Below are 71600 nucleotides of genomic sequence, written 5' to 3'. Positions count from 1 at the left end.
GTAAGAACCTGTAATGGGGCTATAAATAGTCCCCTAGGGCCATGTAATGGGGAGATCCCAAGTGAAATTCAAAATTTAGTACACTTCATTTTCCCAACCACTATTGAGTAACCACGTCCTTCGACGTATGCGGTTGTCGTTTCGACAACAGCTGGCGCCGACCGTGGGGACTCCGAGCGAAACCACTGAGAGCGAATGCCACCGAAGAGGGTCGTGAAGGAGAAGGTTGCCAGGCGGAAGGAGAGCGACGCCGGACCAGACATGGCCGCCGAGGAAGGAGCAGAGCCTTCGGTGCCCATAGCCGAAGATGGAGGAGCACAAGCGCCATCTCAACCGCCTTCGGCCCCTGCAACCTCGGTGCAAGTGCCGAACGCAGCCGACGTGGCGAAGGCGGCTGCGGCGGCAAGGGCACTCTAGACCAGGGCGGAGATCCTTTCGACGAGCCAACCGGTGGTGCCCCAAGCCGCTCCATCGCAACCGGCGGCGACCACAACCACGCTCGCCGTTGTACAGGCCCAAATCAGCCTTGACCCCGAAGCACAAGCCGAAGCCGACATGGAAGCCATGCGGCAGAACATGACACGGCTCCAAGACATGCTTCGCCAAATGCAAGAACAACAACAAGCATACGAGGCAGCAAGGCGAGCCAAGGCCACGACGGCTCCAATCCTTCAGTATTCGGCAGGCTATGTGCCACCTCAAGTCCATCCGCAAGTGACGACCCAGCCCTTTCCGCCACAAGCCGCACAGCCGCCGGTGTACTCTGCCGGGCAGCATCAACCACCTGGCCAAGTGCCACAAACAGTGGCGGAAGGGGCTTCGGCTCTGTAGGCGCAACTCCAAGCTTTCCTTCAGCAACTCAACCAACCCCACTACATTTCAAGTACAACCCCATCGGCTCACCCGGTGGGGAATACAAGTCAAAGTGCGCCTACTTGGTTGCCACCGATTCAGTCAGGCTCGGGAGCTTCGCCGTGGAATCAGGGACCGCAGTTCGACTGCGCCAACGCTGTTCAGGCGCCAACCGTTCGGCAGCAAGCTCCGACCCCAGGCCTCGGAACAAACCAAGCACCAATCCAAGCTGCCATGACGTAGTCGCAGCCAATTTTTGACCCATCCATGGCGGCTCAGCAAGTGCCTCCAGTTGGAGCCGGGCAGCCGAACGCCATGGCCCAACCTCACGCACAAGCTGCGATTTCGCCCTTCGCCACACCGTACCCGCAGCAAGGTGCGGTAAACAGGGCGGGAGGCGAAAAGGGGCTACCGCTGAGTGGGGGAATCAAGACTCGTCCAATCCAGCCCCAGTTCAAGTTCCCACCTGTCCCGCGTTACTCGGGCGAAACTAAACCGAAGGAGTTCCTCTCCATCTACGAGTCAGCGATCGAAGCGGCTCATGGTGACGAAAACACCAAGGCGAAGGTAATACATCTCGCTCTAGACGGCATCGCCCGTTCTTGGTATTTCAATTTACCAGCTAATAGCATTTACTCATGGGAGCAATTGCGCAATGTTTTTGTCCTTAACTTTCGAGGCACCTATGAGGAGCCGAAGACGCAGCAACACCTTCTTGGCATTCGCCAAAGGCCGGGGGAGTCGATAAGGGAGTGGTTGGCGAATCCAGTGCTGGTGCGGAAGTCAAATGGCAAATGGCGCATGTGTGTCGATTTCACAGACCTGAACAAGGCATGTCCGAAAGACGATTTCCCCTTGCCGCGAATCGACCAGCTTGTGGATTCAACGGCTGGATGCGAGCTCATGAGTTTCCTGGATGCATATTCCGGTTACCACCAGATCCACATGAACCCGCTCGACATCCCCAAAACATCCTTCATCACTCCATTCGGCACATTTTGTCACCTTAGGATGCCTTTCGGCTTAAGGAACGCAGGAACAACCTTCGCCAGGCTGGTGTACAAGGTCTTTGGCAAGCAGTTGGGGCGAAACGTGGAAGCTTACATCGACGACATCGTCGTAAAAAGCCGCAAGGCTTTCGACCATGCGATCGACCTGCAGGAGACGTTCGACAACTTGCGCGCGGCAGGCATAAAGCTGAATCCAAAGAAGTGCGTTTTCGGCGTCCGCGCAGGCAAGTTGTTGGGTTTCCATGTTTCCGAAAGAGGCATCGAGGCGAATCCAGAGAAAATCGATGCCATCCAGCAAATGAAGCCTCCGTCAAGCGTACATGAAGTACAAAAGCTTGCAGGCCGAATTGCGGCACTCAGTCGATTCCTCTCAAAGGCGGCCGAAAGAGGTCTGCCCTTCTTCAAGACCCTCCGGGGCGCGGGAAAGTTTAATTGGACACCAGAGTGCCAAGCAGCATTTGACGAGCTAAAGCGATATTTGCAAAGCCCGCCAGCTCTGATAAGCCCACCCCCAGGAAGCGAACTGCTATTATACTTGGCAGCTTCGCCGGTGGCAGTCAGTGCTGCACTCGTCCAAGAAATAGAGTCCGGACAGAAACCGGTCTACTTCGTCTCCGAAGCATTGCAAGGAGCGAAGACAAGGTACATTGAAATGGAAAAGCTTGCTTACGCTCTAGTAATGGCTTCGCGCAAGCTTAAGCACTACTTCCAGGCCCACAAAGTCATAGTCCCATCACAGTACCTCTTGGGCGAAATACTCCGAGGCAAGGAAGTCACTGGCCGGCTCAGCAAGTGGGCGGCGGAGCTATCCCCGTTCGACTTGCATTTTGTTGCACGCTCTGCTATCAAGTCTCAAGTGCTAGCTGACTTCGTAGCCGAATGGACACCAGTACTTGCCCCCGACCCCGAGCCCGACGACCAGTTCTGGGTGATGTCCTCTAACGGTTCGTGGTCGCACAAGGGGGCAGGCGTTGCGGCAGTCCTCTTTTTTGCCGAATGGTGTGCCGATTCGGTACGCAGCAAGATTGCAGTTCGACACAACCAACAATGCAGCAGAATACGAAGCCGTTCTCCTGGGCCTAAGAAAGGCGAAAGCACTAGGAGTCCGGCGCCTGCTAATTCGAACTGACTCCAAGTTGGTAGCAGGCCATGTTGACAAATCCTTCGAGGCAAAAGAAAAGGGAATGAAGAGGTATCTGGAGGCCATTCAGTCCATGGAAAAATGCTTCACCGGCATAACAGTCGAACACTTGCCTAGAGACCAGAACGAGGAAGTAGACACCTTGGCGAAATCCGCTGCTTGCGGTGGCCCGTATTCGCCTGGCATTTTTTTCGAAGTCCTACATGCTCCAAGTGTGCCCATGGACAGCACGGAAGTCATGGCAATCGACCAAGAGAAACTGGGCGAAGACCCATATGACTGGCGAACCCCATTTGTGAAACACCTTGAAACTGGCTGGCTTCCGGTAGACGAAGCAGAAGCGAAGCGTTTGCAACTCAAAGCCACGAAGTATAAGATGGTCTCGGGTCAGCTTTACCGCTCTGGGGTACTTCAACCCTTACTTCGTTGCATCTCTTTTGCCGAAGGCGAACAAATGGCAAAGGAGATACACCAGGGGCTATGTGGCGCGCACCAGGCTGCAAGAACAGTGGCTTCCAAAGTATTTAGACAAGGAGTTTATTGGCCCACTGTGTTGAAAGTCTGCGTTGAGCAAATCAAGTGCGAAAATTGCCAGCGTCATGGCCGAAGCCAAGCCGCGCCCCAGTATGATCTGCAGCCCATTGCGCCAGTATGGCCCTTCGCCAGGTGGGGACTGGACATCATTGGGCCATTCCCGGTGGCGCGAAACGGGTATAAATTCACAATTGTAGCTGTGGAATATTTCTCTCGATGGATTGAAGCCGAACCCCTTGGGACAATCACTTTGGCAGCAGTACAGAAATTTGTATGGAAAAACATTGTTTGCCGTTTCGGAGTGCCAAAGGAGTTCATTACCGACAATGGTAAGCAGTTTGACTCTGATAAGTTCAGAGAAATGTGCGAAGGGCTTAACCTACAAATCAGGTTCGCGTCGGTCGCGCACCCGTAGTCAAATGGGGCGGCCGAACGTACAAATGGCAAGATCCTAGAAGCACTGAAGAAAAGACTTGAGGGGGTGGCGAAAGGCAAATGGCCAGAGGAATTGCTATCAGTTCTCTGGGCCCTTCGGACGACCCCCACAAGACCAACCAAGTTTAGCCCATTTATGCCTCTTTATGGCGATGAGGCAATGACCCCAACGGAGTTAGGGGCTAACTCACCAAGGGTTATATTCTCTGGGGGCGAAGAGGGGCGCGAGGTATCGCTCGAACTCTTGGAAGGTGTAAGGGTCGAAGCGCTCGAGCACATGCACAAGTACGCCACAAGCACTTCGGCAGCTTACAACAAAAAAGTCCGACCCAGGGAGCTTATGCCTGGTCAGCTCGTCCTAAGGAAAAAGGCGAACCCAATAGAAGTTGGCAAGCTTGAATCAAAGTGGGAAGGACCATACCTCATCAAGCGCAAGTCCAGGACGGGATCTTTTCGCCTAGCGACACTCGAAGGCGAGGAGTTCGACCATTCCTGGAACGCCGCCTCCCTCGAGCGCTTCTATGTCTAGAATGGGTGGCACCCAAATCGCCAACTTGTAAAAATGTACATACTATCATGTAAGCCTTTCGGCACTATGTAAGCCTTTCGGCAAGAAAAAAAAAAGAGGAAAAAAGAGAAGAGAAAAAGAAAAAAAACTGGATGTAGGGCTATTATCCACCATGGAGGCCCGAACCAGTATAAAATCTCTGTGTCCTCCGCCTTCTTTTTATTTCTTTTCGTGTGATTGATAATTTGTGGAAAAACCCCAAGGCAAATGCCTGATCAGCGAAAAAGGCTAGGGGGTGAAACGAATCGGCCAAAGCATTGCTCCCCGAACGTTGAAACCACAACAGCTTGTCTCGGAAAATAAATAGCCGAGCGACGTTACGACCGATCAGCATAAAAGCAAAATCGTTTCTCTCGACACAGAACGCTACAGATCGAAAACGAACGACGAAAAGCTGAAAAGTCACTACACCTATTTCGCTACTATATGCAAAGGGGCCGGCATGTTCCGACCTAACAAAAGCACAAAATGTGACGATGCAAAAAATAGCGAAAAAGAAATAAAGCACGTTCTTTATTAGCTTCGAAAAAAAATAGTCGAAGAATACAAGGTTTACAACCCAATACAATTCATCTTACAAGTAAATTACATTTTCGCCCCAGTAATCATTATCCCTCCCTAAGGAATGGTCGGACGAACTAGGTTCGTCATCACTACTAATGTCATACACAACCTTAAGAGGAGTAGGGGGCGAAACACAGACTAAACTGTAACGACGCTGAAAGATCGATTCCTGGCGTTTAGTCTTCTGATGGTTTCGCCAAAAGCGAGCCATATCCTCCAAACGTCTTGAATGAACAAGATCGTAATCTTCTAAGGTTCGCCCAGGGTGCGCCCGTAGCCAATTGGCAACCTTGAAAACTTTATAGCTGCGACCGTTTATTTCCATTTCGCGATAAACATGCCGAAATGGACATCGCACCTTCGGCAAACCCTTCAATGCCACAAATTTCTCGTTTTGACTTCGCCAGCTCCCAGAAGGGGGCCGAATGCATGATTTTCGGCAGACCCCCTGGTAGACAGTGCAGAAAAGGCAAAACACATCTTGCATGGTAAGAATAGGCGAAAGAAGGGGAAGGTATGGCATAATGCAAAATGAGCGAAATAATAATATGCCAAAGACTTTGATCATTAAAAAGTGGTTAAAATTATCATACAGCCCAAGTATGCAAAAAAAGCCTTTTTTAAGGTTTAGCGGCAGTTTGCCGAATATACAATGGTTCGCCACATCTAGCGAACACCAAAAGAAAACTATGAAAATCTAAGAGAAGGGCGGAGGGCCTCACACCTCTGGGTGATCCTGGGCATCGCCTCCACCCCCTCCGGCCGCCATGCCCTCCTCTTCACAAAGGTCCGCCGCCTCTGCTTTCACCAGCTGCTCCAAAAGGCGCGCCTTAGCGGCGGAGCGGCCGTCCTTCTGCCAAAATTGTTTTCGCCACGCACGAAGCGCGGGCGAAATGTCTTGCGCACTGATTTCCCAATCCCCCTCTCGCGTACTTGGGGAACTCGGCGATGTGCTCGCAGCCGAACTGCTGCAGGAGGCCCATGGTAAAGGCCGCTGACACGCGCGCACAGCAATCACCGTATGCGGTGGCGCAGTCGGAAACCGAACCACCAGCCTGTTGGGTCCATTCGGAGAAGTCGAAGGCTGATGCATCTTCGGAGGGGACACCCCGCACTTTCGCGCCCATGTCAGTAAGGGCGAGGCGAAGCGTTTGGCACGCTGTCCGCGCGGACTCCGTGGTTTTCACCATCTCCCGTGAAAACCGCCGCGACTCCTCTGCAGCGCTTGCTTCGGCCTTGCGAACCTCCTGCCGAAGAGCCTCCATCTTCGGTTCAGTGAGGTTGTAATAATCTATGAGCACGGCGGTGTGGCCCTTCTCCTTCTCCAGTTCGGCCTTCAAGCAATCAACTTCGGCCCTGGCTTCTTTCCCTTTCTCCAATTCCGATTGGAGCCGCTTGTTTTCAGCCTTCGCCTCCTTAAGGGAGTTGGCAAGGGCCTCCATCTCCAAATTTTTGCGGCCTAATTCGTCATCCTTGGCCTGAAGACGGCTTTTGAACCCGTCAAGTCGAGCTCGCACGGTTCGCTCCGTTGAGCAGTGAGCCACGAGGATCTGGGCGCAGAATACGAGCGGCGAAGAGAACAAGTGTCAATTGTAAAAACAAGATAGAGGAAGAGTAAAGATAAAAAAGGGGGGGAAAACGTACCCGAACAGCCAGGCTTTTTATAGCAGAGCACCCCTCGTCGAACTTGTTCAGTTCGGTGAACAAGCTCGGGGCGCTGGCGGGCAGTACAAGATTGCTTACCCCCTCCACAAAAGGAAGGAGGTCCGCTAGTGTCTCGAAGTCGCCAGGGGCGAAGCGGGGTACCGAGAGCGAATATTCCGAAGCGGACGTCTCAGCGACCGCTCTCTTTCCCTTCGCCTCCATCAGCGGCGAGGCAACCGGCTGATGCGGAGGACTGCCGAATACTTTCGCCGCGGCCATTACAATCCTCTCCGCAGAAGCCGAAGCCCCAGCGGCGGTACTACCATCCACTCCAGCGGCGCCAAGTGGAGGAATGGGGGCGGCCGAAAGATCCAAGCTGCGACCAGCGGGCGAAGTCGGAGTCCCGTCGGAGGACTCGTCGTCGCTAAAAACGCGAGCGACATCGACGAGTCCTCTCTTTTTAGCCACCTTTTTGACAGGACCTCCCTTCACCGCCGTGCCCGAAGAGAACGCAACTAGGGCCTTCGCCCCTTCCAAATCCTTCCGACGAAGGGGGGAGCTGTTCGACTCCACCCCGGTTTCGTTGTGACCAGGACTTGGGGTAGGAGTGTACCCGGGGGTGTCGGCGCGGTCTTCGACCGCCTCACCCGCGGCCTTATCAGCCACAGCCTCCACTTCCTCCTCTTCCTCTCCTTCCTCCTCGCCGTCACGTTCTTCGGCATCATCCTCGTCGTCGGCGTCGGAGTTAGACGAAGCAGGAACCCTTCGCTTCTTGGGGGCAAGCTTCACTTGTCCACGCATCCGCTTTCGCGAAGGCCCTGCCTCATCGTCGGCCTTTTGGGGATTCGCCCGGGGAGGCAGTTCACCATTGTAAACCCGGTTCGCCCGCCCAGCCGCTGGACGCGTTAACAGCTGACTATACTCGACGACCGAAACATCGCCGATTATCCTGCGGGCTTCGGCTTCGGCCTGGTCGAGGGTCAACACTGTAAAAGTAGAGCGTGAAGCTACGTCAAAAGTCAAATAAGGCGAAATAACAAAGCACAGCAGTATATAGCAAAAGAACAGTCTTACTGTTCGCCCCCTCAGGGAGTATCAGGTTCGGCAAACCGTCGACTTCTTCGCCTTGTTCAACCGCGACTTACCATGACTGGGAGAGGGGAAAAATGCGAAGCATACAAAATTCCTCCACCAAGTCACGGCAGCTAAGGCGGGAGCAAACCTTCCGCAGTAGAATGAACCGCGCCTCCATAGCGCCGTCCACAGCGATCTTGGGTCTCCGGTTCGGCGCAATCGCCCTACGCCGGCACCGGAGGGCTTTCGCTGATTCAGAACCAGCCTCGAAGGGGATGGTGTGGTAGAACCACCTTGCCATCCAATGACGGTCCCATTTCGACATAGCAGCGTTCACCGGCCAGAGATCGGACCACTCGGGGCGAACGTTGAAGTTCACGCTCCCGAACACGGTTTTTTTCATTCCAGCCGGGGTGATCACCATCTTCGAGTTCACGGTGGCGAAAAGTATGGCGCCAAAGAGCTCGGCATTGGGCTCAAACCCGGAAGTCCGGCACGCCCAGTCGAAGATAGCAATCCGAACAAGCGCCAACGGGCTCAGCTGCGGAAGTTCCACCTCAAAGAGGCGAAGGATCTCCGGCAACAACACGTTGCAGGGAAACCGTAGCCCTGCCTCAAAAAATACGGCAAACACCACCGTCCGGTTGTCGATAGGTTTCGGCACCACGATTTTCCCTGGTGCGAAAGCCTGCCCCTCAACCAACTTAGCTCCGGAGCTGACCAGCTTCGCCAGCTTTACGTCGTCCACAAGAGAGACCCCCAGAAAGGCGGTGCTGTCGTCATCGACTCGGCCGGGATCTGGCCCTTTCGCCGAAGTAGGGTTTGGCTTACGTGGAGCCATGACGAATGGTGTGTTTGCGGTGGCGAAAAAAGAGATTCGGCGAAATGCCTGAGGGGTCGAAAGATGCTGTGAAAGGAAGAGACGGAGAAAGAGAGCGCGCGCGGTAAAATGGCAAGTGTGGCGGTGAAAAGGAAAGAGCAACGGGAATATATAGCCCACCCAGGCGACCGTTCGCCTACCCACCAGTAATAAAGCGCCACATGTCGCAAGGGTAGGCGAAACGGTAAATTCCCATCGACCGAGCGACACAGTAAAAAGCCCAAGATAGGAAGGCCCAATACTGTTCCGTTCGGCCCAGGAAAAAAGAATATATATAACCATCAATCGCACGAGGCGAAGCGCGGCAAAATAATACCAGCCGCACAAATAACAAACTTCATTCGCAAGAATAATGTAGGTTTCGGCAGGAGCATCGGTCGAAAGGGGGCGCCGCATACCATACCACATGGTTTGCACGGTCTCGGCCGAAGCTCCAATCTCACCCTTGCCCGTGAGGGGCTTGTTGGCGGATGGCATGAGGCCCTTCGACCAAACCTGCCGAAACCCATGGCGAAGGCTATGGAGCAAAACGGCGCAAGGCGAAGAGTAGCGCCAGGCCAGAGGCGTCTCAGGCGAAGGGTGCAAGGCGAAGACTGTCTGCCGAAGGAGGATGACTTCGCCTTGACAAGTTCGCTCCCGCAAGGGCTGAGGAAGCCCCTCCGGCCCATCAGGCCGGCGATCGCCAGACGGCCCATCAGGGGCCCATGAGCACCTATAACATTATGTACCCCTGTAAATGTCCCTTTTGTAAGGGTAATCATGTAAATTCCCCTGTACAACCGAAACCCTGGTAGTAAGAACCTGTAATGGGGCTATAAATAATCCCCTAGGGCCATGTAATGGGGGGATCCCAAGTGAAATTCAAAATTTAGTACACTTTATTTTCCCAACCACTGTTGAGTAACCACGTCCTTCGACATATGCGGTTGTCGTTTCGACAACATTAATTTTTGTGTTTTTCGTTCCTTCTATGTAGTTTTCCTGTAGTTTTTCTTTTCCGAGTTTTCTGTGTTTTTAAAGTAACGAATTTACTCCGTGGAGGTTTTCATTTTCTGTAGTTTTTCTTTTCTGAGTTTTCTGTTTTTAAAGTAACGAATTTACTCCGTGGAGGTTTTCATTTACTCCCAGCCTCCCACATCTGCTCATTCAAAAGTAACAAATTTACTCGCATGAATGCCTCCACATCGTATGACGCCATACGATGGTCGAGTTTTCTGTTTTTAAAGTAACGAATTTACTTCGTAGAGTTTTTCATTTACTCCCAGCCTCCCACATCTGTTCATTCAAAAGTAACAAATTTACTCGCATGAATGCCTCCACATCGTATGACGCCATACATCTAATGGTTGTAAAAGAATTACTACCAGCTTACAACGCTAGTAATTCTTTTACCAATGTTATAAATATTGTTTAAATTTTGTGATCTGTGAGTAAAACAATTACTACCTTCCTCTCGATATAGCCCATGATCTCGTAGCCACCGTGTAGTAATATGTTTACTGACATATTCAATACACAGTATAAGAGTAAAAACTGAGATTTCGTGGTCTGCGAGTAAACAATTACCACATTCCTCTCAATATAGCCATGATCTCGTAGCCACCGTGTAGTAATATATTTACTGATGTGTTCAATATACAATATAAGAGGAAAAACTGATACTAAGAGTATTATTGATCTGTATCACAAAATACTCGTATGCATGCAAAATTACAGGCTCAATCACACACAAATGATAAAATTACTCACAGGTGAATCAAACTAGAAAAGAAAAAACAAAGATTTAGCCAAAAATCCATCAGGTGGCTTTCCTGGATCTTGCTATAAGGATGAAGAGCACGGTATGTGTCTTGTGACTGATAGTGGAGAGGGCAACCGGGTGGCGAGCAATAGTCGACGATGGAATCATGGAAGGATGTAGTGGTGTGGTATAGAGATGAACTCGACGTTGCACAGTAGCAGCCATCCATCATCAAGCAAGCATGAAAAAAAATGCAAAAAACATTCTCGTTCGTGTCAATAGAGATGACGAGCAAAAGAAAAATAGCAAACAACCTCCATCACCAGCGAACTCCACCCTATCCTCTGCGGCCAGCCACATGGAGCACGATGTGCAAACGTAGGACCTGTGCAACCCATCAATTGAGATCAGTTAATATTGTAGATTGCATGTTAATTTAATTTGCAAAAATAAAAAAAATAAAAAAAATTGAGGCTTCATGTGTGAAGTTGAAGGAGAGTATGCAGATGCAAATCAGAGTGCCATTTTCTTACTTGCTTGTTCTATCAATGTCGCCGATGTGGAGCAGCCACTGATTGTTGCTATTGACCCAGGTGAACACCTCCTTGCTGGTTAAGGTGTTGTCCATCGTCCGGCAGCGAGGCCCGAAGCAGTGCCTTCGCCTCAACCACCGCCGGCCACCGCTCGCCGGCCACCACCATCAACCGCCCCGGTGTCGTCGTCCTCCTCCATGGTGCGTCGCCGATCTGTGGGCTGGGATGGTGGATCGATTCAGATCCGAAAAAAAAGGAAAAAGTGAAGTGGAGGCGAGAGTGGTTGCTTGGGTATGGGAAAAATAGAATATATACCGGAAGCAGAGAAGTTGTTTTTATCGAAGTAAATCATTTACTCCGATAATTGTGGGAGTACAATGCGGGACGTGGGGTGGGATCGGAAGCAGGGGAGTTGTTTTTATTATCGAAGTAAATCGTTTACTCGAACAAAGGTGGGTGGTTGAGGCGCGCGATAGGAGTAAATCGTTTACTCTGATAACGGTAGGAGTGGGATGACGGGACGTGGGGTGGGGTGAGCCTGGGCTGATACTTGTGTGGCACTTGGAATATGCGCTCCTAATAGTAGTTATAATAAATTAAAGCATATAATATTGACTTTGATAAATTTAATTGGTTTTTATGTAAACTTGAGTATATTTATTCACATTATTTTTAATCAACCTTATTTTAAATAATATTTACTAGGATCGTGTGAAAATGAATAGTAAAATTAAAATAGTGCGAAAATCAAGATATTAGATGGGATCGTTATTATTTCGGTTTTGTAGGATCATATTATGATAAGATAGTAGCATATGGATATTTTTTCTTTAAGAACTTGTACTCCCTTCGTTCCCTAATATAAGGGATTTTAACATTTTGCTTGCACTATTTTGACCACTCGTCTTATTAAAAAAATTGTGCAAATTTAAAAAAAAAAGTTGTGCTTAAAGTACTTTGGATAATTAAGTAAATCATAAATAAAATAAATAATAATTCTAAAAATTTTAAATAAGATAAATGGCTAAACAGTTTAAGTAAAATGTCAAAAATTTCTTTGTATTATGGGACGGCTTGGCTCTCCTGAGGAAAGTGACGAGCCGGACAACGGGACAAGGTAGAAAAAGCTGCGAGGGACCGGGAGGCAAAGTCACGGGCTCACGGGGATATTACTAGTCAATGGTAGAAGTACTATACTACTCACTGTATTATATTTCTATGGGTACATTGCCCCGGGCCCCGCTAGTGCTGCTGGTCTTGAAAGGAAAAAGGAAAAAAAAAAAAAGCTGTGCTGCGCTGCTGCGGCTACTGGCTGTGCGCGCGCCACCTCGGCTTGAAGTGGGCTCCTCCGTGGCCAAATGCGAGTGTGGCCGATGGTCACAACTTGGCTGTCCGGATTGATTTTCTTCACACATCTGATCTCTAACTGTACTTTTGCTCGTGTGATGTCCAACACAAATACGCAACGCCACATGCAATTTGTTTGTTTAAAGAACTAAACCAGAAATGTTCTTTGCAAAGAAAAGAACATTAAAAAAAACTGCTATCGACTGCTGGATTTGAATGAAAAAAAAAGACCTACCACTTTTGCTAATTAGAATTTTGTAATATTAAACGACCACAAAAGCATAACTATTTTAAGTATTTGCACAAAAAACGACTGTTGGATTCAATGGTATCCTTCAGCTGGACATTTAGGACCCATTAAATCAAAGGATTTGTAGATGAATTTCATAGGATTGATCCTATGAATTTTTTCTATTTGGTCCTTTGATCCAAAGGATTAGAGTTTTTTAAATTATATACAATTTCTATGCAATGGCTCATTGCATGTAGGTTTTGAAGGAAATTTAACTAGAGATCCAATCTCTTGAAAAAATTCCTTTGAATCTATCTCTCTCATCTGATTCCTGCGTTTTTCTTACGGCCCAATCAAGTAATCATTCTCGTATTTTTTCTATGTTTTATAATCCTCTGTTTTACACTTAACATTTCTATCAGAATCTTATGTTTTCCTATTCCTCTATTTTTTATTTCTACGATTCAAAGGGTCCCTTAACCATTTGTCACTCTCAGATTTTTGACGTTTAACCATTCGTCACTTATGTGTGTATAAAACGTGAGCCCTCATAAATCTGACACTGACACGTAGGTTTAGGTGGCAAATGATTAATTGCAGCATCTAAAGAGTGACAAATAGTTATTCCTCCTTCACCAACGTCAGTAGTTTGCAATTTTATTTACAGATGGAATTTAAAATTGCTCTCAAAAGCAAAACTGGTAGTAAGACTATGTACAGATCTCTGGGAACAGAGTAAAGGTTGACTGAGCAACAAGAGTAACAGCACTCCTGACTGGTAAAGTACATTGGATGATAAGAATATTGGCCCAGATTCTGCACAGGACTACAGGAGTACATGTAACGTGTATGATCAAGGCAAACAAAACGCGACAGAGAGAAAATAAAAATAAACAAACAATTTAACCAAAAAGAAACATTAATGATGAAAAAGAAATGGTATGGCAAAAAGAACACACAAAACGATTATGGTGTCTCCACTAGGCGGACGGAGCGTGGAAGCAAAAATTCAGCAAATATGGGAAAATGTGAAGAAGGATAAACACCATCAATATTGTCATTTATGACTTCACAGAGTGCAGGAACCAGTGGACGCCCTCTAAACAGTATCCAGTCAATATGCAAGTCCTGAGTCTGTCGATCCCAGCAGAGACAAAGTGCTCTAAATATTAATTTCAGAAACTCTAGGGCACCTTGTTTCTCCCCTGCAAAGCAAGAACATCCCGCATAAGATTGCTAAAGGAAATACCACTAATAGAAACTTAAGGCCATGGATATAATTAATCTGACATCATAACTGTTATAATTAAAGTGGTTGTCGATTATTCATTGACCAAGAAAAAACATGGTATCACAGATAAAAACACAACACATAGAGCAGTGAGAAATATTCTTTCCGCAAAGAGCAAATCTGCTGAAGTGTACAAGATAATCATACAGCATATGAACTTAAGCTACACATTTATTCATTTATCTGATTTCTAAATTGAGATAAAGAAATGCAGCTTTCTCATGCATTAGTCAGTAAAATTTGGAGATGTAACTTCAAATCTTCAGCCGTAGCTATTTAGTACTTAATATCTTATATGTCCCCATGATTGTGAATACAGAGAGTATGCGCAGGAAGTACCTGCCGACCTGGCTATGATGCTGCTCGCCAGGTGCACATGAAGGGGATGAGAATAAAAGAGAATGGAAGAACAGAATTTACCCCTCCTTGCTTTGAATAATAATTTAGTCCTCCTATGTAGGTCAGTTCTAAGTTCGCACAACCAACCGACCAACTAATGAATAATAACAAACTCCCAATACAGTGTATATAATTTGAGGACTGCTAATAAATATATGAGAGAATGGGACTTGCATGAAAAATTCATGGATCGTTTCTAACAGTAGTACAATACCCTATTTATTTTCGCTCCCTTGGTGCATTTTTGTTATCATCAACACAAGATATCCTCTTTCATCCTTCCAAAGCAACTATGACCTGAGTAATGTCCTACCATAACTTTTATCAATTTCATTACCTCATTAATCCTTGTGCAAAGTCAAAACACACTAATATTAATGAATGGAAAGGGCTATTAAACTTTCTGACAAAGTAATAAATAACTAAAGTGTAATGCCATGGGCATTGATCCAAGGACCAAGGTCAATAACCAAAGAGGCACGCATGAATTAATTCACGCCCACTATTCATGTGCACTATAGTTCACGTGCACTGTTCAGACCAGCTGTTCCTGTGGATGAACAGTTCTGTCCGCAGCAAATTAGGTGCCTGTTTTTGAGAGACGATTAGATTGAGTCCGTTATCTATTTTCTTTATTTTAAAGATAAATTTCTTAAGAGTTAAGTCACCCCGTCTATTGTATCTCTATTCATTTGTTTAGAACAAGAGTGAACTCTTCCCAAGTATGTCGCCCCAACTGTCCTCTCATCCCAACCTGATGCCACCGGCTATACTTTCGGTGGTGTTTACCCCAAATGCATCTCTTCCAATAGCATATAACTTGAAGTCTTCAGGGCAGTTTATTTAGCGGCTGTGGAGCATTCCTCCTCTGCCACAGGCTGTATACGCCTATGTCAGCTTTGCTACTTGGTGTCCACACTACACATATAACACTATCACATCAAGTTTTTCCCTCACTTGGAGTGAATGCCCTTTTTGGTTTTGTAGCAAGAACATGGTAAACTGTAAGTCTGTGACAGCCATAAATTTCTCTCTTCGTAAAATATTACTAGGAAAACCAGTGACCTCAGTGAAGTAAAGGGGATACCTTTAAATCCATGATACGTATGTATGAGTGAAACATTTTTGCGGACACGAGCATTTGGCCAAGCATCTCTCATATCACCCACAACACCATGTTCTCTGTAATGAAACCAGTATGAGATAAGTCAATCAACATAAAGAAAGAGATTGCATCAGTAACACACTAGAATATAAAACACAAATACTCTCAAGAGTAATGTTATTAATAATAACGGGAACTTTTTCCGTGTGAAATATTAAGCAATCCAAACTGACTTTCTTAAAGCCCAAATAAAAACATTATCAGATTTTCATTTCAAAGCCAATTTACACTCTATACTCTCCCCTGGACAAGCAAACATGGGGTGAACCACATTTGCCACTCAACCGTCATACTTTGCAACCACATTTGCTTTAAGGTATATAAATGTTCCATTGGGTTTAATACTTGAGAAATTTCTGAAAGAAAATGTCATTTCAAAAAAGGAGGTGAATATTATATATGTAAATGGAAAAGTTTCATGGTTAAGGTGTACCATCAATATTTATCTTCTTCACGCATCTTCAAAATGATGGACTATTACCTCGTATGGCACATTTCTTAATATTTTCAAAAGTAACCAAAAGTATTCCCAATACTTGTGAATATTTGGAAGACCAAACAATCAAAATTAAACTCGGATTTCAAATCTGAATTATGAAAATTATGAATTATGGATTTCAATGCTATAATATAAGACAATGCATGGAGGCTTCGTTTACAGAGAAAGGAAACTAAAGATCAGTAGTAAATCTAACATAGGACAACCATATCCATCAAGATTTATCACATGACAAGCTAATTTGTTAGTAATTTTCAAAAGGCAGATATGTTTATATTAGAGATTTTGATCCAGAAATTACAAATAAGTTGTGAGAACAGAGAAGGGGGAATCTCAAAATGGGAGATGGAATATTAGCCTTAGCTAATGCTGTAGAAATTCATAGGTGTGATGGATAAGCATAGTTATCTCGTATGGCAAGATAAATATTGTTTCTCAACATAGATGAAACAAGGAGGAAAACAGCACTGACAGTAATTTCATGTAAATTACCATGTTAGTTTCAAGAAAATTTTCACCTTCCAGCAATCTATACCTGGATCTACCGAGCAAAAACCGCCCAGTCATAGACTCCTTCTGTGTGTTGAATCCACCACAATAGATCACTGGTAAATTGGGTGGCAACGATGCTATATGTTGCCACGTTAGCAAAGCACTTCGTCTACGAGCTCGAGGGCTATCTTCATCAAGGTTTGTATTTACAATCTGGAAGCTGAACCCAGGTGGTTCTACTTGTTTGAGTTGAAATGTGTGTACATCATGTTAAGGCAACTACTTTACTTTATTCCAATAAAGACTTAAAGTATGATAGAATAAAATGCCGACAAAAGCATTGCACCAAAGGATATTGCCCATGTAGCAATGCAGGGTGCAGTTGCCCCCCATGAAACGCTTCCAGGCACTGAAGGAGATTCTGACAACCAAAAGGTACCACCTTCTGTAAGCTCCACCTTCATAAAAATAGCATAGATATTCAGCTCATAGAGGAAAAAAACACACTATATTTTAAGAACGTGTCAAAGTGGAAAGAGCTAAATGTTGCACCTTTTCTTTTTCATAGAATATTGTACAATATTCATCAGTGTTATCCTCTGAGCCTTTTCTTGAAATCCCAAATTGCTCATAACCTGTATAAGTTCAACATTCTACAATTAAGCTTCTCCATAGATACAGATCAACATATTGCACAGAATTATACAATGGGAAAATAGTTATCAATTTGTTATTTTAGTAGTGGAAGATTATCAAGTGGATATGAACAGTTACGTGCAAATTTGCAATCAGGAAAACATTTCAGTTTGAGTACCAAATCAACATTTAAAAGGGCCTTGCTTGCCCTTTCAAGAAAAATAGTTATGAAGAAAAGAACAATAGTAGTTACAAACTGCTGAGCACAGATCTGGATTAAACAAAAAACTAGTTAGTTCAATTTTACTGGGTTGCAGGGGTGGAGACAATGTCGGGCTGGCAGTGCCTTGGTTCCAACCATGGATCGTGCAATGTACATAATTAGTATGATGATCAAATAATTAAATTAGTTTACTTATTATGCTGCTGACTTCCCTTGATTTTTTTTTGTTGAATACACAAAAAAGTTGCGTATCATTTCATTAAGAGAAAAAAGGGGTACTGGGAGGGGAGCCCCTCTCCTCACCAAGACCCCCCAGGCTTAGGCCTTTACAAACTTAAGAACCAGAAACCGACCTCATCCCGGTGGAGCTAGCGACCTATCTAAGAACACCTTGAGCCTATTAGCTCCCGCCATGGACCAAAGGATACACTCATTAGCCACTGCTTGAAGAACAGTGGTCACACAAGAATTGACAGCGTTAAAAACACAGTCATTTCTATGTTTCCAAATCTCCCACACTGCTAAAATTATGAGTTCAGCCCCTTCTTAGTGTCTTTGTCCTTGCCTCTTATCGCCCTTGACCACCAGTGCATGAAACTGGTTGAAGCTTGTTGTGGAGCTATACCCCCCAACCCCAGCCTTTGCAAGATTAATAACCAAATCTGCCGGGAGACGACAAATCCAACCAACAAGTGATGGATAGTCTCATCCGCTTGGTCACAAAGCGAACAAGCCGCAGGGTGTGGCAGTCCTCTCATTGCCAAGCAGTCCACTGTCCAGCACCGGTTATTGCTCACTAGCCAAAGGAAAAAGTTGCAGTTCAAAGGCGCCAGTTCTTCCACACTCCTTTCCAAGGAGCATATCTTCCCTTGATAAACTTCTATGTTCACAACTTACAAAAAGCATGTGTTATTAAGAGCTCAAAACTAATGCAATAATCAGTAATCGTTTTACTGTCGTAAGAACAATATAGTATGGTTATGTTTTACTATAAAATATTATCAATTAACAGGAGCTGTTTGCATTATTTCTTTCAAGCTGTCCTGTTTTTCCTTCGTGCAATCATATGACATAAACAAAGATGCTAAATGACAAAAAAAACAGCACCATGCCGCTATGCCAAGCAATTAAAATAAATGGTTGATTAATAAAGATACAATATACTACTAGTTCTTACAAGAAAGTGGCCGAAACCTTGTTAGAACAAAAACGTAAATTTATATGGTTAACCCATAGTCATAAGAATAAGGCTAATCTCTACTATTATAAAAACTAAAGATGTTTCCATCGGAATTTTGGTGCGTCGCCCGTGTTTGAGTTGGTTATACGTCGCCCGTATCCAATTCGACATGAGTTTAAAATAACTGTTATACACCATATCGCCAACCTGTCCTGCGCACCTCCACTAGAAGCCATGCGCACCCCTCCTGATCAGTGTCTTTTTTTCTCTCTTTTTTCTTTTTCTCCTTTTCTTTTCTCCCAATCATCCTGATCCTCTCCCTCTCCTTCCAATCTCCTATTTTTCTCCTCCTTTTCTCTTTCGGTATTTTTAAAAATCTGCTGCCACAATTCATAACTGATTTCAGTCAGATCTAGGACCAGCCATCTCAGGGCTTGCATCCGTACATACGTATTATCACCATCACAGACATCTGTATCCCTTCGCTTCTTACTCTTTTCCCTTTTTTCTCTTTGCTTCTTAGTCAACGTTATTTTGATATATAATCAACGTCGGTAATTAATAATTCGTAGTCGAACACCTCATATACAGTGAATATTAGCATAATTACAATGTATTTTTTAAAAATAATAAAGTAATTGCAATGTAGTTACAGTGTATGTAATTTACATTTGTAAAATTTGTGGCACCACAAATATAGGTAGTCCCTTCTCTTTTTTCCTCCTTTCTTCTCTTCCAAATTTCTCTCATAAATATTTTCCTTTTGAAATTATCATCGTTTAATCTCTACTATTATAAAAATTGAAGATGTTTCTGCCAGAATTTTGGTACGTCATCCGTGTTTGAGTTGGTTGTATCGCCCGTATCCAATATCCCGCCACCCCATCCCACGCGCCTCCACTCGAAGCCCCCCTCATGGTTGTTGTCTGTTTCTCTCTATTTTTTTTCTTTTTCTCCTTATGGAATAGCCACCAAATCGATTTATGAAGCTATGGAAAGGTGTAGGAATTCTTCGTGTGATGATGCATGAAGCGAGCGCAACCGGGTTTAATGCTATATATGATTTCTCAATTTGTTTTGCTATTGTTTTTTTTTTTGTTTTGGTTTGTCATTTAAATTGGCAAAGTTCTTATCAATCGTGAAAATTGCGTTTTCACCTGTTGCAACGCACAGGCATTTTTGCTAGTTTATATAAAATAAGAAAATAAAACTGCCTTCTATATGGTAAGATCGTCTTCTTAACATCCCCAATGTCCAATTCCTGGCTTGCCTTGATAAATTGTTAGTTATGGTTAGAAATGAAGCCTAACAGACTTGCTATGGACCATCAATCAACCTTTGTATTTAAACAAGTAAATATATCTCATCAAAGACAAGTAATGTTAGTCCTATCAATCATATCGATTCTATCTACTAAGGCAACATTTATCAGTTGAGATCAATTGATCTTTGTAGCCACCTGCTACATCGATCGATATTTTCATAGCCATGGCCTGAAACATATATAGTTATATTGTTTGTCCACTGTGATCACTCCAAACGATAGATCTTCACATGGTTACAGTTTCACGTATATCAGTAAAATGCAACGCTGTTCTCTAGTCTTAAATATGTTAGACATGATAGCAGCTGCCAGCAAAAACAAACAATTCAGCTGTGAAAGTACAAGACAACCATGGGTTCATTGTAGGCGTGCCCATCAGCTTTTTTTTTTTTTAGAACTTGCTCATCAGCATTCAGCAATTTGTTAGAATATCTTCTCTTCATAAACAGGTTACAGTTGAAAAGGGGGGGGGGGGGGGGGGGGGCAGATTTATTTGGATGTGAAGGTGAAATCAAAGTAACTATTTTTCTCTTAGAGATTCACAAAACTTTTCAAAAGGGTAGTAATGAAGCAAGACCCACGCAAAAACTATGAAAACAATTCATGATGTAGTCTATGGAATAGTGTACCACCAAATAAATCTTAGCTTGAAGCTCAAAATATGTTGCAAAAGGAAAGAATTGATATGCTTGCTTCAAAAGTAGGGTTTGCCTTGTTTTTTTCCTTTGGTCTTTTTGTTTTGAATTAGCATTGTCAAACTTCTCTCATTTTTGTTAACTTCAATTTTATGCATAGGAAGAGTAAACAAAGAACTACATCAAGATTTTTCAAGAATTTTTACCTACTTTCTGTTCATCTGGTTTAAGAGAAAAAAAATATCCTTTTGCGGAAAGAAAAGGCATATATTCAAATGAAATGGATACAGAACCATATTACCACTATAGAATTTTATTCACTCCATCTCACATAACTAAATCAGATAAAGACCAAATTTGTGAGCCCCCTGAATTGTCTCGTTCATTGTTTAGCATCGAAGTTAAGGAAAGACATGAAAAATGCAGTAGACCCAGAACAACACCTAGACACCTGCTAGGCGCACATGGTGTCAATTCTCTCTTGTGCTGTACAAGTATGATTAGGTACAAGGAGTACAAGAGATCAGATTAAAGTTCCTCAGAAGTGTGCCTAAAGTCAATGAGCCCCGTGAGTGAATACATCAAGTTAAAGTGTATTGGGTTTGCACAGGCCTTTGAGTGCCTACTATTGCTAGCAAATGATCTTCACATAAGTCTGAGACTGAGTCCTTCTATATATATTATAGTTCCTCTAGGGCCATGGCAGAATTGCAGAGAAACTTCAGATCCATATAACAAATAATTTCTTCCTTAGCTAGAGTCAGAAAGGTTCCTGTAGAGTGGTAGAATAGATAACTATGTGTGCAAACAAGTAGGCAGACACCCAATGCAACAGGGACGGTGACCACAGGCTCTAGTGGCAGCAGCAAAGGCTCAACAGTTGCCAGGATGGCCACCTTAGGCACCGACAGCACGCCCCGGTCTAGTCGCCACCTAGATGCACCTAGTCTCTAATCAGTGGGTAACCGTCTTACTAGCGACTGGCATCTAGGTGAACACTGGCTAATTGTACAAGGAAATAAGAAATAGCCCATGTTTTATATGCACCAAGACAAGTGTGTCAATCTGTTTTGGTACTAGGTACTTATTCTAATTGTGCAAGCTTGTGGGACTGATCACCGTAATCTTCTACTATATGTTTTAAGTACTAAGATCCTTCTTCTATGGAAGGTCCGTAGGACTTACCACTGTAGTTTTGTAGGCTTGTCTCAGTTCTGTACGGTTTCCTCAAACAAAACAAAGATGCTATTATAAATGTTGTGTGAAACAGTGAAAGTACCTGCGTCTGAAAAAATAGCATAATTTCTGCTTTCCATAAATGGTAGTTTGGGACACCAAACCTCAGGTTTTTAAGCAAGAATCTAAGAAGAATTGATACTTGATACTACCTAGCAGGCCAATAAAATCATCATGTTCACCAAGGCACCAATTCAATTAGTTAAACGTGACACTAGGGACAGTTTACGATCAACATCCCTAAATGGGCATGTGAAACAATTGAGCATATTTATCATAGGACAATAGCTAATTTAGAATGCAACAAAAGAGTAAAATAGCATGGAGGGATCATTACCAGGCAGGCACTGCTGTAGGTAGTCCAGCTGCCACCTCAATCCTGCATGTCAAACAACTTTGCTTAAATCCTAGAACGAACTGATAAGAAATTGAAATAACTAAAAAGGGAGAGAAATGCGATGAACACGAATAGTTGATCAATGTGCGTGCATGACAGTGAAACTCTTAATCCAGAGTTAAGATCAAAATTAAGTAGCCAAGAGTAATTCGGATAAATGAACCAGGCACTTCCTAGCTCCTAGTGACAGTAGTATTGGTGGTCAGTGCATCTCTTGTCAAGAAACCCTTTCTCTCGCAGAGGCATAAAGTCAAGTTCCAGTCCAGTACGTGGTGGATCAAACCCTACTTACATCTAACAACAATGCGCACCAAAGACCACATCTTACTGGACGATCCACCCCAAATCAATTTTCCGAACAAAGCAAAAGCCCAAGCTCCAAGAGTATCGCATCCCCCCCTCCCTCCCTCCTCACCTTGCTGGGTGCAGAGGATGGTGGGGGAGTAGCTGGTGATGACGCTGACGCAGATGTCGCGGCGCCTCTCCCAGCTGTTGGGGCTCTCGCTCGGTTGCTCCCCCTCGTGTAGGTTGAGCGTCATCACCGTAATTGACAGGCTAGTCATCCCCTCCCTATCCTCGCTCCCTCGCCTCCACAGCCAGCTCTACCACCACCAACTACAGCGCCTTTCTCTGCGGCAAGGGTTGTGGTATTGGGGACTCCGAGGGAGGAAGAAGGCGGGCGGCGGTAGCTGGTGCCCGCGGTTGAGCGGTTCCTGTAGGCGGCCGGCGAAGGAGACCACCGGCGATCTGGCGGAATTTGGTCACGATTGGGAGGAAACTAGGAAAGGGAGGGGAAGTCCCAGTGGGCGTCACCACTGACCAGAGTAGATTTGGTTTGGACTTTGGTTTGGACCCACAGCGCGCTCTCTCTCTCTCTCTCTCTCTCTCTCCGTTGCTTTTTCTTTCCCATTTTCTTGCCTATCTTTGTGATAGCGCCTTTCCTTTATTAAAACAAAATAAATTTCACTACGGTTATCATGATTAAGTTCCACAGGTGTTTCTTTCTTTTGGTCAAGTGAGCTACTTAGACTGTGTTCGGCCGCCCCTTTTCCCAACTCCTCTCTCGTTTTTCACGCGCATGTTTTTTAAATTGCTAAACGGTGTGTTTTTTAAAAAAAGTTTCTAAAGGAAAGTTACTTAAAAAATTCAAATTAATCTATTTTTTTAAAAAATAGCTAATACTTAATTAATCACGTGCTAATAAACCGCTCCGTTTTCCGTGCTCACTGTTCTGGATGGGAACGAGCAATGGCGAACACAGCCTTAGTTGCACACAAAACTAGGTTAATTGTTATGGCGATACTAATTTATGTTTTAATATTGAAAGTTGAAAATGGGTTTATTTGATTTTTTGAGTAAATTTCACTTCAGGCCATCACATTTTATTACTTGTGTTTTATTTTGGACCACCATTTAACCAATGTTTTTATTTTGGATCGGTCTTATCTTTGTTTCACTATAAACCGCCTCGATTCTCTTTTCGTATATGATTTTGACTATGCTCGGCAATAAACTCTTGACTATGCTTGGCAATAAACTCTTATAGCTATATGTAAAATCATTTCTTTGACCTATAACAACTTGATAAGTTAGATATAGATGGATAAAAGAGTTGAGGGTGGTACAAAGAGTAACAAAGGTAACAATATCCCGTTCAAAGTAAAAACATTGTTTAAAAAATGGTTCAAAGTGAAACGCCGGTGGTAATAAACTCTTATATAGATTATTTTAAAAAAATTAGTTTGAAAAGCATGCATGCAATAATCCATGGAAGTAGTCATATCAAATCTTAGAAAGAACGAGGCTAAATGTCATATAGCCCGGAGTATCATAGCTCGATAGTTTTACTAGTATTTACCAATTATTGTTAATTTGTTCCATCGTATTTGTATGTTCCAAAATTACATCTCAAAATTTATTTGCAAGTAATCACATGAGACAAAACTGGATAATAAAATATGCCTAACTTATTTTGAGATTAACCTAGTTTTGTGATTACTTGCAAGTAATCGCATGACACAAAACTAAAACTGTTCCTAGGTTAATTTATTTTTATATTTAATGTGCCATATGTTCAAAGATTTGATGTGACGTTTTTGGAACTAAACCGGGCCTTGGACCACAGTACCCAGGTTTCACTGAAACGTACTCTTTAAAAGAAAAACTAAAAGGTCATCGTTTCCACGCTCTAGATATCTGAAATATTGTTTCAGCCATTAGTTGCTAGTTCAGCCTTCCACCAAACTAACAAAATTATAGTGGGGTAATTATAGAACACGGCTAGAATTAGACTTCTAATATTGCGCCGTGATAACTTAAAACAAACCGACCATTGATGAAAAAAGAAAATTCATTTCTTCTCCTAAGTGTTAATCATTTTTTTTATTTTCTCTTATAGATCATGTCCTAAAATGTTCATATAAGTTATGGTGTGGGTCTATGTAAATTTAGATTGATAAATTGAAATTACCAGTTTAAGTACTATCGTGTGAGTGGCTTCGCTCTTATTTCTAGCAGTGACAATTAATTTCCCCGTGGGGGCCAGGGACCCGGCTTGTACCCACCCTTACTGATGCAGATCTACCTATCAAAAGTTCATTGTTCTTTACTTGCAGATCAAAACATAAGGTGAACTCGTTTCTCTCTAAGTCTATGCGTGAAATATATGAGAATTTGATGCTATATTTTGCACCTGATTACTTTCAGACATGAGAGATTTGGACCATTGGCTGGCATAAACAACATGGGGGTCCAGCCGGAGGTGACGGGTGTAGTGGCGCACATGTGGAAGATCGGATGCTATTCTGTTCGTAAAGTTCATGGCGAATTCTGCATTGATGAGAAGGCTTTCAACATGAATGGCTTATATATTAGGAAAGGTTATCAAGTCTACTTTCCATCGAATCAAACGACATGTCATTCCGAGCTTTCTATCAACGACAATTGCAAGTTGAAGACATCTTGTGTGGGCAGACCGAGTGTCGCGCAAGTAACAACAATGGTGATGAGCGTCGGCTTTGCACGGCACGGTTGGATGGAGTTATACTATCCTATGGCCCATCTTGGGTTGGGAAGGAGTCCATCTATTATTTCTCCACGGATTGAAGCCTTCCAAAAACATGAGTTTCAAGATAAGAAAGAAAAGATTCAGTTCGGACTCGGTTTGGGCCAGCCTGGACATACATGGACTTAAACGCTTGTTTCTCTCTTGTCCGGAGTCCGTTTTGGACGTGTGAGCACTCGTTGGAAAGATAACTTCATGGCCCACGTGGTGGATAGGGCCCAGGACACAAATTCTTTCTGGTTTCACCGCAAGAGCTGAAACAAATTGACGGTGCTGCAGAGAAGTTTCCATATTGTGTTGTATTTGATTCTTAGTTAGTTTATAACCCATGTAATGACTATATATACCTTTGTGCACGATCCATGAGGGGGACCACATTTATTCTAATGAAAATTGCAGCAAATTTGCTCTTGTTCTTCTCCTAGGTTTTGTGCCGCCGCCGCCAAACTAGAGAGAGGGACTGGGAGTTCTGCCATAGATTGTTCTTACTTTTCCTTGCAGGGAATTGAGAGGGCAATAGATCTACTTTTGCGTGGTCAAGTGGATCAACCTATCAAAGCGTGTGGTTTTGCGAATTCGTGGTGAAAGGTGCGTTGCACGGGCAGCGAGTTGTTCATCCAGTTCGTGAGGTTTTACGGTGTACCCGGATCCTACGTTGAGAAGGTCGGGCTTCCCCCCACCCCCCCCCCCCCCCGTATCACTTAAGTGGCCGGGGACGGGTTGAAATTCTCACCCGCTGGTGAGCAGGGACGGGGATTCAAAACTACCCGCGGTGACCCGGCAGGGCCCCGAAGTATGATCTACTGCTGCAAAAGTAGCACATTTCAAAAATATAGGCCCAACTAGCCCACATATAAAACCTAACCCTAATCTCTCCACTCTCTCCTCACCCAACCTACTCCCCCCACCCCAGCCGCCACTATTAGAATTCACCAAGGTCCATATAGCCAAATACCCTAGGGAAAATCCAAAATACTCTAGGGAACCCATTGAATTCTAGTAGTGTGCCGCCCCCATCCCTCCCATCTCCCATGCCATCAGCCGCCTCATCTCCGTGCACGCTCTCCATCCGCCGCCTTGCCCCTACACCGCCGCACCCCCCCTCCTCGTCTGCCACCCCATCCATGCACCCTCTCTCTGCCCGCCTCATCTCCTCGCCGGTCGTTGTCGAGCCACTCGCCATCCACCTTCTCGTCCGCGCGCTCCTCCTCGTCAGTCGTCGCTGAGCCACTCGCCGTCCGCCGCCTCATCTGCGCGCCCCTCCTCGACGGTCATCGCCGCCCCCCTCGCCGTCCACCGCCTCGTCCGCCCCCCTCACCATCCGCCTCGTCCTCGCGCCCCTCGTCGCCTCATCGGTCGTCACCGAGCCACTCGTCGCTGCTTGAGTAGCAAGGGGTTGTTTATCAAAGATATCTAACCATATCATGCATTTTGTGGCTAAGTTGTCAAAGTTGTGGAGTTGTGGCCAAGAAAATTGAAACCACTCTTTAACCTCCTTGCGACTGACTATAGTCTATGAATTGTTAGGCCAAGATGAATACAAGTTTGGCATAACTAACTTGTGGGTAAGAACCAAACATTACAAACATATATACGAAACGTGTGGTTAAATACGGTATACTTTGGTAGTAATCAAACAGCCCTTAAACTTAGTACATCAACTCTATCTGAAAAATATTGGACAATGACACCATGCCCATATATGTTGGTCTTCAGAGTCAAGAAATCCTGTAAATCAAATTTTTGAAAACAAAAATTTGGAGGTAGTTCTTGTTCTTCGAAGCGAAAACCCTTCTTTGATTGCAATTTCCTCAGAGGGGGTTTAGTCATGTAGTATCAACATTCTCATTCAACATATGTAATTCCAATACTACCGTGTTCTTTGCTCGAGCAATAATTAATATTTTTGATGTTGTTGGACTTTGGTCACAATCTGAATTTTGTTGAACCTTTTCTTGAAAGAAATAGACAATTCCATTAATTAGGTAGCCCAGTTGAATCGCTAGCTACCAAATTACAAACAACACATGGAAATTCTTCAAGCCAAACAAAATGGCTTCGTAGACCCAGAGAAGCGTCAATTTTAGCAAGCTCATGCACAGCACGATTACATTCTATAGGACAATACATTCTATAGGACAATACATTCTCTAGGATAATAAATAACTTGATGGACATCAAAATTTGCTGTAAGCATAAATTTGGCTTTTCAAGTGATAGCAGCGTTAGACTCATGTCCTGCGTTATATCCAACAGAGCCACTTTCAGTTCTTGAGCATCAGTTTCAAATATAATGTGGTCCATTCCCATATCGTTAGCTATTTTCAGAGTTTGATGCATGCTAAAGCTTTTGCTTGGTTAACATTTTGCAAATTCTGTAATTTCCAGCAGCCATCATGAGGGGACATCCATCTGTATCTCTGGCCACTACACCCCAACCGTCTTCTTATATACTCTCTGTTCTAAAAAAAACTCAGCCACCCCTCATAGAACAACAAATCTGGACAGCCACATCCCCTTCTAGGTTAATTTTTTTTTTGGCCGGAGGGAGTATGTTGCAATATTTATGTACGTGGTCGCAAGCCTGGGTACCCCGCAAGCTTCAGCTGGCTGGGTCGAAACAGGTAGCACAATCCGTATTCTAGGCCGACAAAAACGCGACAGCGGTTGCAATGACCCCATGACCCATTTTCATGCAAAGAGGGAATCAAAATATTAAATCCTTGAAGAGTTTCATACTTCATAGCAGGTATCTACTAACAGTTTTAAAGGAGTATCTTAAAAACCTACCCAAGTTTTTTGAGGGAAAAAAATCAGATATAACTAGAATATAATTGTGCAATTACATTGTAGATATACTGTGAAATTTTCTTTATAGTATTTTTCCCCCTTCATGCACAAATCTCAAGGTGATCCTATGGTCACAAATCTAAAAGTTTTGGGAGCAAAAAACTTACGAAAGAGTTTTCTAGCAATTCCGTTTAAATAACACGAAGAACATTGAGATTTCAACTTTCACGAATTCAGTTAGGGTCGGCCTGATCACAGACACACTAAATACATGTCTTTGACTGCAATCCAGCACAAACAAAGTGATAAAGTAACTATAATATTTGGCAGAGCTCATGTAAAATACCATCTACCAATGGATTCCACTAACTGGCCAGTAACGTAATATCACGCCATTACTGTTTCAAGTTTCAGCCTCAGTTGATGTTTTGGCAAAGAAAACAAGAAAGTGAGGTGTAATTCAAAGGCGATGATCTTCAAAGGAGCAATAAAGCTCTCCCACGACCAGCTAACCAACTGATCACAAAATATGCACACTTGGCAACAGAATCTGCTTGTACCATTGACCAGCTCGTTTCAAAAGTCAAACTGCATCTGCAAAATGATTTTACTTCCTTCCATTGCCCGTAAAGAGCTTCTGGCCCCCTCCATTTTTCCAAACACCTCGCATAGGCAACCCTACCTGTGGGCCTTGCGATTCCCTTTCTGGTCGTTCAGGGCTCATGGTAGGACGACTCAAATCAAGTGTAGCTAAGGAGTTATCACCTAATCGGGCTCTGAGAAACTTTGATGTCTTCTTTGATTGTTTGTTGATGTTGCTGTTGCTGCTACCTCCTCCCTTGCCTACATCATCTTTGGCACAAGAAGCCATTGAAATGGCACCATGATCACCATCTAGACATGGTGTACTAGATGATGAACCTCCAGTTATTAGTTGGGCCTTTCCCTTGGAAGATCGATACCCATCCCTTGACAGCACCTCAGCCTCTCCTTCCTGAGTCTTGTTTAACTGAAGCTTCCTTACAGTGTCCAGGAAGCTATCTGCTAGTGAATCCTTCATATCCTTAGCAGGAGCAGCACTAGTTTCTGTAACATCATGAGATTTTCCCTTGCCCTTTTTCTTGCGGCCACCCTCCTTTGAGGTAATGGTTAAACCATCACTGTTCTCTTGGAGGCTTCTGAAGCGTATATTGGTGTGATAGGCATCAGCAAGTTCTTTCTGCTTCTGAGGATCAGGTAACAGCCTAGCCATTTCAGGCACAAGGTGTGACAGACCAAATTGCTCAACATATGAAAGATATTCTGAAGTACCAATGATGCCTTGACGGTATTCACCAGCGATTTCTTTAAATGCAGAGTACCTATCTTCATCCATGCCTAAAGCACTGCGCATTCTTTCAACCAGGGTCTTATTGGCAGCACGAACATCATCAGCAGCAGGCAATGTTTGGCTGCTTTGTGGTGGCTGTTGTTTTTTATTGCCACCGTTAGATGTACTTAGTGCCTGAACAGAGGACCCACCAGACATAAGATTAGGAGTAGAAACAGAGTGCTTCATCCTGTTTGAAGCTCCACCTCCAGGATTCCATGCCGAGTCGGCAGATGACATAATCCCATTTTCTCTTACAATTCGAAGCTGGGAAGAACTAGAATGAAGCAGCCCCTGATCAGGTGTAGGCCACATCTGTGGGGAACTAGAAACAGGAGGGACTGATTCAGGATTTTCAGATGGGCGAGGCCGGGCAGAATGAAGTACTTTCACACTGCCCTTGCTACGCTGCTGAAGCCTTGATGCAAGTGTGTTCTTCGCTAGACTTTGTAGCCCCTGTTGAGTTGAAGTAGAACCCCTGTTGCTACTTGACCCAGGTAGTGGAGGGAATAATAACTCATCCCCAAGCTTGGCAGCAAGGGAACTCTGACTAAGAGCATGAGCATATCTGGTTTGCTGCTCTGAGAGGGAAGGGAATGAGGTTTCATCAGGAGCAGAGTCCATCCTTGCATCAGGAATATCCTGGTCTTGAAGAGGAGGAAAGGACAAGTGTTCAAACACACGTCCATTGCCTGAGCTTTGGCCAGATTCTCCTCGCCCAGAACTAGAACTGACACTCACAGACCCTGTAACATTATCAACTCGACTTGGAAAACCGTTGCCTATAATTGCACTGCCATTTTGCATAGAGGGGGTATCCCGGTCAGATCCATCACGGTGAGAATTCCGTCCCCTACCTCTACCACGCCTTTCATCTTGCTCGTTTCTTCGATATATAAAGCTGGTTGGTATCTGACAAAGCCAAACAGAAAAATTAGCTCAAAGAAAATTCCAGTATTAGTACAAACAAGACAGGTGAGCAGGATAAAAGGGAAACCTTAGGCACAAGAATGAGAAATTCTAAGACTAATACATACCTGAAGTGCGGCATTCCTCTGAGCACGAGACATCCGCCCACCATGCTCCATAGCATTATGTCTCTGGAGAAATAAACAAGCCAAGAAATATGAAAATAAGTAACCTAGCATCTAATGCAGTAACAGAGCAGCTAATACAACTAACTGAAATATACTTGCCTTGAGCTCTGCTTCGCTCTGGAAGACTACAAACTTCTTCGCCAAACATGCTTCATCTTCACAGAGGAAATGATCTTTACGGAAATGCAACTGAATTGAATTAATAAAACATACATTAGGATGCTACCAAAAGCTTGCAGAACAGAGTAAATGAAAAAAAAAACATCTTCGAACAAAGGCAACATATCCATTTGTGCCAACAAACCTCCAAGTCATCATAATTCCGGAAATAATCATACTGCCCAGGATGTTGCCTGCAACCAATGACCAATCGTAAGTTAGAATATCACATAGCGTGTTAGTACAATTTAGCTAAGGGTAATGAGGTACATGATGATACCTTTGACATATGTGACATGAATAGTGTTCTCGGGACATATGTGTGTAAAGCTCGTTATCTCCATAAAATGAACTTCTGCAGAACTCGCACATAGGATGTCCTGCAAAACCACTGCGCTCAACCTCAGAGCCATCCACCTCAGAGTCACCAGTTTTTACATGCTGATTTAACTGTGTCCTTGTATAAAGCTTCTGTTCACAAATGAACACCTGGCCAACAACACATCAACTAGTCAAACAAACTACCATCAAGTCTCAGTTAGTTAAAAGTGTAGTAAAATAGCCCCTATGTTATCAAGATAACAATATGCGTGTGGGCAAAATAGATAATTTATTATAGTTGGAGGGTGTTAACGTAAAGCTTTTCATTTCTACCTTCCCAGTGGGTTGAAAATGCACATTACAAAATCAATCTCAGCTTCAAACATACAGACATCAGCTTCAGTTACTTTCACTTCAAATAGCATGGTCTGTGTCCCCAATATTATATTACTACATTAATACTGTATCCAACATAACTGATATAAATTGGTTTTAATTAAATACTTCTAGGTTAGTAAACCAAATTATTCATACAGATAAAAAATGCTCAAGTGGAATGGTTTGCATTGGACCAGTATTCAAGAAATCAGTTCCGAGCACAACCTAGACACCACTGAGATCGGTCAGCACCCTGGTGGACTAGCCGAGTTGACAAAAGCTGGCCACCAGTCTATGAGGTCATGCATACAATTCCATAAGCACATTACATTTTAAAGCAATGAGAATATGCAGTAACTGTGACGATGGGGAACTGGCACTGGGCTATGTAGCATGTAGCCACAATTAAACATAGACTAACTACTCTAAATGTTACCATCCTCATGAGAAAGTATCTCTGCTTCAATTTCTTTAGTTTGCAAGAATTTCAATTCCATTTCCCCCCAAAAAAAGTCAACTCATCACACAAAGCAAAAGCAACACTTTATGGAAAGCAAAAGATCTTTCACCAAGTACTTATAGATTTCTCCGATCTTTTACATATTTACATATGGCATACATAGTAAAAGCAGTGATATCAACAATAGTCAAGATTACTTAATTACTACTACCATCATCCTAAATAAGTGCATTTAGCACATGGCAGACAAATCACTAGGAAGATAAATGACATATAAGCCCCCAATTAAATGAGTCATGGTTAGAAGTGGGAGGGTAGTTGGGGGTAAAATAGGTAGAAAATTGAATGGGAAGTGATGGATGGGATAAGCTTACTCTAGGGGTGCACTTATTTTGGTATAAAATTTGGGTGCTAGAAGTGCACTTATTTAGGGACAGAGGTAGTACCTACTAGGCTCACACAATGAGCAAAGCATGTCCACATAAGTAGCTAGATCATTCCCCATGACAGTCTCTTAAGACTTCATGCTGATTTTATTTTTAAAATGCAGGAAACAATCAAACCAACAGTGACTATTTAAGGAGAAAAGAGCACATTGTTGTCAAGAATGTCACCTTTCTCCCCTCCAAGCAAAGACTGCACATGTATAACCTATGTTGATGGAACAAATGTCCCTTCAGCTGTTCAATGCTCCTGAACTTGCTTTTGCGCCTTACTTGTGCTGCCTGGCCAGCCTGATCTTCAGCTTTGTCACACACACTACAAGAAAGCCGACACATTGCTCGTATCATCTTGTAGTGCTCAGCATCGTCAAAAAATGCCTGGCTATCCTCATGGTACCAGTACTCCCCCACCTTTCCCTCAGTTGCCACAGGGGGGAAAATATTGAAATCATTTATCACTTTTGTGTAATCGCCCATAGCCTGTTGAATGATCAAAGATGAATGAGCCATAATTAAAATTTTAAATTCATATGAAGACTGCACATGCAATCCTTTAGCTATACAATGACTTCAGTCTAATTTTATTATAAAAAAAAACAGAGAAAGTAACCAATGAGTTACACAATCAGCCATCGATTAAATAGCAAAGGAAATTCATAGTGAAAACATAAAACATTAAAGGAACACTTGCACATTTTTTTTCTGCTTGTCTTTGCACTAATAAAACACAACAGAAAAAATGCTGATAACTCAGATAGGGAAGCCTAACAAACTCACATTAATAAAGCTCGATAAAAAAATTTCTAGCTCAGTCATAAGCCTAAATATCATAATCGGTCACACTAAGTGTAAGAATAATAGTAGCTTGCAATGCCATGTATCAAAAAAGGAAGTACAGGAACCATGGCATCCCATTATTAACACCTGAACTCAAATTGCCGACCCCTAATCGCTTGACAAAACAAATTTCTGATTAAATAAATTTGTGCTGATTAAACTCATTGTCTTCTTCTCAGTAGCATTAGGTTTTTAGCTGAAATCCCAACTCCCTAGGAACCAATTCATACAATAAGCTAAGTTCACATAATTAGCCAACAACATTAGTTCGTGAAATCGAACAAATTTTCACCACCATAAAACCATACAATTTCACGAGCAAGAGCCCCATATTTCAAGCCCATCGAAACCCTAACCAGCCGACGACCCAAGATCCACCGACGCTCCCGACGGCACAGATCAAACAACCTGGCCGGGGCGGAGGAAACCCTAGCGACGATACGAACCTTGGTGACGAATACGGAGGAGCACTCGGTCTTGCAGATGCAGCAGTGCTTGTCGCCCATCACGAAGCGGAGGCGAACGACGCAGGTCGAGCAAACCTCGCGGTGGCCGCAGGCCCCGTAGGCCACCCACTCCAGCGCGTCCGCGCACACCGCGCAGCTGTCGTCCATCTCCGCGGGCGGGCGGGGGAGATCGGTAGCGGCGAAGGGACGGAGGGGGCGGAGCGGCGGTGGCGGCGGCGGAGGAGAAGAGGAAGGGTTAGGGCGGTGAGGGAGGCGAGAAGGTTCGAGACGACGAGACAGTTTTTCCTTTTTCTCTCTCTCTCCGCTTATCCCCCCACCCTTGTCGTCGCGTCCTTGTGTTGGCGGCCCGCACGGCGGAACGGTTCGTCTGCTCTTGGGTTTTTATCGTGCTTTTTACTCGGAGACTCGTTGCCTTCCTGGACCCTTCGAATGCCTTGAGTACCAAGGTTTATTATCATAGACATTTTCCTTTCTTTTTTCTTCTTCAGTGGCATAGGGCTTGTTTAGTTGGAAAAAAAATTTTCCCAAGGTGTCACACCGATATATGGAAATATATTTGAAGTATTAAACGTAGTCTAATAACAAAACAAATTACAGATTCCGCCAGAAAACTGCGAGATGAATTTATTAAGCCTAATTAATCCGTCATTAGCAAAGTATACTGTAGCACCACATTATCAAATCATAGTGCAATTAGACTTAAAAGGTTCGTCTCGCAATTTCCTGGCGTACTGTGTAATTAGTTTTTCTTCTACATTTAATACTCCATGCATATGTCCAAACATTCGACGTGACAACATAAAAAAAAACTAAACTAGCATCCAAGCGATCACACTGCCGAAATCGCTACTGTGCGGCTATCCCCCGCGCGTCGCAGTCGTCACATAGCGTGCGCGGAGAGAGGGGATGGTAGGAGCGCGCGGGGAGAGAGGCATGCAGCGGTTTTCCAGTTTTTTCTGGTTTTTTTGGTTTTTTTCTATACAAAGTTTATATACATGTTTTTTTTCGGTTTTTCTCATGGTTTTCCTTTTTTATTGTATACGTCTACAAACTTTGTGTGTACATATGTGTATAATATATTTTTTATATGTCAAAAGTGTATATGTAATATACGCGTAAACTTTATATACATGTATACAAAATTTATACGTATGTAGTCTATAGTATATGTATATACGTGTAGAGAGGAGAGAGGAGAGAGTAGAGGGGGTCAAAATGACCGCACGAGCGCAGCCTTGCACAGCTGGTCGCCCATCAGCCCCCCCCCCCCCCCCTCCCCACAACACACATACTGCTACCTAGATGCAGTGATATGTACGAATGCAAACGGCTTGGAAACAGACAGAAACCAACTTTACCATTTTCGTTTTTAAGTCCAAATCGAAATCAAATATTATCGAATAAGATAATAGATATTCATTAGAATTTAAAAACCCCAAACTAAACTTCTCAAATCAACGAAGAGCTTAAATCAATGTAGCTCTGAAACGAATGGAAACCACCTTTAATGTTTTCGTTATCATTTTTTTAAAATCGAATTCGGAATCGGAAACCCCTGATATGAAAACGAAATCGAATGTCATCGAATAAAAAACAAAGCGAATACGGCAACATATATTATTGGAATTTAAAATCTCCTGAACTAAACTTCTCAAATCACCGAATAGATGTAGCTCATTATTTTTCCTAAAACAATAAATCGACATTTCTATTTTAAGTAAATTTCACTTTGGGTCATCTTTTCTTATCATTGTTTTGCTTTTGACCACACTTTAACAAATGTTTTCACTTTGAACCAGATAAATTTACCTTTGTGGCACTTTTGACCACCCTCAACTATTTTATTTATCTTCATCACCTTGTCATATGTCAAAGTAATAGTCTAAATATAGAGGAGTTTCATCGACAAGTAAGTCGGCATACTCAAAACCCATTTATAAGGGTTAAGCTTAATCACAAAATAACAGTGCCTTTCGCTAAGCAGAGATACTCGATTAACTCCGCACGGCTAAGGCCCGGTTTAGTTGTTATTTTTTTTTGTTTTGGGATGTCACATCGGATATATGGACACACATTTAAAGTATTAAATGTTGTCTAATAACAAAACAAATTCCAGATTTTGCCTGAAAACTGCGAGACGGATTTATTAAACCTAATTAATCCATCATTAGCAAATGTTTACTGTAGCACCACATTGTCAAATCAGGACGCAATTAGGCTTAAAAGATTCGTCTCGTAATTTACACGTAATCTGTGTAATTGGTTTTTTTCCTACATTTAGGGTGTGTTTAGTTCGTGAAAAGAATATTTTTAGGCACATCGGATGTTTGATCGGATATATGAAGGGGTTTCGTACACGAATGAAAAACTAATTTTATAGCTCGCCTGGAAACCGCGAGACGAATTTATTAAGCCTAATTAATCCGTCATTAGCGCATGTAAGTTACATTAGCACTGACGGCTAATCGTGGACTAATTAGGCTCAAAAGATTCGTCTCGTGATTTTCTATACAAACTGTGCAATTAGTTTTTTATCTATATTTAATGCTCCACGCATGTATCTAAAGATTTAGAGAAAATTCCGTATGTACCCTTGAAACTTCACCCAATCCCTTTTATGCCCCTAAGATTTGCTCATTCCCTTCCATACCCCTAAATTTCAATTTGGATCACTTCTATACCCCTTCCATCAGTTGATTAGTTGATTGTTAGTTGACCGTTAAATTTTTATCATAAAATCCATTTTGCCCTTGGTATCAAGAAAATATAAATATATGAAGTATATTGATGAAGTGTATAAATTTATTGTATACAACTATTACATGTATGAGTTTATTTTAGTTTCGCCTCGCGAAGGGAAAACAAAAATAATTTTTATCTATGACAAAATTTATTTTAGATAAAACAAAAAGTATTTTTACCATTAAAAACTGTATATATAGCAAATTTTGTTATAGTAGCACGCAATTTTTTAATAAGATAAATCTTGTTATGCGAGATAAAAATTGTTTTTTTTTAAATAATATCTCACAAAATAAACTCATAAATATAATAGTCGCATACAATAAATTTATACACACCATCAATATACTTCATAAATTTATATTTTCTTGATACCAAAGGGTAAAATGGACTTTATGATATGAATTTAACAGTCAACTGACGGAAGGGGTATAGAAGGGATCCAAACCGAAATTTAGGGATATGGAAGGGAATGAGCAAATCTCAAGGGGTATAAAAGGGATTATGCGAACTTTCAGGGGTACATAGGGAATTTTCTCAAAGATTTAAGGTGACGTTTTTAGGAAAAAAAATAGGAACTAAATAAGGCCTTAATAATTCATGTATCTGTCCAAATATTCGATGGGACGGGCCTACGGCTCGGGCGACCGATCCGTTTGGAGCAAAATCAGGTGTTGACATCAGCGCCCGATTTACGTGAAAAACTACTTTAAACTGATTTTTCTTCTAAATTACTTATCCAAATCATGATTCGATTGCACCATTAAATTCATTGTAATTAAATCTTCAAAACAAGACCACACATGGATATATTTCTACGAAAAAATTTAGCTTATTATTAAATTATTTTTAAATGTTGCACGATGTTTCACTAGGTATATCGGAATTGTTTCATAAAGTAGATCGAAAATGTTTCACTCGTTTAAATCGGGTGTTGTTTCACCTTATATAAAAACAATGTTTCAACAAATAGCGAAAGAATGTTTCAGTTTACTGCAACATTAGATCTATACATAGTGAAACATTGTGAGTACACTACGTGAAACGTTTTTCGGTGGAAAAAAAACAAATTTCCTTAATAGGGGGTTTTCAAAATATGTGGGTTTTTTTGTTGCAATGGAATGTTTCATTCACTGCAACATTATATCTATAGATAGTGAAACATTATGAGTACACTAGGTGAAACATTTTTATAGAACAAAAAATAAACCAAATTCTCTTAATAGAGAGTTTCTAAAATATGTGGGTTTTTTTATTACAAAAGAATATTTTAATTCACCGTAACATTAGATATATAAAAAGTGAAACATTGTAAGTACACTAGATGAAACATCTTTTGTGGAAAAAAGAAGGGAAAAAAAAAGAAGGGAAAAATAGATGGACCCAATAGTTACGTAACATTATATCTATAAAAAGTAAAACATTGTAAGTACACTAGATAAAACATCTTTTATGGAAAAAAGAGGGAGAAATGAATGGACCCAATAGTACGGAGGGGAGGGGAGCGCCCGAGCCGGCTCCTCTGCGCCGATCGCTCGACCGTAAGTATTTTCGTATTCTATGTGGTGAAAATTTCTCATTTGGGAAACGGGGCGGTCCTTCGGCACATGTTGTCTGTACCCCCTCTTGGTGCCGTGTGCCCGTGTGACAGTGTCTCCCCACGCATCGGCTGGAGAATTGGATATGCTGGGTTTAGCACCACTCCGGTTTGTTTCTCCCCCTCCTCGCGGCGCCGCCGCCGTTTCCGCCGCCGCTATCGGCGGACATAGTATCTCGGTAAAGTGTCCTTCTCCTTCTACACTCCCTTCTCTCCATCCAGATCTAACGTGAAGAGGGTCTCAGCTCGGGGATGGCTGCCATTGCGCGGTGCCGCCGCCGGGGGAGAAGGACGCCGACAAGGCGCGGGCGGAGACGACGGAGGGAGCGTCGTACAAGTGGCGTATGGTGATCGCCTACGACGGGACCAAGTTCAAAGGTTCTTGGTCTCCTCCTGCGCAGTTATATTTCTCGTTTTTAGGGTGGTGATGGATGATTTGGAACTTTTGGATGCTTCCCAAAAGCTTCCTGCATTGAGTAATGGGGGAGGAGAAATAGGTTTCGTTGTTCTCCATGAAAACACGCTAAAATCTGTTAAAAAAAATTCATTCGGAAGGGTGTGATTTTGGGTTGTTTAGGGCAGGGTGACGCTTGAGATCTTATCACATTGAAAAACCCCAGAAAAAAAATGGTACTCCTTTTTCAGGATCTTATACCTGATAGGTATATAAACAAAGGTTTTCGGTACACAGGGAAAACTTTTGGAGAACTGATGACTGCACATGGTTGACTGCACAATGTTCACTTCTAGTTTATATCCTCTTTGGATTCGATTGAGTTTGGATCTTCTTCTACATGCGCTGTCCATTCCAAACTTATCTCATTTATATCCTCTTTGGATTCGATTTATACCTAATTTATTGCAAAACCTAAGTTCGGATTTCCTCCTGTTCTATTATGTCCTGTTTATATGGTCATGTGTTGCCACTGTTCTGGAGTTCTGAAGAGGTAGCGGATGTATCATCATCATCTCTTGTAAGCATATTTCCTTTTGAATAACCAACTGGAGATCTGCTATTCTGACATGTTTCCGTCGAAGCAAGTTCGTAATTATCTAACACAGCAATCTGCATTCCTTTGTTTAACTGAGTATATAACTTTTTGTACGGCTTTTCCTTGTCGTAGGCCATCAGTTATGTTATACTTCACTTATCATCCATCTATTATATAAACTACCTTGTTGACATTATGTGTGAACATCACTGAGACTGTGATCAGAACTTCAGAATTTTGAAATCTCAATAATCTAACTACAATCATGTTTCAGGTTGGCAGTATCAACCATCGCCTCCAACCATACAATGTAGTATTGAGAATGCGCTAACACGCATCACAAAGCTGGATCGCAAGGAGCTCTGCTTGGTTGGAGCTGGCAGAACAGATACAGGTGTTCATGCATGGGGTCAGGTTCAATTATCTTAACATATCTGTAAATAAGTGTTCAAGTTGAGATATATAGTCCCACTTATATCTTGCACCGCTTGTTCTGGTGTTTTGTAATTTTTGTTTTATATGGAGGGGTAACACATCATATTTTGTATCTAGGTGGCGCATTTCACCACGCCTTTTTCCTACCATTGTCTTGATAGCATGCACTCTGCAATCAATGGGCTTCTTCCACATGAGATTCGAGTGAGGGAAATTAGTGCAGCAAAGCCTGAATTTCATGCCCGGACATCCACAAGGAGCAAAATTTATCATTACAAGATTTATAATGGACCAGTCATGGATCCCTTTCATAATCATTATGCATACCATAGTGCGTATAAGCTTAATTCACAAGCTATGCGGGAGGCTGCAAAGCATTTTGTTGGAACACATGACTTTACATCTTTCGCTAATGCAGTACACAATGATCGTGTACGCAGTCCCATAAAGAAGATAATGCGCTTTGATGTTATTGAAATGGTAATTGAAGCTCGCAGTTCTTAGTTTTGCCTTTTCACCCTGACAATGCAGCATTAAGGCCCTCTTTGTTTAGGCTTATAAGCCAACTTATAAGCCGAAAAGTCTAAGACTAAACAAACAAGCGGCTTTTTCGTTTGGCTTTTTTGAAGCCATAAGCCACTCTAACACTATTAAGCCAAAAGCTAGGTTGGAGAAGCTTTTTTGGCTTATGTGAGGTAGATGTATGACTCCACCATTAAACTTAGGACATTAAATCCACCGGCTTATAAATCATATAAGCCAATAAGCTGACTTAAAAGTCTAAGCCAATAAGCCTAAGCCTAAACAAAGAGGGCCTAAGTGTTGTTTTCCTTTCTTGTGTGGTCATTCAGTTGACCAGACATTAAGTACCATTGAATTGACCTGATATTTTTTTCCCTTGTGCCACACAGGGTGCTATCTTACAGCTTGAGATTGAAGGCACTGGCTTTCTGTACAGACAAGTTAGGAACATGGTAATTTTGTTCTCACTTCAATAAATTCATGTGTGGACTTTAATTTCGTAACATCTTACATATTCTGACCATATGAGGGTAGAAATGGTCCTAAATAATATTGGAACAAACTCTCTGAGTTATGGATGCATCTGATAAAAAAATACCATCTTGCAGAACTGTTCGTATTTTTTTTTATTTTGTCTTTGATAACTAGAAATGAAGACACTAGTTCATTCATCTTGATTAACTTGGTTGCTACGTATATAACGTGAGGTATCTCACCATATCTATGTTATGGTCTTGGGAAGTTCAAAGTAGTGGATGGTGGGAGGTCAGGGTCTTTGACCCCAACAGGGTCATTTTGATGCCTTGGTATAACGAGAGAAAGGAGGAGGCTCATTGCGCGGTGCCAAATAGAATAATGGATATCCATTATTCCTTCTTGATCAACACTTAGCTTAATCGCTCTTCAAGTTAGAGTGTCTGGCTAACAAATTTTAATACCCCCATACAGTAGTAGAAGCCCATGTGGCTCATATTGATCCAGCATATAAACACGTGCATTGCAACCATAACTCCTCTGGGTTAACCCTTCTACACTAATCAAGAACAAAAGTGTAAGTGAGTTGTCATGTATACGTGGGTCTGCTCCTTGGAAGAGCTTGACTAACGCAGATTCTGGAAACTGGGGTGTAGTAACTAAGATCACACCAACTAATACGCAGAATCTGCCAGCTGATCGATGGAATGTTGCTGTATCCTTGCTGGGTGGCAGGCTGGCAGTAGCCTTGCTGTTGTCATTTTGCTGATGAGCTGATCTCCTGCCTATTTGGGCCTTGACCTACTCCCATAACATCAATTCCCTTCCTTTACAGTGTTGACTACCTGACTAGTGACTACTGCAAATTCCGAAAGACAGTTATTGTTTCCACAAAGCAGGCATTTAGACAATAGACATTCAATACTTATGGTTGGAGCCAAGATTTGGATTTGGGGGGTGGGGGTGGGCAGGTAGAGAGAATAATCATAAAAACAATGTGGCCTTGGCTTGCGTGTTTGAGAAAAAAATAATGTGTCCTTGGCAATTTTTTTTTTCTAGACTCCAATAATAGCAAACATGATAAAGTATGGTGGCATATATAGAGATCCCAGAACTTTCCATGGGAATTTCTGAGTAGTGTGCATTCGATTGTGACATTATTCAACACTTGCCTCTAGATGCACATGGACATTCTCCTTATTCATAGCAGCATCATGTCAAACTTTCATGCACTAATTAATGTCAAACTAGTTCTACAAAACAAATTGGAGAGGAATTGGACCACAAGATTCTGTAGTTAAATAGGAATTATTAGGTCTCAAGGTCTTTTTGGCAGAGCTTCAGCTTCAAGAATTCTTGGAGCTGGATATAAGACCCTCTGCTCTTTTTTGGGTACCAACAATTAAGAAGCCTTTTCCCTCTTCTGATAAAAAAATAGCAGCTCTAGTGAGATTGGTAATATGAGTACCTTTATGCTTTGCTAAGATGTAAAGGGCCATTTTACGATTCCATTTCTTATTTGGGTGAGCCATCTTATTCATACTTTAGAGTTTAGACTGAAATACTGGCTTTTACCACCTCATTTTAGCCTACAAACTTCATGTTCTGCAAGAATCCAGGAGTTGGAGCTCTGCCAAAAAAGCGCTTAATTGTAGCATATCTGATAATCTGATTTCAGTCTACCACACAATACCTTTTTTTTAATTGTAGTCTACTAGCTGGATGCCTGTGCTTTGCTACGGATAAAAAATATATTATAATATTAACAGGTACCAGAAATAGCATGCGCTTTGCCATGAAATGTGTTACCTATCATTTTGCTATATGTGGCTATCAATTTAGATTTGATTGATTTTTAATATTTAATACGCAGAAGTTTATGGGGTAATTTGCAAACCTATAACGGGAGTAGGTATGGAACTACCTTATTTTAATGTAGTATAGATTTTAATACTTAGAAGTTCATGGTAATTTGCAAAACAACAATGGAAGTAGGTGTGGTAGGCTGGTGGCAGATTCATTGCCGCCACCACTACCTTCTTTTAAAGTAGTGTAGATATAACAAATGGAAAGAGTAAATCACAATCACAGAAACTGATGTCTTAAAGTCCAATAGCTCATGGCTTCCAATGATTGATTTCTGGCTACAAGCTTGCCACTCACATGGATGAGTCTATCTCCTCCCTCTTGCCCTAGAATGGCCAGCGCTGCAGTAGTAAACATTGGAGGAGGCGGTGTTTCCCACAATCCCATCTCGAGGTGGAGTATTGAGTTTTTTCATAACAAGAGATTATATCCTGAAAGACCATGTTGTGAAAAGTCAAGACGATGCACTACCTCTTCATTTCGTGAGACCATGTTGTGTACTGTGTTATCACCTACTAGTACAATTGATTTCATCTCATGAGGGGACCCAAATTAACATAATACTACAATGTTACTGACATATTCCATCAGAAAATGACACTAGTGTAGAAGAGAACATGCTCTTGTCAGTGTAGTAGCTGAATGGCTCAAGCTGACTACACTGCTTTCCTTATGTTAGAGATTTGTAATTCGTTGGCTTAAAAATTGATTAGTGTCATGTCTGCTTGACCAGGCTGCAAGTTAACTCATGGCCATGAGACAGCTGCAGCCGTTGTAACTATTTTGGTTGTTCCTTTTAATAAGTACCACCCCCGTTTCATATTATAAGTTGTTTTGACTTTTTCAAAGTCAAGCTTCTTTAGGGTTGACTAAGTTTATAGAAATATAGTAATATTTTCAACACAAAACAAATAAACTATCGAAACATGTTCAATTTTAGATGTAATGAAACTAATTTGGTACTATAAGTGTTGCTAAGTCTATTTCCTCTCCCTGGATGTTTCTATTCTGCCCTGCATGTCTTCTTTCCACCTGTTGTTGATCCTATCCCCAACCACACTCCAGTTATTCACAACTAACCCATACAGTCCCTGGATCAGGACATAATAATTTTGTAAGAAGATATCATTCCTATTCCCATGATCGACAAGTGGATTGGCTGAACTAGATAGCTACTCAGTTTCTACTTTTACCAAAATCCACATTTCCTTTTTGTTTTGAGCAAAAACATAATTCCTAATTGCTGTTGGCATCCATTCAAGTTATCTGGACAACACACGGTCAAATTTGATGATTCGGTTCTCTATTATAATGTTTTGAGACAAATCTACATCATGGAATGCTGTTGATGCTTCATCTGAACATGATAGGAAGTTATAGTTTGATCAGATGCTATCAGAATGACCCACCTCTCCCTCCGAGCATGGCGTGATGCCATGACAGCTTGTTCCTCTGCACAGAACATGAATTAATGGCCAGACCTCGCTATTATTGTCCTTCCAGTGCATGCAGGCAAGACTCCTATGCATGCACCCTGTGACCTTGCAGTTATCCTCCTGGCATGCAGCCACCATTCTCCTCCACATGTCTAGCAAATAATTCTTGGTCCTTGTTATCATCCTCCATGTGCATGGTGGACACCTCGTCGTCTGCATGGACAGTGGCGGAGGACGGAAAAAAAAATAGGTATGGCCCATGGACTACCACAAGAGTTAGCATCAGCCAAGAATAAAGAAAAAAAAAAGCAATCTCAATGCACGATATTGTACGATGCAACATTATCTCATCAAGTCTACATTAAGCATGGTAATAAGCACTAATCACAAGTTCATAATTCATCGTCTATTTCCCAAAAGCGTAAATAGAAGAGTAGAAACTCAAACATACCTCAACTCCTTAAGACTCAGCCTTTCCGCAATACATTACATATAGAAACTGGTGAGCATAGATAGATATACTTAGAATCTGCAAAGCAAATAGCAAAGATTGATTAGTATAGTATATGCTGCAGTGCCTCTGCAAAGCAATGCAAATAGCCTCTGCCTGCTGCGGTGCTACCTGCTTGCCAGCCGTGCCGGGTGCATGTAGCTACTGCTGCGATGCTGCCTGCTTGCTGGCTTGCTGCCCAGCCCATGCCGCGGCGTTGCAGCCTCGCGCCGCCGCGTCGATGCTCCGCGCCGCTGGCCCGCGCGATCGCACCGCTGGCCCGCGCGATCGCACCGCGTCTTCTCCTCTCCACACCGCCGCCCCGCGCAGCGCAGTCGCCGCTGTCCACCGCGCCTCCTCCCCACGCCGCCCTGTGCCGCTGCGCCGCAGCCGCGCCTCCTCCGCCGCAGCCGCGCCTCCTCCTCGCGACCTTGCGACGGCGCCTCCCAGCTCCACAGCCGCGGAGAATTGGGGATTAGGGATTGGAAAATTGGGGAAAGGAAAATTTAGGTCTAGGGTTTGATCCCCATTTGCACAAAACAACTAAACAAGCCCAATGGGCTGAATATCTTGGGCTGCTTGACTGCTTCGCTCCTCTCGCGAGTCGCGACTGGAAGTTGGACGCGGCGTCAGCGTCGCTACTCTCGCTCTCGCTCTCTCTCTCTGCGCGCCCAATCTTGCCGGCGGGCGGCGGCTGGAGCCTTTGGGGGGGGGGGGGGGATGGAGGAAGGTATGGCGAGGGCCACACCTTGCCCTACCGAGAGCTCCGCCCCTGTGCATGGACAACCTGAGTCTCAGCTGCTTTACTACCTGTGTTTTAACAAGCAACATGGTCATGTGAAGACAGCTTACTTCCAAGGGAAGGTTTTGAGTTGTAACAACCATAACTAGCTCGAATTTGTTTACGCGACATATGATTGAAAGAAAGCCACAACTTTAAACTAAGTTTCATATTTTGGCAAGGTTTCAAGTTGATGTCTCATCAAGTTTCAGCAGGTTATACACCATTGTTAGAGTTTCAAGCAACTTCGTAGTGTCTAAGCATGATTGTCCCATGCAAGTGTCACGGAGTTTAAAGTATGTTTCAGCGAAGTTTCAATAAAATTGCAGAGTTTCAGGCAAGATTCATGTAGTTTCAGAAAATCTTCATGATTCTCAATAAACAAAACCGGATGTCAATTTGAAGCTCAAAATGGTACCTCCATCACCAGTGAACTTTTCAAAATTCAGGTCTAAATCAAGTTTCAGTCACATGAGCACCAGAGATGAAAACACAAGGAACCTGATGTGGAGGCCTCCACAACGTTATTCATTGGGGGCTCAGCTGATCAAGCAAGCCTCCTAGCTATGTGCTGAAGCTCAGTGAGTTTAGCAGCTTCTGGCAACCATGGAGCCTTCTGTCCTGCCATAGCTGTTCTTCCCGTGAGTGTTCAGTAGGCAATAGCATGCAGGCATCTCCATGACCATGCATAAACCAACCAGAATCATGCCATCTGTTCTCAGATTGAAAGAATCAGAGATCTTTAGGATAAAATACTCGCTGGAGCTTTGGATTTGAGATTTATTTAAATCTTAAGATCCTATCACGATGGAGAAAGGGATGGTGTGGTGGGGACAGGGTTCAGAAAACTGGTGGTAACCGGTGAACACTACCAGAACAAATTGCCAGAATTTCTGAATTTAAATTTAGAATTTGTTAATTTCTTATAGCTGCATTTTTTCAGTCCCGCTGATCGCCTGTAGTCTGGTACAGTAGCCGGCCAACAATCATTATTTGAATTCATATATTTGATTCAAAATTTTGTCCAGTAAACTGTGATAACCAGTCAGTTACCAGTCTGGCCCAGGAGATCAGTATTTTTCTAAATACCATTTTTTTGAAAACCTTGGATGGGGAAGGGGAAGTGGTCTGATGATACAGATTTGGACAGGGGTTGAATTGAGCATGAAACGAGTTATGGATGATATTGAGCTGTGCTATATTTTCTGAATGTTTTTAAAAGTGTAGGATTTTTCTATCTGAGGAAGAGAATTTTGTTATGCTGCTCTACACAATTCAATGTTCGGAAAGTTCCAATCTTTAGTTGGGCATGTCTTGTTTTCTGACTGTCTTATTTTGTTTCAGTACATTTACACTTGAGCACAGTTATGTATATCTTCATTAATACATTTGTGGTCGGTGGTGCAGGTAGCTTTGTTGCTACAAGTTGGAAGGGAGGCACTACCACCTGACATCGTCGCAAAAATCATCGCAGCAAGAGACCGCAAGGAACTAGCAAAGGTGGCATTATCAGCACCACCTCATGGATTGTACCTCATGTCAGTCAACTATGACAAGGAAATGCTACAGCCTCCTGAGGGTGCCCCTCACATTAGCTTTGGAAGGACTCATCAGATTAGCAAATGTAAACTCCTATTTTATTGATTTTTTTCTTGAAATACTATCAATAGAGATGTGATATTTCCTAGTTTCTTTTGCCTAATAAAATTTCCCTATTGTTAACCATTGGACCTTTTCGGCTGCTAATTTCTTGCAAGAGGATGTCTATTTGTTCGTGGAAGCTAGACAAAAGAAATCCTGAAACCTGGGTAGTGCTCACCTTCTGTTAGCACTGCTAGGGTTTGTCAAGTTAATGATCTTAACCTTCGTTGTCAGGGCAGCCTTTTGTTGATGACAAAGAAGAGATGAAATTGCTATCTTCTTTTAATACCTAGGATTATGTTGAATGTGATATTCTTTGTGATCTAGGTAGCCAAATTGTGACACTCTTTGATTTGTCAGTTTTAGAAAAGCAGGATCATGAGTTCAGGCATTCCAGCGGCTTTCAAAGGCAAAATGTGACAACTATCTTTGACTTGCAGTTTCAGAAAAGCAGGATCACAAGTTCAGGCTTTCCAGCGTTTTTATAGAAACGGAATGCGCAGGTAGTTCCCTCCTGTATGCTGTTCTCTCCGATGTATTCCTTCCAGCTTGTTGTGAGGTTATATCGCAATCTGTTGATTCTACAATTATCATGGTAAGACGTGCTTTGCTATGTGCACTGCTGAAGAATCCTTGTTGAAGCACTGCAAATATAAGAAAAAGGAAACCATTCATTGATGTATGGAGTTGGTCTGAAATATGTATGCTCACCATGCATCCTGTTCTGGTCGATGCATGTCTTTGTTAATGGTGAATTTTCGTTGTCTTTCAGCACATACGGAATGTCTTGTAGAAAACCCTTCATTTCACATGTAAAGCTCAGTTTTGTTTGTAACTATCCAATGGTCTTTACCTTTCTTTTTAGAAGCACTATGATCTGGTGCGCATGCTGACATTGACGATTTCCTCTTGGGATGGCTGCTTGTTGGGGATGGGTGCAAAATACTACTCCATCCGTCTAATAGAAAACGAATCTAAAACCGGATGTGACGTATTCTAGGACTACGAATCTGAACATTCATAATATTAGGATAGGTTGATTTTTTATGGGATGGATGGATGGGATGGAGGGAGTACAAGTGAAAAAAAAATATATTCTTGCACGGTTACTTTCTTACCTTCATCTGTGTCCGCTAGTAGTATGATTGGTGTCTTCTTCCGAAGAAAGCAATTGTCCTTGATATTGTTTCCTTTGCTGCTTTCGCCTTGTGCTGGTACTACCTCTGGCATTTTTTCACATCCGTAATCATCAAATACTGTAATGTCTGCTTTGGATGGAATATTTCCTATCCATTTCGATAGATAGATCTTACTTGCAACCAAGGTCAGTAGCAAACACATGATTTATTTGTAGGGTATTCCTTAACAATTGTATGGATACTATGCCTAATGTTTTTAATGGACTAAATTAGAGGATTATTGTGAGCTAAATATCTAGGAAAGTCAGTTTCTTGGATACAAAAGACAAAAATGTAAAATTACATCTAGTGGAGTTTATATTTGTGTAATATATCTATCCATATTAATTTGTTTCATTAATTTTTTGAGTATTTATGGGAATACAGAGAATACTCACCGTGTCCGCCACTGCTTGAGCTATCTACACGGTTGCTAGTGCATCTTGTCTATGGAACAATTGGATTATGCATTGTATGCTTTGGAGGCCGTGACCCAATAGAACCTGCATTAATTCAACATTTCCCGATGGTCTGCATGCGGGCAGTAGCTCCCTCAAGTTAGTAGGATCTCTCCAGCAAGTAGGATGACGTCCCTCCCTAGCTCCCAAAGGTAGGAAACCAATGGGACACCACAATGGTTAGTCACAATGGTTTAGGAGGAACCTGAAAAACTCCGTGGCCATGAACTGCTCCCGAGCGAGGATGTAGCTTGTGGTTGAAGCGAAGGCAACACCAAGAGTCTACGTGCTTTCTGCTACAGTAGAACACCTTGGGACTTGGGAGCAGGCGAAGCGATGTTCTAAACGCATCGCTATCAGGAGCGTGCAACGTGCAAGCTGTTGCCCAATTGGCAAACAACGGACATGACAGGGGCAGGTAGAGGAGCAAGCCTCGCAGCTAGCATCGCGTAGACGCATGGGCGTGGGGTCGACGGCTAAGCCAGATATATTTGCAAATGAAAAATAATTTATAAATAATATTTTTATTTACGTGTTCTTAGCGATCTAAAAACAAAGGTTGAAAAATAAAATTTGATGAAAAAAACCCTAAAATCAACTCCAAATTTAAGATTAAAAATTCAAATTTTAGTTGATAACATAAGTATAAGGAAAAAATGAGACCGCGAAGATCCATATCAGCAAAATGTGGTGACGCACGGCAACAACACATCCAGGTGTAAGCTTCTCTTGCATCCGTCCACATCCGTTCGCACGGTATGCTGGGCGTCCACAATGTGTATCCCATAGTTCGCGTCAATATATCTAGTATGCACACGAACTGTAGCGCATCCATGGCGTACAGTACACCCACGCACTGCATGTATCGACCGCTTTGAACTCTAAAGGAGGGGATGTACACTTGTACGTTCCTACCACAACCAGCTTGACATGACGTCTAATCCATGGGCCTATCTGGAGGCTGCATCCAGAGGTCTACTGCCTACACCCGGGCCAACAAAATGGCTAGCCTGACAGAGTGATGAATCCATGAGGCCATGCCAGCAAAACGATCAACCTGGCAGAGCGACGAATCCATGAGACAGGTACGACTTGCTATTATATGTATGACTTATAACTTCCTATTATCTGTAAGACTTGGAGCTTCGAATTATGTGAATTTTGTAATGGAATGCACATTAATCAGTTAATTGTGGCTCTAATTATTGGTGAATGAACACATGCACACTAAACAATTACTTATATTGTAGATCTAACCATTACTCTCAACATTAACATATAAATAATTTTGTGCATTTTAAAATTATCACTATGGGAGGTAACCTCACCAACACAATGTGGGGATGTATCTATATTCAGCCTTTCCACTTTCATCTCTCCATCCGAACCTGTGACAACCAAACAAAAAACAAGGTTCAACCCATTCTTTCAACCAAACGTAAACATAAACTAGATCCATCCCATCCAAAAACACATCCCTCCTAGTTCTGAAACCAAACACTTGACTCACCAATCTAACTAATGCCGCCGGAGAAAGAAATACCTAGGGTCTCGAGTGAACAGAGGTGGGGCTTAAGCCCCAATTAGCCTCAATGGTAAATGAGCCCCTATAGAGGTCAACATATATTTTACAATCACATTAATAAATGGTCAGTCAGAAGCATCCAACATCTAGATAGTTCATCTATACTAATACTAATGGGATGTTTGGTTATTTACTAACTTTGCCAAACCTCAGCTTAGGCAAAGCATGGCTGCCACAGAATGTGTGGCTAGTATTTTGCTAGCCACAACTTAGCCATATTTAGCAAAAAATGCAAGTCTATGACATATAGGACCATATAGAAAAAAAGTGTGGCTTAGCCACAATTGTGTCATCAACCAAACAAGTAGTTAAAAAAATGTGGCGTGACTCCTTAGGCATGGCAAGTTGTGGCATGCAACCAAACATCCCCTAATATACTCCCTCCGTCTCACAATATAAGATGTTTTGCCCCTATAATTTATCCCACAATATAAGGGATTTGTGATCCCAAGACAACGCTTTATTTCCCATCTATCTCTTGTATTAGTTTATTTTCCCACCTATCAACTCTTGTACTTATTTATTCTTCATATATAAAATCTTGTACTATTTTGTACTTCCATCTATCACAATTTGTACTATAACATGTCATTTTGCTACTTCCTTAATTTATGCTAAAAATGACATAATCCCTTCTATTATAGGGCGGAGGGAGTAAAAAAAAAAGGAGTTAGATTCTTTGCTAGCTCCACCCAACATATTGTACATAAAATCCTCCTATCCAGTCGTCAACCTTTAGATTATCTCATCCAACAGCTACCACGGGATCTCTAGGAGTATGTTGCAATCCAACGTTGGAATCACCGATCCACCCAACAAGACATCCTCTCGTGAAGGAATAATTAATTATTTTCCACTTTTACGAGTGGTGATAAAGAATTTGTCACTGAACCAAAATGTCATAGACAACATGTGCGTTCCCCATCTCTCCTCCCAAATCACGTCTCCGGCCTTCAAGCTTCAGGCCATACTCCCTTCTCTATCCCCGTCATCGTCGTGTTGCCTGGCGATCCTCCGCCGCTGCCAGCGATGCTCTCCCGTCGCTTTCCCCCCTCCTCCGTGCAAACCCTACAATCCTCCTTCTCCCCTGCCACCAGATCGCCGCTGCGTCGGCTCGCCTCACTGCCTTCTCAAGCCGTCGTGGATCCTCCCTAGCTTTCTCGCCGTCGTCTCAGGTGCGAAACCGACGACCACATCCCAAGCTATTCCATGAGGAGAACCTCAAATATGGTCGTGAGCTCACTTCCCCGGTACCTTCTCCTCACTCCCACTTCCAAATACTGTCTGTAAATAATAATATCTTGCTAGGTTGTGTGTATGGATTGAGCAGCAGCACACTCATTTAACTATCAGATCTTCTATGGTGTTAGCTGACATTTGAGCTTAGCACATGTGCTAACCTTCTGAAACCACCACTAGAATTCAATCAGCAATAATAAAATTTATACCAATGAATTATGCACTGTTTAAACTTGTACTAATGACAAAAGAACTGGTGTTAGAGCATCTCCAACAGCCTCTCTAAATTGGACTCTCCAAACACCCATATATCCAACTCTCCATCTGATTTGGCTAGTCAAACTAGTTACTCGCTCCAACAGCCTCTCTATCTACTATCCCCATTATAAGTCTATGACAAATAGGGCCCATATGTCAGCCTCTGCTACCCTTCTCCCTTCAATATCGTGCCCCATCGGCCCTTCCCTCCACTGCGGCGTCTCCATCGAGCCCAAGTGCACGCGGCTTCCCTTCCTCTTTGGCTTCTTCGCCTTTGCCTTTGTCTTCGTCTTCGGCGACACCGGCTGCGACGACGGCAGCGGCACGGGCGCGGGCGCTGTTGGCGGAGGTTGCTTGCTATGGGGAGGTCACGTCACCGGCAGCTTCGGTGTCCTCTTGACGAGGTAGATGTCGGCGACGAAGACGGCTTGTGGCCGGGCGTCCAGATCGGGCTATCGGGTGGTGACGCGGGGGCGGTCGACGGTGGCTCGACGGCCGTCGTCCTCGCCGTTGGGCGGTGAGGTAGAACCGGAAGGGGAGCGCGGAGGCGAGGGAGGGCGCCGGTCGAGGCGGTGGTGGCGGGGAGGCGGGCGCGGGGGCGGTCGGCCGAAGCTCGACGGCCGTCATCCTCGCTGCTGGGCGGTGAGGTAGAACCGGAAGGGGAGCGTGGAGGTGAGGGAGGGCGCCGGTCGAGGCGGCGGTGGCGGTGGAGGCGGGCGCAGGGGTGGTCGGCGGAGGCTTGACGGCTGTCGTCATCGCCGCCGGGCTGTGAGGTAGAACCAGAAGTGGAGCACGGAGGCAAGGGAGGGCGCCAGTCGAGGCGGCGGTGGCGGGGGAGGCGGGCGCGGGGGCGCTTGGTGGAGGCTCAACGGCCGTCGTCCTCGCCGCCAGGCGGGGAGGTAGAACCAGAAGTGGAGCGCGGAGGCGAGGGAGGGCGCCGGGGGAGGCGGTGGTGGGCTCAGGGGCGGCTCTTGGTCGGGCGTCGCGCCATCACCGGTGGTGGCGCTAGCGTCGGGCACGGGCGGCACCGGTGGATGGATGGGTCCATCGCCAACAGCGCGGAGGATGCAGACGATGCGAGAGAGGAGAGTCACATAGGAGGTGAGTCATGGGGAGAAGGAATGTGTGGGGCACACGATTGGCTAGTCACTTTTTGCTGGCCAAATTTGGCTAGTGGAGGGAAGGTTTTAGCTAGCTAGATGGCTTAGCCATCCGGTTGGAGAGGCTGTTGGAGGATGTTTTTAAACTAGAATGGCTAAAATTTGGCTTGGAGAGTGGAATAGAGAGGCTGTTGGAGATGCTCTTAAGAGTTGAACAAAGCCATGTAAACTGATTATGGCTAAGCGCCGTATAGTTTATTGTTTCGTTCTTGAGTTAAAAAAAGGAACAGGAGCCCTTTTGCTTTTGTTTTAGCATTTCAGTCGGTAATCCAACTGACTTAACTAGGACTAGGAGGTGAGGCCATTGAAGTTAATGATCCATGGATGGTCCATAGTCAAACAAAATGATTTGTTGATCTTTGGTCCATGATAACATGACAAACTTCATGCATGAACACAAAAGGCAGTAGTTGGTACTTTTTATGGCCGAGGTGACCATTTCTAGTGTGTTTTAGTTTTTGTGATTTCTTGCACTTTAGCACCTTTTCTCTAACACTCTGGTTACCAGTTGTTTGTAGCACTGCCTTCTTGCAGTGATGGATAATTACAAAAATATTCCTCAATTCTTTTATAGCTTAAGTCCTGCTCAGATGGAAATGTTCATGAATGATGATAACCCCATATGATCGGCAATCACAGAGTTATAGAACTATGATGGATTTTGCATGTACAACTTGTCAGGCGTGCACAAGGGCCCTGCATGTCAGCATGGGTGTGGGAATGGGCAGCATGAGCATGGGTTGGGCAGGGCGAGGATATAGAAGAATGAGAAGTTCAGCTCCAGATCTGCCATCATTAGTTGCTATTGGATTCTCGAATTATTTTCCTTGGAGTGCCTGTGAGTTAAACTTTATGCCTTCATCACTATCCATGACATAGCATTTCAATGTTTTGAATCAAAATGTTAACTTTATTCCTTCCATTTTTATTGTTCTGCTGATAGATTGTTCCAGCAGTAACAGGGCTTATTGCTGTGAAATTTCTGTAGCTAGATTATGGTGACCTCATCAAGCCAATTTACTTGTACAGGAATGTAGTAGTTCTTTGTAGTTGGAAAATAATTCGATTCAATTTCTGAATGGTTTTCACATGGATACTCTGCCACGCTGCTTTTCAATTCTCCAATTGTCGAAACATGAATTCGGCAATAATAAAAGGGGGTAGCGCACGAGACCTAAAAGTGGATGGATGTGGAGACAAAGGATTTAGACAGGTTCAGGCCCTCTCAATGAGAGGTAATACCCTACTCCTGTTTGGGGATTTGAATCCGCCGAGTATGTATTGATCTGACGATCAGGTTGTCTCATATATGCCCCCTAGAGGGCCTCCTGCCCACCTTATATAGGATGGGGGGCAGGATTACAAGATAGAAACCTTAACCAATACGGTATCTGTTTCCTAAATCAGGACTTTAGGCCGTTCCATAATATACAAGGAAACGTAACACCCAAGTCATGATCTGTTACATATTACATAGATATAAGTTATCCCCTATAACTAGTCGGATAACCATGCCGTGTGGGTATGGGGTACCCATAATCTCCACAGTAGCCCCTGAGACCTTCACAGTCGGAAAGATAACCTTCTCTCGAACTAGATTACTCCAAAGCCGAGTGCTTCAATCATCTTCGCCATGGTCTCCCGAGTACTTTTACCAAATCTGAAGACTGTGGAGGGCTGAAAAATATAGTCAGGTGCATCGACTAGATGCACCTAATAGGTGTAACCCCCGACTATGTGGTTAATCGAACAAACCAAACATATAGTCAAGGAATAAATAATCCAACCAACCGAGTGGTTTTGATAATTATAGTCAACCAGGCGACTTAATATTAATATGTAGCATATGCGGTGTGAATCCCTGAATAATATGATCCAAGTGATATACCGACTGTTTTGTAAAATATGATGAATGTAACCTAAAGTTGGCTACATTATTGAAAATTCACATAGCAAAACAGCTATAAAGAAGCTTGTATGTTGTGAATAAATAAATTCCCAAAGTATTGGGCATACGCCATGCGCACACTGCTTTAACAGACGTGCTTTAGTCCCTAAAAGACACATGGTTTCACCACACCTGGAAATATATGGCATATGTGGTGTAAAATCCGAGTAAATAAACTCATAAAGGATTTACCAACCGCCTAGAAAATGACCACAATATATAATCAGCCTAAGCCATAATATTGGTCAATAAAAAGGCACACTTACGTGGCGAAAAGCAATGATATTGTATCCAATCAATTGCTTAAAAACCCAAACAGCACCTTGACTTATATAAAAAAGTCAGCGGGACAGCTATATAAAGCTTTACTGTTTGACACCTTTTAAGATGCATTGTACCAACTCCTAAAAAGTTAAGTAACTGCGGTATAAAAGGATTTTAAGGTATTGGGCACTTGATCACGCGCACTTTGGCCTAAGCAAAAAGTGCCTAAGTCCCTAAAAGAACGTGACAGGCCACACCTGAAAATATGGGCTGCAGACATATTAGGCCTAGGCCAAAAAATATGCCTTCGACACCCTTTAAAGGATGACGCATGTAACATGCTCCCGAGTAATAAATCTTCTGGGTAATATAGACCAAGTGTAGCTCATATGAATAGCTTCTGATCTGAATGATTATCCTTATGGGATACTCCAAAATAAATATAATAATTGAATCCCGACTGGCGCAAGTATTCAGTTGATAGCCCTTACGGGGAATAATAATTGGTCCAGTCTTTGAGCATAGAAAATAGACTCATGACTATGAATCCATGTGGAATGTATCCGGAACAAGTCCAAATTGGAGATATAATCCTCACGCTTGAGTTGATGAGCCCCTGAGCATATAGCTTGTCCTTCTGTCATAGTCAAAATTGTCTATTGGCAATAGCTGACGCAGTCGGCATGGAGATGAAATGACCAACATGAAGACGAAATTGCTCATCAGAAGTAACGGAAGATGTCAGTGGTAGTAAAGACGCCACCAATCAAATGTAATGAAGTTGCATAACCATGGAGGCGAAGAAACCAGTCGGCAACAGTCAGGTCAGCTAGCAGTGAAGATGTAGGCGCCCAACAACAACGAAAGAACAGTCGGTGGTGACAAAAGCAAACCGACGATGAAGACGTAGACGCGCATCAACGGTGATGGCGAAATCCACCAATCATGAAGATGAAGAAAATAATCGGCGGCGACAAACGCATCCGACGGTAATGATGATTAGCAGCAACAGAGATAGCCGACTATGATGACGAAGTTTCCCATCAACGACAGCAGAGTAGGCTATGTTGAAGAGGCTTGACAAGATGTTGATGAAGATGACGATGTCGGTGATCCAGTCAATAGCGATGTAGCAGCCGATGATAACGATGAGATCCTCTATCGGCAGTTGCGTAGTAGGCCAACCGTGAAGACAAATAATTGGAGGAGAGTTGATGTTGTTGCCCAACTCGTCTAAACCGAAATATTTGAAGTTGTTGAAGTAGAATGTCTGTTCCGAAGCAAAGATGAAGATAATGACTCCTGGAGTTGACTCATTGGCTGATTAATTGATTTCTTCAGCTTGACATAAAATTTGTCAAATTTTGAGCCTTATATTTGTGTAGCCCCCGACTCTTTGGTTAGTTGGGAAACAACTGAACATAGAGTCGAGAATTATAGCTTCTTGTCGTCGAGTAGTCATTGCTTGATTGAAGATATGTGTTGAAGATGTCCAAGTAGAAATCCTGAATATTGGAGAGTCACTTGTTGTAGTAAAATAACATGGCATTGCATGCCGAGATGTCGAGGTTCACAAAGACGTCGTGGTTGGTGAAGTAGTAAAACTTGCGAAGTAGCAGCAATAGAGTTTGCCAGTGCCGAAGATAATAAAGATGAAGTCGCTCCACCATGATGACAAAGTTGCATCGCCGTGATGAAGTGAACACGAGTCGGCGGCAACAGAAGCAAACTGGTAGCGAAGACGCGCAGTTGTGAAGATAAAAGCACTAGTCGGCGGCGGCATAACCAGTCGGCAACGGAAGACGATGATGTCCATCAGTAGTGGTAGCTGTATAAACCAGATGTAGAGGCGAGGGCACTAGTCAGCAGCAGACGAGACGACCGGCGATGAAGATGGTAAGGCCAATCAACACTGGCAGAATCATGCAGCCATGGAAGTGAAGAAACCAGTCGGCAGCCATGGCAAACGTAGGCAGCTTGTGTTGAAGATACTGATGCCTATTAGTAGTGACAGCGATGTAGCCAGCCGTGAAGAAGATAGCATCAGTTGGCGTTATAACAAGCCAGCCATGCAGGCGGTGACACCAGTCAGCGGCGGATGCGGCGGCCGGTCGGTGAAGACGTAGACGCCCAACAACGGCGGCATAAAGGCCAGCCGTGCAGGCGGAAACACCAGTCGGCGGCGGCGAAGGCAAGCCGGTCGGTGAAGACGTAGACGCCCAACAACGGCGGCATAAAGGCCAGCCGTGCAGGCGAGGACATCGGTCGGCGGCGACAAAGGCAAGCCGGTCGGTGAAGACGTAGGCGCCCAACAACGGCGGCATAATAGGCCAGCCGTGCAGGCGAGGACACCAGTCGGCGGCGGCGAAGGCAAGCCGGTCGGTGAAGACGTAGACGCCCAACAACGGCGGCATAAAGGCCAGCCGTGCAGGCGAGGACATCGGTCGGCGGCGACAAAGGCAAGCCGGTCGGTGAAGACGTAGGCGCCCAACAACGGCGGCATAATAGGCCAGCCGTGCAGGCGAGGACACCAGTCGGCGGCGGCGAAGGCAAGCCGGTCGGTGAAGACGTAGACGCCCAACAACGGCGGCATAATAGGCCAGCCGTGCAGGCGGAAGCACCAATCGGTAGCGGCGAAGGCAAGCCGGTCGGTGAAGACGTAGACGCCCAACAACGGCGGCATAAAGGCCAGCCGTGCAGGCGGAAACACCAGTCGGCGGCGGTCGAGGCGGCCGGTCGGTGAAGACGTAGACGCCCAACAACGGCGGCATAATAAGTCAGCCGTGCAGGCGGAAGCACCAGTCGGCGGCGGACGAGGCGACCGGTCGGTGAAGACGTAGACGCCCAACAACGGCAGCATAATAAGTCAGCCGTGCAGGCGGAAGCACCAGTCGGCGGCGGACGAGGCGACCGGTCGGTGAAGACGTAGACGCCCAACAACGGCAGCATAATAGGCCAGCCGTGCAGGCGGAAACACCAGTCGGCAGCGGCGAAGGCAAGCCGGTCGGTGAAGACGTAGACGCCCAACAACGGCGGCATAATAAGTCAGCCGTGCAGGCGGAAGCACCAGTCGGCGGCGGACGAGGCGACCGGTCGGTGAAGACGTAGACGCCCAACAACGGCAGCATAATAGGCCAGCCGTGCAGGCGGAAACACCAGTCGGCAGCGGCGAAGGCAAGCCGGTCGGTGAAGACGTAGACGCCCAACAACGGCAGCATAATAGGCCAGCCGTGCAGGCGGAAGCACCAGTCGGCGGCGGACGAGGCGGCCGGTCGGTGAAGTCGGCGGCGGTCGAGGCGAGCCGGTGGTGATGTTCTGACTGATCCATTCCTGGAGCGTAAGAGATAAGCTTAAAGCCATGAATCCCTTTTATGCATATCTGGATCTGGATCCTGCAGAACAAACATATAGGATGAGTAGTATCTGATATAAATATAATACTCGAGAAAAATTCAAGCAGTTTATAAATACGTATTTCTTCTCTTGTTAATTTTAATTTCCTCGAGCAGATGACTCATTACGTTTAAACACTCTGCCCGACTAGTCATAGCCACCAAGCACTGGGAGTCGGCCTAAGCACTTTCCAAACATGCATATGAGTGACATGAGTTCGTCATTAATGGAACAAAGTTTCACGGATCGGAGTTTACTACTCGGGTACTTTTGCAATTATTAAGAGCAGAAAATAAATTTATCTCATCTCTATGCTTTTGATTTATTCCGAATAATACTTAGCACCTTGCGTTACTCGGTCCATCCAACGAGCCCCCGGGTGCTAGGAATCGGCCTAAAGGCAACTATCCATTGGCAAACTAAACGGAAAGCATAGGAAAATGGAACTCCATAACTCGATAGGCACTTTTGTACTCAGAATATGTCGCAAGCAATCAAGATAAATATTATGAAAATTGTTTAAAAAATACAATATAACATCTATAGCCCCCGACTCACTAGTCAACGGCGAACCAGTTGATGTAGTGAGGCGAAGGAAAAGACAAAATATCATATAAAGAATAAAATAAATGATGACTTAGCTTTGTAATATTCCCCTTGGTGATGGCAGAAGTGGCCAATGTGGGAACAAAGTCGTCCATCAATAACAATGAAGACACCAGTCGGCGGCGACGAAGGCGGTCGACGGTGAAAGCGAAGATGCCCACTAATGGCGGCATAATAGGTCAGCCGTGTAAGCGGAAACACCAGTCGACGGCAACGAAGGTGAGCCAACGGTGAGGATGTAGACATCCAACAACGGCTGGCGACGGAGGCAGGCCGGCGGTGAAGTCGTAGACGCCCAACAGCGGCGGCATAATAGGCCAGCCGTGTAGGCGGAGGCACCAATCGGCGGCGACGGAGGCAGGCCGGCGGTGAAGTCGTAGACGCCCAACAGCGGCGGCATAATAGGCCAGCCGTGTAGGCGGAGGCACCAATCGGCGGCGACGGAGGCAGGCCGGCGGTGAAGTCGTAGACGCCCAACAGCGGAGGCATAATAGGCCAGCCGTGTAGGCGGAGGCACCACTCGGCGGCGACGGAGGCAGGCCGGCGGTGAAGTCGTAGACGCCCAACAGCGGCGGCATAATAGGCCAGCCGTGTAGGCGGAGGCACCACTCGGCGGCGACGGAGGCAGGCCGGCGGTGAAGTCGTAGACGCCCAACAGCGGAGGCATAATAGGCCAGCCGTGTAGGCGGAGGCACCACTCGGCGGCGACGGAGGCAGGCCGGCGGTGAAGTCGTAGACGCCCAACAGCGGCGGCATAATAGGCCAGCCGTGTAGGCGGAGGCACCACTCGGCGGCGACGGAGGCAGGCCGGCGGTGAAGTCGTAGACGCCCAACAGCGGCGGCATAATAGGCCAGCCGTGTAGGCGGAGGCACCAATCGGCGGCGACGGAGGCAGGCCGGCGGTGAAGTCGTAGACGCCCAACAGCGGAGGCATAATAGGCCAGCCGTGTAGGCGGAGGCACCACTCGGCGGCGACGGAGGCAGGCCGGCGGTGAAGTCGTAGACGCCCAACAGCGGCGGCATAATAGGCCAGCCGTGTAGGCGGAGGCACCACTCGGCGGCGACGGAGGCAGGCCGGCGGTGAAGTCGTAGACGCCCAACAGCGGAGGCATAATAGGCCAGCCGTGTAGGCGGAGGCACCACTCGGCGGCGACGGAGGCAGGCCGGCGGTGAAGTCGTAGACGCCCAACAGCGGCGGCATAATAGGCCAGCCGTGTAGGCGGAGGCACCAATCGGCGGCGACGGAGGCAGGCCGGCGGTGAAGTCGTAGACGCCCAACAGCGGCGGCATAATAGGCCAGCCGTGTAGGCGGAGGCACCACTCGGCGGCGACGGAGGCAGGCCGGCGGTGAAGTCGTAGACGCCCAACAGCGGCGGCATAATAGGCCAGCCGTGTAGGCGGAGGCACCAATCGGCGGCGACGGAGGCAGGCCGGCGGTGAAGTCGTAGACGCCCAACAGCGGCGGCATAATAGGCCAGCCGTGTAGGCGGAGGCACCACTCGGCGGCGACGGAGGCAGGCCGGCGGTGAAGTCGTAGACGCCCAACAGCGGCGGCATAATAGGCCAGCCGTGTAGGCGGAGGCACCACTCGGCGGCGACGGAGGCAGGCCGGCGGTGAAGTCGTAGACGCCCAACAGCGGAGGCATAATAGGCCAGCCGTGTAGGCGGAGGCACCACTCGGCGGCGACGGAGGCAGGCCGGCGGTGAAGTCGTAGACGCCCAACAGCGGCGGCATAATAGGCCAGCCGTGTAGGCGGAGGCACCAATCGGCGGCGACGGAGGCAGGCCGGCGGTGAAGTCGTAGACGCCCAACAGCGGCGGCATAATAGGCCAGCCGTGTAGGCGGAGGCACCACTCGGCGGCGACGGAGGCAGGCCGGCGGTGAAGTCGTAGACGCCCAACAGCGGCGGCATAATAGGCCAGCCGTGTAGGCGGAGGCACCAATCGGCGGCGACGGAGGCAGGCCGGCGGTGAAGTCGTAGACGCCCAACAGCGGAGGCATAATAGGCCAGCCGTGTAGGCGGAGGCACCACTCGGCGGCGACGGAGGCAGGCCGGCGGTGAAGTCGTAGACGCCCAACAGCGGCGGCATAATAGGCCAGCCGTGTAGGCGGAGGCACCACTCGGCGGCGACGGAGGCAGGCCGGCGGTGAAGTCGTAGACGCCCAACAGCGGCGGCATAATAGGCCAGCCGTGTAGGCGGAGGCACCACTCGGCGGCGACGGAGGCAGGCCGGCGGTGAAGTCGTAGACGCCCAACAGCGGCGGCATAATAGGCCAGCCGTGTAGGCGGAGGCACCAATCGGCGGCGACGGAGGCAGGCCGGCGGTGAAGTCGTAGACGCCCAACAGCGGCGGCATAATAGGCCAGCCGTGTAGGCGGAGGCACCACTCGGCGGCGACGGAGGCAGGCCGGCGGTGAAGTCGTAGACGCCCAACAGCGGCGGCTTGTTGTTATCAGCAATGGCGGTGGCGAAGACAAGCCGGCAGAGTGGACTCGCGGCCGATCGACCGGAAAGCTGAGACGCCTCGAGTCCATGACCAGCATCAATCGCCTCAATAGTGTCGCGTAATTATATGCGAACAACGACAAAAAATAGCAAGAGATTAATCTGGGATTAAAAATCAATACGATAAATAATGATAAAAATCAGATTGAGTTTCCCCCTGACTGATTTGGATCAAGTCAGAGAAGAGGAGGTTGAAGAAGTGGTCGACGGAAAGGAAGTGAAAACTCCCAAAGCGAAAACGAAGTCGGCGACCCATGAAATTGATTCCATCGCGCTTGTTGATAGGAAACTCGACGCAGCCCCTACCTGGCGCGCCAACTGTCGAAACATGAATTCGGCAATAATAAAAGGGGGTAGCGCACGAGACCTAAAAGTGGATGGATGTGGAGACAAAGGATTTAGACAGGTTCAGGCCCTCTCAATGAGAGGTAATACCCTACTCCTGTTTGGGGATTTGAATCCGCCGAGTATGTATTGATCTGACGATCAGGTTGTCTCATATATGCCCCCTAGAGGGCCTCCTGCCCACCTTATATAGGATGGGGGGCAGGATTACAAGATAGAAACCTTAACCAATACGGTATCTGTTTCCTAAATCAGGACTTTAGGCCGTTCCATAATATACAAGGAAACGTAACACCCAAGTCATGATCTGTTACATATTACATAGATATAAGTTATCCCCTATAACTAGTCGGATAACCATGCCGTGTGGGTATGGGGTACCCATAATCTCCACACCAATGTTCAAATGCTGTTGAAAAACATGAATATGTGCAGGTTTTTGTGCTGCTCGGGAAGAGTGTGCTGCTGAAGTGAATAAAGACGGCTAGCGTGCCAAATTTTGTATATCTTACGATCTGGGCAGATTTTACACAACCACCAGGAGCCATTAGCAAGGTAAGTGCTTGTCTTATCCATTCCCTGGGGGTGTACATTTTCTTCACTATATGCTGAGAATAGAGTTGAAATGTAGTATTGGATTTTGGTTTTAATGTTTTGTGGTCTTATCCAATTTTTTTAGTGCGAAAATGCCTCAAGACAATGTCACTTCGATGCAATCTCAGCTAAGAAGATAAATTCTAACATTGTCCATCATAATAAACTGGTGATATTAGGATCACTTATTATTTATCAATAGTTATATATATCATTTCCCTATCAGTACTACCATTTTGTTCGCTTGATGGGTTGGAAAACATCTCTTGTCGCCTTGGAGTGTGTATCAGACAACCAAATACGGTCTATTTTGATGAATTGCATTATAAAATCTAGCATAAGTGGACATTTATAGCATTATTGTTATAATTGTATATTTTTGCATGTAGGTTATTTTAGGGGAAGAAGTGACATTTTCCAAGTCACTTTGATGGAAATTATAAGCAAGATATATGATGGAGTGCAAGCAAGAGCAGCACACAGGTCTGTATAGTTCTTTGGAGGTTTTAGTTGATGAATTTTCATTAAAATCATAAGTGTGCACACCTCAACTAATAAAAACATAAAGGATCCTATAGCAATCTAATATACTGGATATGACAATTGATATTACATAAAGTGAAGAAACAAAAGTATCGGGTTCCAGCACATCAATAGAAAGACTAGCATTGACATTTCTTCTATTTTCTAGAGAGGAGTCTGAGGGGAAATTCAAGGGTATTTTGGGGAAACTCCACAGGGGAGGACCTTATTCCCAGAGACTTCCAGGGTGACAACAGGTGGAGACTTGTTTAAATTCATTTTATATTTTGATCCTTTGTTAATGTTTGAGCCCCCACTTCCTATGGAGGACTAGACTTGCCGAACTTTCACCAGACTTCTTCATTAGGAAAGATGCAAAGCGAAGGGACCAGGTCCCTCTTCTTGCTGGTCTCCTCAGGAATTTGTAAGGAACAAAACAATAGAATCTTTGAGGAATGCTCGATTCAACATATTGTCGACAAGATTTTTGACGAGATCGAGCAGTTGAGCAGCTGCGGGGCAAATGGGCTGATGCAATTCTCTCAGAGAAGTAGCTGGATTTTGTTTTTGGTTGTTTGTTGTCACGACCCAAAACGACTTTAAAATATACCCTTTAAATTATGCCTAGAATAATTAAAAATCCTAGTGAAAGCCTCCAAAAATTAAAATGTGCAAAGTTAAAAGTCAAATAAGGCTTGGAGGATTTTTGTATATTTCCTAAAAGCCTAAAATGTGTAAATAAATTTTAGTGGAATTTTCAGAGCACAAATAATAATTATTAAGAAATAAACAAAGTTGAAAATGTTTTATAAAAAGAAAAATCCTAAAAACCTCCCTCCCTCTCTCTGGGCCGAATCCGGCCCATCTCCCTCCCCCTCTCTCTCCTCTCCCCCGTGGCCCATTCGGCCTCTCCCCATGCGCGCACCGCTAACGGGCGGGCCCGCCCGCCACCCTCGCTGACGGGTGGGGTCATCCCCTTCCTCCCGCCGTTCCCGCCGCCCCGCCCGCGCCTAGCGCCGCCGCCGCGAATCCCGCCGCCTCCGGCCGTTCCCGCGTGCAATTAAGTGGGGGGAATTATTCCCCGTGATCCCCTCTCCCTTTCCCCCCATTTTCCCCTCTCTCTCCCGCATTCAAACGGCCAGATTTGCTCCCGCAAATCTCGCCGGCGCCATTGATGGCGGCCGGATTCCCCGCGCCGGTTTCCTTCCCCGCCGGCCGCCCTCTCTCCCTCCCAACCCTATTTAAACCATCCCCGCGCCTCCTTCGCCCGTTTCCGCCACTTGCCGCACCGTCTCCCCGCCGGAATCGAGCTCGCGCCGTCGCCCTCTCTCCTCCGTCGCAGACGACCTCCGGCCGGCCCTCTCCGCTCGCCGGGACCGTCTCCCGCCTCGGCGTCATCTCCTTCGGCTTCGCCGCACCGCCGCCGACCCCGTCCACCACCTCGCCGAGCTCGCCGACCGCCGGAACGCCGCCGTCCCCGTCCACCTGAGCCGCGCCACCGCCTTCCTCCGCTCCGGCCGCCTCCTTTGATGTCGCCGTCAACTAGGGGTGAGCCGTGAACCGCCGCCTCTTTCCCTCTTCCCTTACCCTCTCTTGGCCGCCGCTCCGCCGTGTCTATGGCCGCCGCCGGCGACCATAGGGGCACTGGCACACCGCCTCCCGCCGGCCGCGCCGACGTGGCCGCCTCCGGGCGCGCCGTGTGGCCGCCGCGTGGGGCCCGGCCGTCAGCCGCCCTCGCCCTCGGGTGCGGCTGACGCGTGGGACCCAAGGCGCCGGCCGGTGTGAGCCCGGGTGCGTCCGGTCCACAGTGGACCGTGAGGCTGCTGCGTGGGCCCCACTCCCGTGGACCCGGTCCGCGCGCCCCCTCCCCTCGGCTGATGCAATAAATCTTTTTAAATTAAAATTTAAATGAAGAAATTCGCAAATATTCACTTAAAGAGCATATAAACTTCAAATGGCCATAACTTGGCCATTTGAACTCGGAATTGGACCGTTTTTTAGAGTAAAAGCCTTTTTCCTTTCCATTGGTCGTGTAGACGTTGCAGCTTCGGAAGATCCGCTCTACGTGGAGGTTGAAGCCGATGTTTGGGAAAGCGAGCAAGGCAAGTCACATCATCCTTGAGCATATTGAATCCCAGTTTATAAAATTATTTTGATTTAAATTATTGCATTACCGCTTTACTTAAATTCCCGCGTTATCACTGTTTTATTTAGCCATGCCTATTTACCTTTGTTATGACCTTATTATTATTGCTATTGTTATTATTACCTTGTTCACCCTAGAATAAACAAAACCCCAACTAGTGGGTACTCTATTCATGGTACCACTAGTATGAATTTAGGTAGATGCTTCGCTGTTTAATTAGGCAACATTAGGTGGTTTTATAACTCTAGACTTTGGGAATATTCATATCACTTGGACACTATGGAATGGTTGGATTATTGTGGAATTGGACGCACACCTCCCCCTCTATTCAAAACCCTCAAAATGGTTTTAGGCTGGGCTCGGGGTGCATGGTTTTGTTAGTAGCACCTCGGCCACATAAGGACCGGTCTTCGGGCCTCTGTTGCAAAGCACTACCGTACTTCCACATGTCTAGTGGGTAAGGCTTAGTTTGTGGCTCAGTCTGGTTATAAACAAAGGTACACGGATGGAGATGGATGAAGTCGGGGGTCGATGGACATCTCTAGGACAAATAAAGGCTACACGAGCTACGGCCCGGTAGTCGAGATGTCATGGCACAGGGCTGGTGTCCTGCTACTAGGGGCTCAGTCCTGCCTACCTGTCCCGGAGGTTCCGGCCGTAGGTGGGGTTGGGTCGGTACCCTTGTCTATGGATAGGATGGGTTGGAAACTATGTCATGTCTTCCGTCCGTATGCCGTGGTGGTATGTGGCACGTGGTTACACGTGAGGAAGACGTGTCTTGTGGGTAAAGATGTACACATCTGTCGGTGATATGGGACCGGGAGTATCGTGACTAGAGGCTTGAGGCAGACACAATCGCCCACGTGGCCTGGCACCTTCGGGGACGTCGGGCCCGAGGGTGAGGTGTCCGCCCTCCTCCTGATTTTCCCGAGGGGGGGTCGGGTGACTCCAGCCTCGCCCCCGAGGGCCGAGGCGCCCCGACCCCTCGCGTTTTCTACTCCACGTGTATGGGTTAGGTGAGCACAGCAGGCCTCACCTAACCGCATTTATTGCGCCTCGGCTAAGCGTGTCACGCCGCACGAAGTGCAGTGCAGTGCACTCGATTATCCGGTCTGTGACCAGTCACAGACCGGTCAAATCGCGGGTTAGGTGGCGACAGGCGGTCAGACGCATGCTTCGCCCCATCCTGTCAAGACGAGAGCTTCTAGGCTCTCGTCCCCGGCTGGAGCTAGCGTGTTACATCCCAGAGATGACACGTTAGCCCCGATCGATATATGCCAGGCTTCATCCTAACAATTACAGGCAAGATGCTACATGAAGAAGGGCAAACATGCACGTTGCTGAGCCGACGTGTGGTGGACAAGAATGACCGATTTGTGACCGGTCTGACACTGCTCACGTCGTCAGCACACAGCCACCATCCCACGACGTGCCCGCCTCAGGCAGAAGTGGAGGTAGGTATGTGCCGTCCCATCAGGAGGACGTTCGGAGGACGACCGTGCAAATCTCCGTCCATTTATGAAAAGAAGAAAAGTCCAGTTTGGAAAGGGAAGGGTGCATGTGGTATCCCCTTGAAGTATAAAAGGAGGACCTTGCCCATAGAGAAGGGGGGGGGGTTGATTCTTTCCAGATTCAGAGCCTAGAACGAGGGAGAGGTCGGCTCACACTTTGTAGCTCCTTCATACACAGATCCACCAAAACACAGGAGTAGGGTATTACGCTTCTCAGCGGCCCGAACCTGTATACATCGCCCGTGTCTCGCGTTTCTTCCTAGCTGGCGATCTTTCCACATACCGAGAGAGCTTGAGATTTCACCCTAAGCCCCCGGCCGAACCGGCAAAGGGGGGCCTGTGCGGTCTCCCGGTGAGGAGCCACGAGCTCCGTCAACATCTGATCAGAGTATAACCTATTCGAATAGCCGCGCCCTCGGTTATGGGCAAGCCTAGCAATGTACCCAAGTTAGTGTTTTAAATTCTTAAAACCTGCTTAACAACTAAAATATGGAATGGTTGGCCTGGGTTGGCTTGGGACGAGCTGAGACCTGGGTCTGGTTGCCAGTTCGGTCTGAATCATTGTAGGCCTTGGGTTTAGGCAGGTTCATGTGGGTTCACGGCCTTGATTAATAATATTGTATAGCTCTAGGATCGTGTTTACAAAGTAGCTTTGAGCAACTAAGTGACTTTTAATGCGGTTTACTGCAAACCCTAACCCCCTATATTATAACTCCCTTGTACTCCTTTGCATTTATTCTGCACTCGTGGGTGTGTCTTGTTGAGTACGGTGGTTGTACTCAATCTTACTCAATTTTTCCCAAACCCAGAAGATGAGTTCCTGGATGATGAAGGCTTTGGTGTCTAGCTCGTGCTTGCCGTCAAGCACCTGTGGTCGTCGCCCTAGTCTTCCGCTGTTTTTCGTTTGTCTTCATGTGTGCTGGGCCTTCGCCGCCCATGTAATAAATTAACTATTTACGCTTCCGCTTGTTAAACTCTGAATTGTATCAACTTTTGGTGTACCTTGCCTCCTGGGACAAGGAATAATACACGTACGTATGGAACGCCCGTTGGGTTATTTCCGGTCGTGACATCTGTGCATCCTTTGGCACCTATTCTGTTTTGTTCTATCTTGTCAAAATTTGTGTGGTGCTACTCTATCAATATAACCACCAACAAAGTTGGCTTCATTTTAAAAACTGGTGAGCTCTTTCACATCCTCCCAAGCTGTCATATCAAAATTATTAGTGTTTTTCTCCTGGTCGATATGCTATTTGTATCTTAAGAATTGAAGGTTAGACCTGAAATAGATTTTTTGAGAAATCTTTGCTGTTCTGTACATGCAAACCCTTAATGTTCATTGCTTACTAAACAAAGGTTTGGTAATTAAGCATGGCTAAATTCTAGAAAGGTATTTTATCAATTTAAAAAATCCACCATAACAGGAAGGTTTGTGGCATGTTGTGTGACAGTATAACACACGTCCTTTATCTTCTGGATTAATGTATTTTTCTGTAAAGCAGCAAAAGGAATGCTCTTCAGTTTGGGCTGTAGTTGGCTGTTTTTAACATATTTTTTATGTGTGAATGGGGATAATATGTCTAGATTTAACATATGTTTAAACATCGTAGCATAGCAACATGTGATACGGTATACTTCTTGGTACAATGTTGTCTGCATCCCATTATCGTATCATATATCTGTGGAGACATGCATTACACGTGCCCGATTCTTCATTCAAGTTTCCAACACAGACGTAACATCACCTTAATTCGGTGTTTATGTCATGATTAGAAATACATAAATTAACCAACCACACTACTAGAGATAGGTTCCTAAAGAGTATGTGGCATCAGCTCTTAAATTAGGGCCCCTTTGAAACGCGGGTGTAACATCCTAAAATTTCGAATTTAAAATATGAAAACAAAAATTTAGAATAATTGAAAACCTTTTTTAAAATTTCATAATGCTGGTATTTATTGGATTTCCCTTTTCTTTTTCTACTGTGCCAGCGCCAAAATCAATTCAAAGGTAATTCAAAAAAGGAATTAAATTCAAATTCAAGATTCAAAATGAGAAATTAGAACATTTATTAAAGATCCATGGTTATTGCTATATATTAATAAAATATTTTCCCATAAAAAGCAAATAATAATTTCTCCTAATTACTAAAACCCTTTTTTGAACTAAGTCTTTTTTTCAGGCTTTTCGCTCAAGAGTCTAATTTTGCTCCTTCTAGACCTAGCCCAGCTCACTGAGACTGAAACCCTAATATTTTCTTACTCTGTAAGTGTAAATCAGCTCCCTCCATTCTCTTCTTTTCTGTCGCCATCTGGCCCAACCAGCCGGGCCATGCACATGCCACCCCCTGCCAACCAGGGCTGGCCTGCGCAGCTAGGCCTCCCTCAGCCTCCCTTCCTGACCAGGCCAGCCCAACCAGGCAGCCCAGTCATGGCTGAGCCGGCGTTGCGAGCCGCCAAGCCGATCTAGTCATCTCCGGCTCATTCCCCTCTCGTCTCTCGCCACGGCGAAGCCAGCCATCGCCATAGCGAGTTGACGAAGAAGCGGAGGCGTATTTTGCTGTTGGAGGAACATGCAAATGGTAGCAAAAATTAAACGTGTCAGCTAGCCAAAAGGCACCTACTCCAAGGCCACGGTGAACCAGGAAAGCCTGTAAGTGGACCACGTGGCAGCAGGTTCACGGGGCAGGGCTAAAAAGACTATCCATATGTCACTCAGACAGGCAGAGCAGGAGAGGATCGCCGGCACCATGCATGTCCCACAACTACAGCTGAACATTGCGCCACATCAAAGGGGCAATGGGAGTCAGGGCATAGTAGGTTCGTAAAGAACAGGCACATCCAACACCCAACGGGACAAAACGCGGCCGTAATCAGAAGCGAACATGCCACCGACAAAAGGGCCGGATTGCTGTGGTGCGAGCACTTCGTCGTTTGTCTTTAATTTTCCCGATGACGCCATGGATGATGGAACGCCAGCGAGAAAAGGGCATGCGTGCAGAAAATTAAAGTGTTTCACGTATCCTATCTTAACGTTATTCCCCACTAACTCATTGAGCTTAACATGCAAAGATGCCACATCATCATCCACTAACAAGATGCCACATCATCATCCACTAATTAACAAGATGCCACATCATCATCCACTAACAATCATCACATTTAAACATCATGCAAACATGCTATATCTTTATAGTTTTTATAATTTAAGAGCTTTTCAAATATAAATATATTAAATTATCATCCAACATAATTCACATAATGTTTCAATGTATATTTTTATTATGTTTTATGATATCCTATATACTTATAGAGTTCATACTTATAGAGTTCATCCTCACTTTGTTAGTGCTTAAATGATTAATCTATGGTCTAAATTATCTTTCTCCTTTTTTTCCTCCAATTAAGTCATATCACATCCATTGTTTTTAGCCTTTAGATGATTAATCTACGGTCCAAACTATCTCCCTACTTTTCTTCTTTCATAGAGTCATATCACCTTATATTTTACGTTTGAATCACCATTCTACATACTATTTAAATTTAAATTATCAAAAACCACATTAATTTACTTAATCTGATGTTATCTAGCTATCTTACACGATATTATTTTTATTGCTATCATACTAAATTTCCGCAGCAATGCGCGGGGTTTCAACTAGTATATTACACATGCACACCCACAGCCTGCACGTGTAGTAAAATAGTTTGAATGCATGCTGCATGCACGAATTACTTCATTAGCTTGTACAGTTCTTTGTTAGCTGAGGTAAAATGCTGCTTGCATGAGCTTTACACAAAATATATAAAATCAAACAAATGCTCCCGTAAAGTAGAATTATTTGATTGCAGGGGAGCAAAATCGATTTAGAAGGTGCTTGTAGAGGTAGGATGTTCGTGTACATTCATAGAGCTGAGTGTGCACATATTATGGTTGTCTACGTTTGTATCGTGCTTTTTTTAACAAAAAGAATTAGATCAGTGGATGTATGATTGCGCGGTGTAAACCTGACTATTAACTAGCATGATTGCACATCACAATTTATCTCCAACCAAATTGGATAGCGAGCGTTCAGTTTGTCTAGGGAGAAGATCGAGTCCGTATTCACTTATAGATTTGCAGGCCCTGGCTATAAATTAGACCTCCTCTTTTGTTTGCTGGCCGCAGAGCACAACACTCCTGCTATCCAACACCTTTTCCAATTTATCATACATTGCAGCCCTTTCTCATCTTCGTTTCTACTCCCTTCGTTTTGTAATCGTTTAGCAAGTTCATATAAAAGTATAGCACCAGCCACTCAGCCAGATAGGTGCCTAAGCCCAATGGTGGACTAGATCGGGACCAAAGAGCTTGTTTTATCGCACCACCCAGAATAATTAGTTTATCGTGCTGCACGATTAGGACGGCCCAACTCAATTTATGAAATATTTACATACAATACGTATGGAAAAAACAAAATAAAGAACGTATTTAATCCAAAAGACTATATTCAACACATAATACATAGGAAAAAGTCTGAATTACCCCCAAACAATCACGCACTACTAGAGAAAGCATTTTTGCAGGCGGACAAAACTAATTTTCGCAGGCGGGAGAGAGATCCGCCTGCACCACAACGACTGCGAAAAGATTTTCGCAGTCGGGGCAACGGCCCGCCTGTGAAAATGGAAGAAACGAAAAAAAAATCGCTGGCCCGCGCCGGGAGCCGCCGCCGCTGGCCTCCCCCCTCCCTCCTTCGGCCATATCTAGGAGGGAGGGGGAGGGGAGGGGAGCCGCCGCCGCCACCCGGCCTGCGCCGTCGCTGCTCCACGTTGTCGGCGCCGCCGCCGGCCTCCCCCTCCCTCCTCCGGTCAGATCTGGGAGGGAGCGGGGGAGGGGAGCCGCCGCCCGGCCCGCGCCGTCGTCGCCGCAGCCGGCCTCCCCCTCCCTCCTCCTGCCAGATCTGGGAGGGAGGGGGGAGGGGAGCCGCCGCCGCCGCCTGGCCTGCGCCGTTGCTGCTCCACGCCGTCGGCGTCGCCGCCGGCCTCCCCCCTCCCTCCTCCGGTCAGATCTGGGAGGGAGTGGGGGAGGGGAGCTGCTGCCGCCGCCCAGCCCGCCCCGTCGTCGCCACCGCCGGCCTCCCCCCTCCCTCCTCCGGCCAGATCTGGGAGAGAGGGTGTGAGGGGAGCCGCCGCGCCCTGCCCGCGCCGCCGCCACCCGGCCCGCGCCGTCGGCGCCGCCCTCCTCCGTCGCCGTCCTCAGCCGCGCCGCCTCGCCTCCTTGCCGCTGCCGCCCTTCGCCGCCACCGCTCGCCGCTGCCGCCGGGAGCCGCCGCCGGGGAGAGTAGAAGTGAGGGGAGGGGAGAGGAGGAGAGGGGAGGGGAGGGGCCGATGGTGAGGAGAGGTGAGGGGAAAGGAGGAGAGGTGTGGAGGGGAGGTCTCCGAGAGGTGTGAGGACTTAGAAAAAATTAGGGCCCGCAAGTCTATTGATATTCAAGTCTATTTTCGCAGGTGG

General features: G+C 45.1%; 3 protein-coding genes across 5 annotated transcripts; 1 reads left to right on the top strand and 2 right to left on the bottom strand.

The window, feature by feature from the left end:
* Positions 1–13297: 13297 nt before the first annotated feature.
* On the bottom strand, positions 13298–22849 carry LOC4338286 (uncharacterized). Its single transcript, XM_015781977.3, has 7 exons — positions 22448–22849; positions 21973–22014; positions 16954–17036; positions 16758–16859; positions 16445–16659; positions 15333–15427; positions 13298–13760 (listed from the first exon to the last, which is right to left on the bottom strand). The coding sequence occupies exons 1-7, from the start codon at positions 22593–22595 to the stop codon at positions 13522–13524; spliced, it is 924 nt and encodes a 307-aa protein (XP_015637463.1). The 5' UTR covers positions 22596–22849; the 3' UTR covers positions 13298–13521.
* A 5227-nt stretch (positions 22850–28076) lies between these two features.
* On the bottom strand, positions 28077–33767 carry LOC4338285 (E3 ubiquitin-protein ligase hel2). The gene is made up of 7 exons (XM_015784551.3): positions 33397–33767; positions 32285–32593; positions 30792–31000; positions 30657–30705; positions 30452–30541; positions 30293–30355; positions 28077–30167 (listed from the first exon to the last, which is right to left on the bottom strand). Exons 1-7 carry the CDS (start codon positions 33562–33564, stop codon positions 28494–28496), a joined length of 2562 nt encoding a protein of 853 aa, XP_015640037.1. The 5' UTR covers positions 33565–33767; the 3' UTR covers positions 28077–28493.
* A 4028-nt stretch (positions 33768–37795) lies between these two features.
* On the top strand, positions 37796–46477 carry LOC9267107 (uncharacterized). 3 transcript variants are annotated; one of them, XM_026025841.2, is made up of 6 exons: positions 37796–37935; positions 38002–38134; positions 39023–39142; positions 39301–39663; positions 40095–40157; positions 46160–46477. In XM_026025841.2, the coding sequence occupies exons 4-6, from the start codon at positions 39346–39348 to the stop codon at positions 46394–46396; spliced, it is 618 nt and encodes a 205-aa protein (XP_025881626.1). In that variant the 5' UTR covers positions 37796–37935; positions 38002–38134; positions 39023–39142; positions 39301–39345; the 3' UTR covers positions 46397–46477. The 3 variants fall into 3 exon arrangements, with proteins under 3 accessions (XP_025881626.1, XP_025881625.1, XP_015637752.1); XM_026025840.2 differs by having other exon boundaries at positions 39023–39157; XM_015782266.3 differs by having other exon boundaries at positions 39023–39162.
* Positions 46478–71600: the final 25123 nt, after the last annotated feature.

The sequence above is a fragment of the Oryza sativa genome, chromosome 5 (genome assembly GCF_034140825.1).
Source record: "Oryza sativa Japonica Group chromosome 5, ASM3414082v1".
NCBI lineage: Eukaryota > Viridiplantae > Streptophyta > Magnoliopsida > Poales > Poaceae > Oryza > Oryza sativa.
The sequence above is the reverse complement of the archived record's forward strand: the minus strand, read 5'-3'. Positions and strand labels throughout refer to the sequence as shown.

Bases quoted from the DNA above. Each gene is read 5' to 3' on its own strand.
- LOC4338286 (XM_015781977.3), bottom strand. From the start codon at position 22,595: ATGACTAGCCTGTCAATTACGGTGATGACGCTCAACCTACACGAGGGG. The intron at 22,015-22,447 runs GTGAGGAGGGAG...TTTGACATGCAG, and splicing joins CATCCTCTGCACCCAGCAAG to GATTGAGGTGGCAGCTGGAC. The intron at 16,860-16,953 runs GTGCAACATTTA...ATTTTTATGAAG, and splicing joins TATTCTATGAAAAAGAAAAG to GTGGAGCTTACAGAAGGTGG.
- LOC4338285 (XM_015784551.3), bottom strand. From the start codon at position 33,564: ATGGACGACAGCTGCGCGGTGTGCGCGGACGCGCTGGAGTGGGTGGCC. The intron at 32,594-33,396 runs GTTCGTATCGTC...ATCATTCAACAG, and splicing joins CCTCCGTATTCGTCACCAAG to GCTATGGGCGATTACACAAA. The intron at 30,706-30,791 runs GTATCATCATGT...CATTGGTTGCAG, and splicing joins TCATGTCACATATGTCAAAG to GCAACATCCTGGGCAGTATG.
- LOC9267107 (XM_015782266.3), top strand. From the start codon at position 37,843: ATGCTGGGTTTAGCACCACTCCGGTTTGTTTCTCCCCCTCCTCGCGGC. The intron at 37,936-38,001 runs GTAAAGTGTCCT...AGAGGGTCTCAG, and splicing joins TCGGCGGACATAGTATCTCG to CTCGGGGATGGCTGCCATTG. The intron at 39,163-39,300 runs GTTCAATTATCT...TTTTGTATCTAG, and splicing joins GTGTTCATGCATGGGGTCAG to GTGGCGCATTTCACCACGCC.